This window comes from Nuphar pumila, chromosome 2, assembly GCF_984573655.1.
Source record: "Nuphar pumila chromosome 2, dmNupPumi1.hap1.1, whole genome shotgun sequence".
In the NCBI taxonomy this organism is placed as follows: Eukaryota; Viridiplantae; Streptophyta; class Magnoliopsida; order Nymphaeales; family Nymphaeaceae; genus Nuphar; species Nuphar pumila.
The window spans coordinates 51,040,874-51,112,962 of NC_143250.1; the positions used below are offsets into that span (position 1 = coordinate 51,040,874).

Below are 72,089 nucleotides of genomic sequence, written 5' to 3' on the forward strand. Positions count from 1 at the left end.
GGGGCATTATTTTGAAAATTGTTTTCAAAACATCTTGTATGCAGACAGGATCAAACAAATCTATCATTTTGCATGCATGTGCATCCATTTACATCATTTTGCATTCATTTGCATTTGCATGCATTCATTCGCATACATATGCATCATATTCATTTCCCCTTCAGGTTAAGGGATAAACCTGACTTTCCCCTTCAGGATAAGGGATAAATCCTGAGACCCCGACAGTTGTCTAAGTCATCGTGAGGATGAAGATTGAAAATCTCTCATCAGAATCAGTTGGGTAAATCTTCAAAATCCAGTGTTCGTGCTGGTAAGATTTTCAAAAACCAGTGTTCGTGCTGGTAAAATTTTCTAAATCTAGTGTTCGCGCTGGTAAATTTCCAAAATCCAGTGTTCGTGCTGGTAAATTTTCAAAAGCCAGTGTTTGTGCTGGTAAATTTTCAAAATCTAGTGTTCGTGCTGGTAAATTTTCAAAATCCAGTGTTCATGCTGGTAAATTTTCAAAATCCAGTGTTCGTGCTGGTAAATTTTCAAAATCCAATGTTCGTGCTGGTAAATTTTCGAAAGCCAGTGTTCGTGCTAGTAAATCTTCAAAATCCAGTGTTCGTGCTGGTAATTCTTCCAAAAACAGTATTCGTACTAATCCATTTTCAAAATCCAGTACTTATATTGGTTCATTTCCAAAATCCAGTATTCACACTGGTACATCTTTCAAAATCCAATTGTTATTGTTCGGACTTTCAAAATCCATTTTTTATTGGTCAAACTTTCTAAATCTGGTTTACTGGTTAATGTTTTCAAACCTAATCCATGCTAGTCAAGTTTTTCTTCGGGATTCGAGTTCCGACTCAAATTTTCTTTCCTTCTAACCGGTCTAGTTTTCCTTCGGGATTCGAGTTCCGACTTGAAATTTCTTTCCTTCTAATTAATCTAGTTTTTCTTCGGGATTCGAGTTCCGACTCGAATTTCCTTTTTGTCTAACTGGTCTAGTTCTCCTTCGGGATTCGAGTTCCGACTTGAATTTTCTTTTCTTCTAATTAGTCTAGTTTTCCTTCGGGATTCGAGTTCCGACTCGAATTTCCTTTCCTTCTAACCGGTCTAGTTTTCCTTCAAGATTCAAGTTCTGACTCGAATTTTCTTTCCTTCCAATGGATCCAGTTTTTCCTTCGAAGATTCGAGTTCCGACCTGAATTTTCTTTTCCTTCTGAATTGGTCTAGAAAATTAGAGTTTCGACTCGAATTTTCTTCCAAATCCAATTCAAATGTCTAGAATTGGTCTAGAAACTTAGAGTTCCGACTCGAATTTTCTTTCAAAACTCAATTCATTTAGTTTTTCCTTGAAGATTTGAATTCTGATTCGAATCTTCCCTCAAAACCCAGTTTAGCACCTGATCCATTCAAAGCTCACAAGTTGAATCCTTACTGCTTAGACTGTGATCCCTAGGTTAAATTCCTATGGAATAGATAGTTCTTAGGCCGAATCCCTATTGAACCCATGTCGTTCCCAGTGAACCAATGTTGTTCTCAATAGAACCAATGTCGTTCTTAGGCTGAATTCCTATTGAACCCATATTGTTCCCAGTAAACCAATTCTAAATTTAGGCCTCAGGTCAACCAAATTCCAATTTCCAATTTCCAATTTCCAATTTTTCAATTTCCAATCCCAATTTTGACCTTCGGGTCAATCGAATTCCAATTTCGGCCCTCGGGCCATCCAATTACCAATATCGGCCCTTAGGCCATCCAATTACCAATTCGGCCCTCGGGCCACCCAATTTCCAAATTTCTAATTTCGACCTCCAGGTCAACCAATTGTCAAATTTCCAATTTCGACCTTCGGGTCAATCAATTTCCAATTTCCAATTTCCAATTTCCAATTTCCAATTTCCAATTTCCAATTTCCAATTTCCAATTTCCAATTTCCAATTTCCAAATTCCAATTTCAAATATCAAATTTCAAATTTTCAAAATTTCAATTTCCAATTTCGGCCCTTGGGCCACCCAATTACCAATTTCAGACCTCCGGGTCAACCAATTTCCAAATTTCTAATTTCGACCTTCGGGTTAATCAATTTCCAAATTTCCAATTTCGACCTCCGGGTCAACCAATTGTCAAATTTTCAAATTCGACCTTTGGGTCAACCAATTTCGACCTTCGGGTCAATCAATTTCAAATTTCCAAATATCAATTTCCAAATTCCAAATTTCAAATTTCAAATTTCAAATTTCAAATTTCAAATTTCAAATTTCAAATTTCAAATTTCAAATTTCAAATTTCAAATTTCCAATTTCGACCTTTTGGTCATCCAATACCAATTTCAATCATTTCTTCTTGCGAGAGACCCTTTTTACAGGGAGAGTTCGAGGGAGCTCGATCTTTTCGCATGCTATCCTTTGTTCACTTAGCCCCTTTTCAGGGAGAGTTTGAAGGGACTCGTGTCTTTGTGAACCGTTTGCAAAACAAAATTCCAATTTCATACAAAAAACCCTTAGTTCAAGGAGAGCTTCGACGGAAGTTCACCTTCCTTGTGACCACAATTTCGTACTAGGCCATTTCATCATGAAGGACCCTCTTTTCAGGGAGAGTGTGATTGACTCGCTCCTTCATGACCAATTCACCGACCTCACCATTATCGGCCCCCTTTCCATAAGAGAAGCCTAATGTTAGGAAGTTTTGACGAAAGCTTAATTTCTCTTCGAAAGTTCATTTTGCAAATACCTCCTCTTCAGGGAAGAGAGGAATAATTCCTATTTCCAATTTCTGAATCTTCTCCTTTGGGGAAAGGAGAAGAAATTTTTTGTCATGGATGTGTTGCGTTGTGCTTCAGATGCTCGCTCTCACCAAGGATTTCAAGAAAATTTTGCCAATTTGTCATTAAATATTTGTTGATTTCAAAATCTTTATTGCACAAAAACATTACCTCAGAATACCTTCAGTATTACTTACAAAAGGACAAAGCTTTCGCGAAAAAGGATTCAAAATTCAGAGTCTTTCTATTGGCCAACCAAAAGGATGAAGAATAAACCCTCGATATGGCCAGCAAAGGAAATTCAATGTTGTTGCAAAGCCATAAGTGGTCGGTATTGATCGCAGTCAATGGCACATTTTTAAAGATCATTCTTGGAAAATAAAGCAGTTGAAATATCCTGGGTGATACAGAAAAATCCATTCAATCCCTATATCTCCTCAATCACCTAAAGTTGCAATTAAATATCTTTAAAAGAGATCTCTCAACTGTCGTCAAGATGAAGGCGAATTAGGCGAGTAGACCCCCGGAGCCAAAGAAGATTTGGATCATCTCTAAGATGAAGGAGTTTGTGACGGATCCTTCCAGGGAAAGTTCAGAGCACCGTCAAGATGAAGGCGACTGCGATGAGCCTCCCGACAAACCCTAAAGGATATTTAATTTCTGCTATCATCAAGAGATTTCCAACCAAAGAGCCAATAACCATCAATATAATCCCTGAGAGAAAAGAAGGATCGGAGCATCTCTGAGATGAAGGAGTTTGTGACGCACCCTTTTAAAAAAAAGAGAGAGAAAAGTCAGGACATCTCCAAAATGAAGGATGATGTGATAAAATCCCCAAAAGCCTAAGAGAGCTCTAATTCTGCCAAAAAAGAAAAAAAAAGTGGGCAGAAAGATCATCATGAGAAAAGAATCCCAGGATATCAGACTGCTGAATCTGTCAAGAATCTTCTTTAAAATTTGTGAAATTCTATTATCAATATTCATTCACCAATTGCTTTCACAATATCAAGAATACTCTCTTTTCTATTCATATCAAGGAAATTGATAGCCTCTTTGAAAGAAAGTCAATTGCAAGAAATTTGAATTCGAATCTTGATTCTACGAAGTTAAGCCCAGTCGAAGGTAATACTTCAGGTAGAAAAGAGGGAATATTTTCAAAACAATGTGCATCACTTTCAATCATTTTGAATCAACAATAATTTTCAACATTTTGACAATATTTTCTAGCTATCCTGGCGTGAAACGCGAGTTTGAGGTTCATCTTTGGCACATCCTGACATCAGTTGTTATCCCTTTAAGGACTTGATAATGGGAGTTTTCAAGGTTCCTTCCCTTCTGTTGGTATAATCTGAGCGCATGGGCTCTCAGATTCGCACACTTCCCTGTGTCCCCACTGTCCCACCATAGACAGTCCAATTTCGGCTTGAGGTTAAGCCACCAATCATTTTCTTGCAAAAGGTCATCAATTTCAAAAGTTATTTAGTCTCAGCAATGAGGCGCACAAAATTAAACCCCTTTTCAAGCTTTAGGGACCCCAATTTCATCCTTTTGCAAAACCCTTATCGGATTCATTGTGCAGAAATCTGAAGGTTCCATCATGGTTTCTTCCTTCAAGAAATCCATTTCATTTTCCGTCCAATGAGGATAAGGGTATAAACCTGAGCCTCCTTTGATGAGGTATTTCATTTTCCGCCCAATCAGGATAAGGGTACAAACTTGAGCCTCCTTTGATGAGGTATTTCATTTTCCGCCCAATCAGGATAAGGGTACAAACCTGAGCCTACTTTGATGAGGTATTTCATTTTCCTCCCAATCAGGTTAAGGGTTGAACCTAAGCCTCATTTTGATGAGGTATTTCATTTCCCGGTCTGGTTAAGGGTTAAACCTGAGCTTCGTTTCTACACGAGGTATTTCCTGTCCCATCTAGGTTAAGGGCAAAACCTGAATCTCACTTCTTTTAAGGTAAAATTTTTCTTCTTTATTCTCCACTTCATATCTACCATTTTCATCAGGGCTAAATCTCTTCATATCCAGTCAGATCCTTCTAACTGGGGCATTTTTATAGCCCAAATTTGGTGTATTTTTCTTTGCCACTAAGCTCGTCTTCAAGCCGGCTTAGTAGCAAAGAGGGGCATATGTAAACACCCCAAATTTTCCTCATCCATTCTCAAATAACCCTCCTCGTGCAGTGCCAACCCTGTTAGGTTAGTGTAGGAGTCAAACCCCGAGTCAGCTTCAGAAAATCACCATTTTACCCATTTTCATTAGGAAAATTACCATTTTACCCCTAGGTTATCCCGGACCCCAGTCAGTCGGAGTCAACCAAGCTTGTTGGTTAATTCAAAACAGTTAGAATATCAGTCATTTCAAGCTCATTTGAGCTCACAATAAACAAACCATTTTCATTTCTGACAATTCCTGCCAAAATGGGATCATTTCTTCATAAATAAGCTCATTTCTCACTCAAATCCAAGCCAATTGTCTCTGAGTCAGTCATTCATAGTCAGTCATATTCTTTAGAGTCTAGCCTGAGCTCACCAGGAGCTCAAGTGCTCCAGTTTCAGTTTAAAACCATTTCCAAGTGTCTAGGAGCCCATTTTAGCCAGTTTCAACTCTTTCAGCTGAAGTTGAGCTGAGTTCAGTCAGTTGAGCTAGTGTTCGAGCTTCAATTTTAGTTCATGTCAGTATTACTAACCTTTTTTTATAGCTCAAACCCAGCTCAGATTCGTAATTCACTTCGCTTCAGTGACCATTTCGTACTATTTCTCTAAAAATGGCAGCTTTTCTTGAAAATTTAGCCGGAAAGGTCAGTTGAGTCAATGTCTGGTTAGTTCACTTGAGTTCTGAAACTCTAAAACTCAGCTCAATCCAGCTCATTTCAGTTTAATTTAGCTCGAACCCCAATTTTTAGTGTCACTCTAACCCAGTAAAGTCCCGAAAACCATTTCTTGAGCTATTTTGCAAATATTTATCAATTTTAATGCTTTTTGAACTGGTACAAGTGTCAATCGGGGTCTAACATCCAAAATTCTTCATTCAGGGTCTGCATTTTGCATGTCATTTCTCAGCATTTCATAACATTTCATCACATTTCATGTCATTTTCGAAGTCCAGAACTCTAGTTTTATAAATTTCAATCCAGATTGAGTTTTAAAAACTTTCAGAAATCAATTTCAAACCCCGGGTTTCCAAAATTGATATTTTTACCCCCGAGAGTCTAAATTTGGAAATATTTTCTCAAGAAAAATAATCTAGATTTATTTCAAACTCAAATTTTTGAATTCTACACTGGATTGGCTTCGCAACGGGGTATTGAACTTTAAAATTCGAGCTCGCTTCAAAAACTGCCAAAAATAGCTTGTTTCGTTTGGAAATATTTTCTCAAGAAAAACAATCTGGATTTCTTTCAAAATCAAAATTTCAAATTCTACACTGGATTTGCTTTGCAACGAGGTATTGAACTTCAAAATCCGAGCTCATTTCAAAAACTGCCAAAAATAGCCTGTTTTGTCTTAATATTTTCTGAAAAGACTATTTTACCCCTTGAATCATCAAAATGAACTTCAAAAGTGAAATTTGGACCCGCTCTGAGATGACACATTCATTTACATTTCTACTTTATTAAAAAATGTTTCTTTTTATTTGTTTGTTTTTGTTTTTGTTTTTATTGATTTTTATTTATTTTTATTTTATTTTATTTTATTTTATTTTAGAGAGGAGGTGGGACCCACAAGGTGGTCACCTAAGCCTCCAGCCCCACTTTCCATTTTTTCCCTCATTTTTCTTTCCCTTTTCCTTTTTCCCTCCTTTTCTTTCTTTCCTTTCTTTTTCCCTTTTCTTTCTTTTTCTTCCTTTTCTTCTTCCTCTTCTTTCCCTTTTCCTTCTTCCCTTCCTTCTTTCTTTCTTTTTCCCCAACCTCCAACCCATTCACGTAAAGGGGGGATTTCCTTTTTCATTAGGTCATTAAGACCTAGGTTAGAGGACAATTAAAACCTAAGTTTAAAACCAAAAAAAAAAAAAAGAACGGCTGCCCCATCTTCTAATCTCACGCTTCTCTCTCTATCTCTCTCCTTTGGCTGCAACCATCTTTGCTGCATCTCTTCCAGCCATCTCCTTGCTTCACTTCCACCATTGGTAGCCACCTTGCAGCAGCTTCCTCCATCGGTTCCAACCACCAGCAGCAACCTCCACGCATGGCGGCAACCTTCCTTTAGCAGCTGCCTCCCCCTCAACCGATCCAGCCACCACTTCAACACCACATCATATGGCTAAGGTTCAGCCTTCATCACCTTCACCATAGCAGCAAGACCTCCAGCTGATCCAAACCAATCTAAGGTAAGCCTGCATATGCTCTATTGGTTTTTTTTTTTTTTATTAGAACTTCATGGGCTTCTCATGATTGTGGGCTGCGTAGAGGAAGGGATATGTCCGGCGAATGGATCAAGTCCCTCCTCTCAATAGCCAAAATCAATGAAATACTTTATGCCTCTTTACATTTTTGTTTTATCTTTTCCCATATAGTTTTTACATTGCATTTAAGTTCATTTTGTTATTTGAATTAATGTTTTATTCATATAGCATATTTTGTTAGTGCTTTGACTAGAGTCTATAGGTTTGAATATTAAGCATTCAGTCCAGTCATTATTTCTTGTTTAACATTCCATCAATAAATTCTTAAAATTTTAATATTGTTAGATTTATATGTTCTTACTTTCCTGTAAAAAAAATGGCTTCATTCAAGTTTTGTAACCCCATGAACAAAGCAAAATCCTAATTTGGGTTTTGGACTTCTCAGAAATTCCAATTTCTGCTTTAGCAGACAAGAACCTCCGACACCACCCTTGTGGGAGATCTGGATTGTTTTCAAAAAATCACAGTGGATTCATGATTGAATATACTAATGATATGGAAATTTTTAAGTATTTCTAATTAGTTTTGATCTTTGTAAAAAATCGGATTTCTCAGACCCCTGGGAAAATCTCAATTTTCTTTCGTCAGGGTATAGACAGACCTTAATGCACCGAGTCTGTTTAATCCGTAGCTCTTTTGCAAACACTTTCAACATAAAAGTTATTCCTAACATTATTTCCTGTCGTTTCCCAAAATTTGGAAATTTTTGGATCTGTCTCAGTATTTTTCTTGGATTTTCTCTTTCTGTCTAACAGATTCCATTGTCCAGAAATCTCAGAGATTTAGGTCTCTGATAACAGTATGGCTTTTTTCCAAATCATAACCTGAATCCCAATGGTGTCAAAAGATAGAACTTTCCCCTGTTTGTCAGAGATAGTTTCCCACAATTTCAACCTTTTCCCCATCTGTTTGCTATTTTTTCCACATTTTCTCCTGAAACCTGTCTGTTTCCCCCAAATCCTAGAGTCGCCGGATTCCGATCCGACTTGCCGGAGTGACACATCTCCGACCATAGGTCAAAACCATAAAGTGTAAAAGGCAAAAATACTTTCCTTACTGTCCTCTGTCACCCCATAAAATTTGGGAAATTTTTAAGGAAGTTTGATATCCAAAATCCCCTTTAGAATCACCATTTTATGCATAAATCACAAAATTTAGGGTTTTTATTTGAATTTCCATATTTAAAAATACAAAAAAAATTCAAGTTTCATTATGTTATTATGGTTATTTTAGGTGTCCATGCCAAATTTGGCTTAATTCCAAATTCATTTGCTCTATAAGTTAGTTTAGCTTTAAATTCAGAAGCGAAAATCAGGTTAAATTTGATATTTTTTTGATATTTTTGCCATTTTAGGGTTTTATTCATGTAAATTAGCATGTAGAATCATATTAGGGTTAATTTAAATATCATTTGCATTTCATGTTTTTCAATTTTGCAAAATGTATTTCAGAAAACCCTGGTTAAGGCCATAGTCTTGTTATCAGGGGTATTTTGGTCATTTTGACCTAAATTTTGAAATTTCAATTTCTAATTCTCCAAAATTTCATGCATATCATCATATTTTATCATATTATGTTTGGTTTATTTCATTTGATTTTCAAAATTCCAAAATTTACAAAAATTCTTTCAGAAAACCCTCATTTCAAGATCATCAGGGGTATTTTGGTCATTTTAACCCCAATTTCGAATTTTCATGTTTATTTTCGAAATTTATTTATTATTTATCATGTTTATATCAAAGGAGGTATGATTTTGGGTTTATATCTGAATAATATCCGATAATTTCACATATTTTCGGATAAATTCAGAAAAACCTATATTTTTATGCTAACCTTGTTTTCTAGTTTTGCAGGAACATTCAAGAAGAAGATTTAGATTTTATTTCTTTTATTTCAATTCAATGTAAAAATTAATGTAATATTTGGAATAAGAGTTACATTTCTGCTTAGAATAGGGCTGCATTGCATATAGTTTAATTTATGCAAATTTTAATATGTGATGTATGATTCATGCACATTATTTCAAATTCACTATGGTTTACACGAATGGCACGTGCACAAGCTCTTATGGAGTTTATAAACTCGGTGGGATTCGTATTTATGGCCATAGTCAGAATACGAAGAAAACCAAGATTTATGATCTTCATATTAGCCACATTCAGCCTACACTCTTAGGCTAACTTCAAAATGCACTGCATTTCTCAAAGTTTTAAAAGGATTTTCCAATCTCTCAATGAAATTCCCTTTTCAAATTCATATTCATTCATTCATATCATTCAAATTGCATTATTTTCAAATTCATTTTCCAATTTCAATTTCAGAAAATTCAGTTTTCTCAAGAATTTCCAAGTCTTTCTCAAGATCTGATTTTCTCAAAATCCTGAGTTTTCAAAAGAGATTTCAAAGCATTTCTCAAGTTCAAACCAAGATTTTCCAATGTTTTAAAATTCTCAAATTTCAAAGTCTCAAGTTTTCAAAAAGATCGATTTTCTCAGATTTCCCATTTTCTTGAGAACTCAGTTTCCTGAGAATCCATTTTTCATTTCAAAAGTCATTTTCCAATGAATTTCTTAGATTTTCTCAGAATTCTAAAATCCATTTTCTCAGAAAAGCAATTCCAAATTTTAAAATTGATTTTCCAAAGTTCAAGTTTTCCTGAGAAATCACTTTCCAATGCAAATTTCTGATTTTCAATGAACTTCAATGATTTTCCCAGGAATCCCAATTTCAAGTACTTTTCCAATCATTTTTCCAGCATATTTCAATTTTCCAAAGCAAACATCATGTTTCTCAAACTTGCATTATTTTTAAATTTTCATAGCACAAGCCTGATTCTTTGTGCATTCTAGGAAAAATAGAGCGTAATTTAGATATTTGAGTCGAGTTAAAGCACGTAATTGATCCTTGGTTCAATTACCCCTGGTAAAGGTGTCAGGAACGGTTGAATCTCGTACCGACAGGCGGATCCCATTCTACGGAATTTTCCCGCAAATTTTCAAAACCAATTTCAAAATTTTGGTCGAGTTTGACTCGCGAAATTCGTTTCTTTCTCGCAAGAGAGGGGGAAAATTTTGTGATGATAACAGTAATATAAGTATTTGTGGTTTGCAGACGATTTGATCTGGAGTTGCAAAGCGAAGTTTCACATCTCACTGATGCAGAAGTACAAAAAGAATGTTAAACTAAGTTTGTGGAGTGGTTGAAACAGTTGGTAAAGAAGCTATCATAAATTTTGTACTTATAAACAAACTAAGTTACTTAATTGATCGTGATCACAATCATTGTTTATGTTTGTGCGTAGGTTCGCCATGGTGATGTTAAAGAGCAAGAAATATGTGATTTAAAAAATGGTCCGACCAAAGTTGTGCAATGCTACAACGGGTATATCGTAAATGGTTATCGATTCCATACAAAAGATTACGGTATAAACAAATCAACGATAAATAGTGGCGTGTGTGTCAAGGGTAACAGCTACGGTGAAAATGAACATGATTACTACGGTGTTATAGAGGAAATAATGAAGTTGACTTACTTAGGCATGAATAACAGGGTTACTTTATTCAAGTGTCATTGGTTTGATCCAACTGCAACAAGACTCTACAAAGCTTCAGGCATTGTGGAGGTGAATCATAAATCCAGGTTTGGAACATATGAACCATTCATATTAGTCTCGCAAGCTCAACAAGTTCATTATACTTCATATCCGAGTATAAAAAAGTCAGATAGAAATGAATGGTGGGCAGTTTGCAAGGTGAAGTCCAAACTATACTTTGAGTATGATCAATTACAGGAAGATGAGTTAGCTGAAGATAGCGATTACTATCAATCAGATGATGTCTATGACTTCGCTTATGGTCACGATGTTGCGCATGATATGCATGTCATATCTCCATTGGCCGATGAAACATTCATAGAGGAATGTGATCCAAATGATGTACCAAGTGGATGGGCAAACAATGAAGAAGAAGAAGAAGAAGAAGAAGAAAGTCAAACTAGTGACGAGGAAGAATTCTCAAGCTAGTGAGCAAAATCTTATACTACAAACCTCTATTTAAATGCATTGCAGTACTTGATGTGAGTTGTATTGCAATACTTGGTGTGAATGATTTCGATTATTTGAATGTATTGTAATACTTGATGTGAATGCATGAGTTGTATTGCAACACTTGATGTGAATGATTAAAAATTTTATTTGAATGTATTGTGATACTTGATACGAATTATTTGAATGCATTGTAATACTTGATGTGAATGATTTGAATTATTTGAATGTATTGTAATACTTGATACGAATGATTCGAATGATTCGAATGCATTGCAATACTTGATGTGATCGAATGATTTCAATTATTTGAATGTATTATAATTTATGCAACGAATGATTTGAATTATTGCAATACTTGATGTGAATGATTTGAATTATTTGAATTATTTGAATGCATTATAATAATTGATGTGAATTATTTGAATGCATTGCAATACTTGATGTGAATGACTTGAATGCATTGCAGTACCTGATATGAATGATTTGAATTATTGTAATACTTGATGCGAATGACTTGAATGTATTGTAATACTTGATGTGAATTATTTGAATGTATTGTATGACATATGTTATTTGTTAGAATATGGTTCGTGGAGGTTATAGTGGTCGCTCATCCAGTAGTAGCCAGACTCAGCCTTCATCTTCACGGGCTCCTGTGATAGGTATATCATATAACTATTTGGATGCTTGATTAGTTCAAATGCGCATTCTGAGAATTTCTAACGTATTTTTTTACAGATGATGTTGTGCCTGTACACGACCCACCTACACTAGTTGATCACACAAGTCAGGAGCCAACACAGGAAACAGGGTCTTCTCAGGCTAGCACAAGAAGACTCATTCGAATAGTGTATATCGATAATCGACCATAAGTATTTTGTTTTCAATTATTGCATATCTTATAAATATTTTATATTGATATTTATTGTGTAACAATTCATGTGCAGCACGAGGTTTGAACCACAAGAAGTAGTACGAGAGATTAGGAATTCACTTCTTCAACATCTACCAGAACCAGTTGCTCAATGGAAAGAGTACCCAAAGGAGGTGTTAGACAGATTGTGGTCCCCATTCATGGTATACAATTGTTTCTCATAGTTAATGTGTTTCATATTTAATTTATTTAAGTAATGTCTACTAACTTTCTGAAAATATTTGTAGGCTTCGAATCGCTTCGCAACTATGGTGGAAGAAAATGATGCAAGGAAGGTGTGGCAGAAGGTGGCTGCCAATCGATTTGCAGACATGCTGCACACTATGAAGACTGCAGCAAAAAAAGCATCTGGCGTAGTAGATGATCCATTACTGTGGAAGGGCCATGGCCCCATTACTATCAGGAGAAATTACTAGGATGAAATATGCGATAAGTGGGCGGGAGATGCATTTAGAAATCACTCTGCGAAGGCTGCACAAAATCGATCGAAGATGCTCGAAGCCCATCTACACACAGATGGATCTAAGACATTTGGGAGTCACCTGAAGAAAATGGTAACTCATCAATATATAATATTAATTTTATAAGTATTGTTGCAAACTTGTGTACTAAATCTTTTGTCATTTAACTTCGCAGGAAGCAGAAAAAGGAGGCAGTGTACCATATAAGGATGTGTTTGTTGAAACACATAAACGGAAGACCACGGGAGTCTTCGTATCAGAGAAGGCGAGAACGACAACGGTATGTATTTATTCAATTAATAATCATTGCAATATATATGTAAGTTATCATAATGTTATCATTAATTATTAATGAATACTTTAAACATTATTTTGTAGGAGGCATATGAACAACATATGGTAGAGCGATATGGCGATGACACTACTCAGCATCCATCATTTGATCCTACAGCATGGGTGACTGCAGCAGGTGAACCCAAAAAAAGGTCGCGTGTTCGGGTTTGGGAGTAATATGAACACTTCACCAGTTATTGCTTCTTCCAGTTACGGCTCACCGACTTCTTGCGCCGACATAAGCTCCAAGCAGCAGACTATTCTTTCCGGTGATGATGTACGCCAGATCGTTACGGAATCACTGAATAACTACTTCCAATACACCGTCGCCCCCTTTCTCCGAAATGAGATCAACAATCTTGTTCTGAACAGGGGATCTTCGATTCCAGGTCCCTCTCAAGTATAATCACATATTCAGTTTTTTGTCTGCCTTAGAACACATATGAGCATAATTGAATCACATATATAACTTTTTGCCTGCCTTAGAGCACATATGAGCATGATAGAATCACATATAGAGGTTTTTGCCTGCCTTAGAGCACATATGAGCATGCTATAATAACATATAGAGTTTTTTAATTGCCTTAGAGCACATATGAGCATGCTATAATCACATATAAAATTTTTTGCCTGCCTTAGAGCACATATGAGCATGCTATAATCACATATTCAGTTTTTTGACTGCCTAAGAACACATATGAGCATGATAGAATCACATATAAAGTTTTTTTGACTGCCTTAGAACACATATGAGCATGCTATAATCACATATTCAGTTTTTTGACTGCCTAAGAACACATATGAGCATGCTATAATCACATATTCAGTTTTTTGACTGCCTAAGAACACATATGAGCATGTTATAATCACATATTCAGTTTTTTGACTGCCTTAGCACACATACGAGCATGATAGAATCACATATAGAGTTTTTTATTGCCTTAGAGCACATATGAGCATGCTATAATCACATATAAAGTTTTTTTGCCGGCCTTAGAGCACATATGAGCATGCTATAATAACATATAGAGTTTTTTTATTGCCTTAGAGCACATATGAGCATGCTATAATCACATATAAAATTTTTTGCCTGCCTTAGAGCACATATGAGTATGCTATAATCACATATTCAGTTTTTTGACTGCCTAAGAACACATATGAGCATCATAGAATCACATATAAAGTTTTTTTGACTGCCTTAGAACACATATGAGTATGCTATAATCACATATTCAGTTTTTTGACTGCCTAAGAACACATATGAGCGTGCTATAATCACATATTCAGGTTTTTGACTGCCTAAGAACACATATGAGCATGTTATAATCACATATTCAGTTTTTTGACTGCCTTAGCACACATACGAGCATGATAGAATCACATATAGAGTTTTTTTATTGCCTTAGAGCACATATGAACATGCTATAATCACATATAAAGTTTTTTTGCCTGCCTTAGAGCACATATGAGCATGCTATAATCACATATTCAGTTTTTTGACTGCCTAAGAACACATATGAGCATGTTATAATCATATATTCAGTTTTTTGACTACCTTAAAACACATATGAGCATGCACAAATCACATATAGAGTTTTTTTACTGCCTTAGAACATATATCATTTATGATAGAATCACATATAAATTTTTTTGCTTTGCCTCCCTTAGAGCACATATGAGCATGCTATAATCACATATTCAATTTTTTGACTGCCTTAGCACACATACGAGCATGATCGAATCACATATATAGTTTTTGTCTGCCTTAAAGCACATCTGAGCATGGTAGAATCACATATAGAGTTTTTTTGTCTGCCTTAGAACACATATGAACATGCTATAATCACATATTCAATTTTTTGACTACCTTAGCACACATATGAGCATGATAGAATCACATATATAACTTTTTGCCTGCCTTAGAGCACATATGAGCATGATAGAATCACATATAGAGTTTTTTTATTGCCTTAGATCACACATGAGCACATGATAGAATCACATATAGTGTGTAATTTATTTCATTATATTTTGTTTATCAATACTGACTGTTCTTTTCTTGTGTAGGCTGCTAGCGATAATCAGCGTAGCGAAGCTGAAGGGACAGATAAAGACAATGAAAAAGAAGATGCACAAAATCTTGGCGATGATTAGTGAACTGTGCTGAAGAAGTTCTAGTTTTTTATGTTTCCTAATTGTAATTGTAAATAATTAAACTTGTTAATTTTAAGGTGAAATGATTAATTGTTGTAGAATCTTGTTATATGAAATTTTTTTTGTGGTTTGTTTTTTATTTACAGGAAATATAAATTATACAGGAAATATAAATTGTACCGTTCTCGGTATTTAATTTTCAAATAATTTTTTTTTTAATTTTTTTTCGTTTTTGCGATGGATAAGCGACGGAACCATCTGTCGCTAGTCATATAAATCTAGCGACGGCATAGCGACGGACGTACATCCGTCGCCAAGTCGTGGTCGTCGTTTAGTATCGGCGGATTGGCGACGGAATACAACGCTCGTTAGTCCGTCGCAATTAGCGACGGACCTGGCGACGGAATACATCTGTCGCCAGTTAGCGTCGAAAAATTCGCGACGTAAGCATACTGTCGCCTCGTCGTCGCTAACAGGTGTAGCGACGGATTAGCGACGGAATGTGGTCGTCGCTAATACCCTGCTTTGTTGTGGTGATAGTTTGAGTATGGAGTGCTTATTGGAAGTAGTGTGTAAAAAAATATGGATGAAAATAATAAAGGATAAAAGAGTAGAGCCAAAGAGGTGTGTTCCACGATGTGAATTATGATTCATAGATTTTAAAGATTTCCATGTGAGGATGTGATGAGATGGAAAAAAATCGTGAAAGGAAGGTGAGTAAAAGCAAGATGAATAATGACCTAATAAAACAAACAAGTAGAAAAAAATTTACTTAAAGTGGATAAAGTCTAAATCTGTATGGGATGCATTTAGAAGGAGACAAAAAAAACTTATGAGAGAAGAGTGATGATTGCTTATATAAAAATAGTTTTTATGGATAGGTGTGGAAGGAGCAAGATATGATACCATAGACATAAAGAAAGGGTGATGTCATACATGGATTTTTGAATAAGATATGAATGGAGAAGAGGACAAAAATAATTGATGATTGATATGATATGAATGACATAAAGTAATGTCATGATTAAAATATATTTGAAAGACAGTTTTTAAGAAACTCGATATGAAAGAGTTCATAGTTTTAGAGAATAAAAAATGAGGTTTTCAAATCTTGTCAAGGGGCCAAATCCGTGGTTTTGAGATGACAAAAAGGTGGATTCAGATTTCGTAGATGAGAGAGAGAGAGAGAGAAGAGAAGGATGAAACCAATGAGAAGGACACTTAATAAAAAATATAAGAGGAAAGACATTTTTGTCGAGAATGAGATTTTGTATGAGTTTTTACAGAGAGGTGTAAAAGGTAATTGGTCATAGAGGTGAATGTACTTTGAGAGAAATGATATATGACATAAAGCATTAACTTTGAAAAAGGTGGTAAAAGGAAATGAAGACAAAATATGACAAGAAATATAAACACTCGATTTTGATGATAGTCTAAAAAGCAATTAGTAAATGAATGTAAGAAGACAAAAGATGATTTGACATAAAGTGTTTTTAGCATTCTTACTTGTTAAGCTTTAAGATTCATTTTGTTAAATAAAGTTTATAGTTAAATTATATTTTATTATTTGAAAAGGTGAACTCGTGTAGACTAATTTTACTTTATCCTAATTGGTCATATGGATTTATAAATCACTTAATTTACAGATTCCTAACTCTCTTCTAATTCTTATAAAGTCTTCATTTTTTAAAGGTTTAGTGAAAATGTCTGCTAATTGTTTATTAGTGGATATAAATTTCAGTTTGATTATGTTGTTTAGGACTTGTTCTCTTAAAAAGTGGTATCTAATTTGAATGTGCTTAGTTCGTGAGTGTAAAATAGGATTTTTAGATAAGTTTATAGCACTAGTATTATCATAGAAAATAGTTGTATTTTCAAATTTTAAACCAAAATCTTTTAAGGTTTGTTTCATCCAGATGACCTGTGTACATGCTAGGCTTGCAACTATGTATTCAGCTTTAGTAGTTGATAATAATACACAATTTTGTTTCTTAGTGAACCATGAAACTAGTGAGTGCCCTAGCATATGACATGTTCCACTTGTGCTTTTTCTGTCAGATTTACTTTCAGCGAAGTCAGCATCACTGTATGAGATTAAATCAAATGTAGATGATTTTGAATAAAATAACCCAAAATAAATTGTACCTTTTAGATATCTCATTATTCTTTTTACAGCTTTAAGATATGATTCTTTTGGATTTGACTGAAATCTAGCACACAAGCAAACACTGAACATGATATTTGGACGACTAGCAGTTAAATAAAGTAGTGATCCTATCATACCTCTGTATAACTTTGTATCCACAGTCTTACCATCTTCATCTCTGTCTAATACAGTAGTCGTGCTCATAGGAGTATTCTTTGAAGCAGTTGAGTTCATGTTGAACCTCTTCAGAAGTTCATAAGCATATTTAGACTGATTGATGAAGACTTCATTCTTGGTTTGCTTAATATGCAGTCCAAGAAAGTAGGTGAGTTCTCCCATCATACTCATTTCGAATTCATTTTGCATGGACTTAGAAAAATCTTCACAAAGACTGTTGTTAGTAGATCCAAAGATGATATCGTCCACATATATTTGAACGATTAGGGTATGATCATTCACTATTTTTACAAATAATGTTGAATATGCCATGCCTACAGAAAATCCGGTCTTTAATAAAAACGTTTTAAGTCTGTCATACTAAGCACGAGGTGCTTGTTTTAAACCATATAAAGCATGTTTTAGTTTGAAGACATGATCCGAAAATTGTTCATTTTCAAAACCTGGAGGTTGTTTTACATAAACTTCTTTATTTATAAAACCATTTAGAAAAGCACTTTTAACATCCATTTGGTATAGTTTGAAATCCATATAGCTTGCATATGCTAAAAACATTCTAATATATTCAAGTCTAGCAACATGAGGAAATGTTTTATCAAAATCAATACCTTCCTCCTGGTTGTATCCTTGAGCCACTAGCCTTGCCTTGTTTCTTATAACATTACCTTTTTCATCCAGCTTGTTTCTGCAGATCCATCTTGTCCCAATAATTTGATGATCGTTAGGTCTTGGTACAAGATCCCAGACATCATTTCTTTGGAACTGATTCAGTTCTTCAGTCATGGCTAGCATTCAGAACTCGTCAATGATGGCTTCATCAATCTTCTTTGGTTCAAGTTGAGATATGAATGCCATGTTTGCAATCTGTTCCAGCTGAGCTCTAGTTTGAACCCCCTTGGTCAGGTCTCCCAAAATCTGCTTTTGAGGATGATCTTTGATTTCAGCAAATGTTTGAGGATCATCTTCATTAGGTTTAGATGTGTTATCTAAGAAGAAATTTGTACTTTCAACATCATCATTGTTAGTCTGCTTATGAACAGATTTATCAATAGATTCACAAAAACTGACATGCATAGATTCTTCAATAGTATTTGAACTCTTATTAAAAACTATGTATGCTTTACTATGACTTGAATATCCTAAGAATATGACTTCAACAGATTTAGCATCAAATTTATCAAGGCTATCTTTTGTGTTAAGGATAAAGCATTTACACCCAAAGACTTTAAAGTAGTCTATCCTTGGAGTTCTGTCATAGAATAATTCATAGGGAGTTTTATTTAATAAGGGCCTAATAAGAACTCTATTTGATATATAGCATGCAGTATTAACAGCTTCTGCCCAAAAATATTTAGCAAGATTATTATGTTGGAGCATAGATCTAGCAGATTCCTGAAGGGTTCTATTCTTTCTTTCTACTACACCATTTTGAGGTGCAGCTCTAGGAAAGGCGAAGTTATGTGAAATACCATGCAAGTTACAAAAAATTACAAAAAGATCATTGTCAAATTCTTCTCCATGGTCACTACGAATTTTGATAATAGTAGAAGATTTTTCATTTTGGAACTTTTTACATAAAATTTCAAATTCATAAAATGTATCACTTTTGTTTTTCAAAAATATTACCCAAGTAAATCTTCAGTAATCATCTACAATTACAAAAGCATATTTATTGTGATTAAGACTAGCTACTCTAGAAGGACAAAAAAGATCCAGGTGAATAAGCTCTAAAGGTCTTTTACTTGAAACAATATTTTTTGATTTGAAAGATGATTTTGACAGTTTTCCTAATTGACATGCATCACAAAAATAGTCCTTTTTAAATGATATTTTAGGTAACCCACGTATCAAATTGTTCTTAGCTAATTTAGACATATATTTAGAGTTAACATGACCCATTCTCATGTGTCATAAATTCAGATTGTCATTCTTAGCTATAAGACAGTGTTCAGTAATATTTTCTAGGTATAATTCATATATGTTATTTTTTCTTGTACCTTTTAAAATAATATTTTCGTTGGTGTCTGCTATAAGGCATTCATCATGTTTGAATCTGACGTTATAACCTGTGTCACATATTTGACTTATACTTAATAGGTTATGTTTTAAACCTTTAACAAGGAGAACGTCTTTGATAAGAGGTTTATCGATATTACCAATGTTGCCAATACCAATTATAAATCCTTTGTTGTTATCTTCAAAGGTGACGGTTCCTCCTTCTTTATGATGAAGAACAACAAAAAGATCAGGATGTCATATGTTTTGAACATCCACTGTATAGTATCCATCTGTTCTTTTTCTTTAGAGCCTGCAAAACATCAAGTAAAAATTCTTTGTGGTACCCGATCGGGTCCCTTTTTTGTTAGACTTTGGTACCCATATCCATTTTGATTTGGGTTTGTCTAAAAATTTAGAGGAGTACATAGTATTAACATTTAAGTTATAATACTTCTGCTTGGATTCAGCAGAACCCTTGACAAAAATAGTCTTTTTATTCATACAAGAAGGTTTATTTATATGAGAGTAACCAATACCATTCTTGTAAAAAGAGACTTTTTGAGAGGATAGGAGTTTATCCAGGTTCTCTTTCCCTTTGGTAAACTTGAAAACTGTTTTCATAAGGTTTTCAGTTTTGCTTTTTAGTTCTGAAATTTCTACTTGAAGATTTTTGGAATTAGTAGAACTGATTTCAGAAGTAAGAATAAATTTTTTCTTTTTCAACTCAGAATTTTCAATACTGAGTTCTTTATTTTTCTGAAGAAGCTCTAGATTTTCAGATTTCAAAATTTTGTTTTTGAGAATCGTTTCTTGATTCTTCAAAAAGTTCTTGAAAAGCATTTTGAAGTTCTTCAAAAGAAAAGTCAAAGGATTCACTTACAGAGCTTTCTGCCATGAAGCACATGTTGGCGATTTTGGCTTCATCATCACTTGACTCTTCACTTGTGGATGGTTCTGAATCATCCCATTGAGCATGCAGAGTCTTCTTCTTGAAGAACCTTTTCTTTGGTTCCTCGATTTTGGATTTCCTTTTTAGAAGAGGACAGTCACGTCTCATGTGACCTAGCTTATTACATTAATAGCACATGGTATCTTCCTTAGAATCTTTCTTTTCCTTGTGCTTATTTGACAGTTTGTTCTTTCTCATGAAGCGTTGGAATTTTCGAGTAAGCAGCACGATTTCAGATTCCTTTTCTTAGTCCTCATTCTTAGAAAGGGCTGGGAAAGCTAGAGTTTTCTTTGTAGATTGTTTCTCTTCCCTTCTTTCCTTCATATGGACTTCATAGGCCATAAGATTGCCTATTAAGTCATCCAGTGTAAGGTTGGATAAATCTTGAGCTTCTTCAATTTTTGTTGTTTTTTTTCTCCCAATCAGTTGTGAGAGATCTTAAGATTTTCTTCACTTTATCAGTCTGGGCATAGGTTTCTCCCAGAGATTTAAGGTCGTTGGTGATGTTTGCGAATCTTGTAAACATCTTTGTGATGAGTTCATCTTTGTTCATTTTGAACAACTCATATTTTCGAACCAGAGATGAGATCTTGGCTTTTTTCACTTTGTTGGTTCCTTCATGAATAACCTCCAGCAAATGCCAAATATCATAAGCAGATTCACAAATAGATATTCTATTGAATTCATTTTGATCAATGGCAGAATACAAAGCATTCATAGCCTTTGCATTTAGATTGGCCATCTTCTTTTCTTCATTAGACCATAAGTTATAGTTTGAGGATGGAGATGTGTATGGATATTCAACAATTTTCCATATAGCAAAATCTATAGAGTTTATAAATATAGTCATTTTGCATTTTCAGTATCCATAATTGGAGCCGTTGAAGAAAGGAGGGCGAGATGCGTGTTGTCCTTTAATATCACGAGCATAAGAGGTAGATGTCATTTGTGCTTAAAGACTTGTTATGTCGAAACCAGCAAAAACTTGCTCTGATAGCAAATGAAATTCCACTAGAGGGGGGGTGAATAGTGAAATATGAAAAAGATCGATAATATAAAAATTAAAGGCAATAAAGCACAACACATAAGACACAAGATTTATACTTGTTCGGTCGAGTTACTGACCTACATCCAGTCTCCAAGCAAAAACACTTGAGTCTTTCACTATAAAATCTGAGTTACCGGATAAATAGTATAATCACCCTCTTTCCCAGAGGTCTACTTCTCTCAACAGAGAAGGGAACACCCTCTTTCTCAGAGGTCTACTTCTCTCAACAAAGAAGAGAACACCCTCTTTCTCAGAGGTCTACTTCTCTCAACAGAGAAGGAAACACCCTCTTTCTCAGAGGTCTACTTCTCTCAACAGAGAAGGGATACAGTGAATAACATAAAGTTACAATACTTCCTATAGAACCTTCAGAATGATATGAATGCACGATTGAAGATTCTCAGAATGATATTTTCTTTTCACTCAGATGATTCTCTTTGTCAAAGAGCTATTCTTGACTTTTTCTCTTTATTTTCTCTTTCTTTTTCTAGGCTCTCTTTTTCGAATATTGAATAAGAATTTTTCTCTTTGTAAGCTCACATGTCTTGTTTGAAATACTATTTTGTTTGTGTTTATATAGCCTCAAGAAAATATTCGTTGCCTTTTTTAAATGATTGTCCTTTTGGGATATGAGCTGATAGGTCATTTCAAAAATAAGTCTGTGTGTACTATATTGCTTTTTCAAAAAGTCTTCTTTCCAAAAGTGTAGTATTTGGGGTACACTATTCGTTGTTGTTTTTTATTTAAGATATAATTTGTAAAAGGTTTATTCTTACAATAAATGATTTGTAGTACATTGAACGTTGGAGTGTATGTTATCATGTAGTTTTGTCTTTACTCAATTTAATGATTTGTAGTATATTAGTATTTTTCTTACAAATCGTCACTTCTTTGGTTAAATGCATGTAAGTACAATAAATGCTTTGTTGAGTACTTTATTTAAAGATGGTCATTTCTCAAATCCTTTTTGAGGTGTCATTTAATGTTTACAGAAAGAATGATGACTTTAAGTAAGTCGACATTCTTGAATGTGGATTTTATTATTAAATAAATAGTCATTTCTCAAATGCTTTTGAGGTGGCTTTTAATGCTTACAGAAACAATGATGACTTTAAGTAAGTCGACATTCTTGAGTGTATAAAGTAAATAAAGTCTTTTCCAAACACAATTGTCTTGTATAAAATAATATTTGTTTTCTCAAATTGTCAATACAAGGTAGACGATTATGTATTAAACTCATTTTGTCTTTTTCTTTCATACTTGAAATCATTAGCTTTTATTTCTTTTCAAGTTGTCTTTTTCATAAATGCATGTAAGAAAGTACAATGATTTGTTTTCAAAAAGGTGTTTTTTGAGATATTGTATCCTTTTATGAAAACATATCTTTTTGTAAAATAGATGGCTTGTATGATAAAGCATGTAATATGAAATATGCAATATGCATGCTTCTGAAGATTCTGTTACAAATGACTCTAAAGAAGAAAAAAAATTTCATCTTGAAGTAGCCGATCTCCTTGGATGATCTTTAAGAATGTATGGCCCATCAAGCTTTTTCTTCAGAGAGTATGATTCCATCAAATAGTTGTACTTGAGCAGGTTGTCTCCATTCTTTTTAGGTGAAACAACCTTGCATCAAATACTCGTTAAATACATGACAAATCATATCTAGTCATAATATAACATTTTTCATGAAGGCATATCATCATATCATATTAAAGCATATATGACAGTATATCATATTATGTGTCATCAAAACATAGTTTCTCAACATGTTCAACATGCAAGAAATCAGAAAGCTCTAATGCAAGTCCTAAAAAGATAGATTTAAATGAAAAGAAGCATACACTTGCATACATTGTTTGCATTCAATCCCTAGAATTGATGAAAGTTGTATTTCAGACCTAAGTCTAAGTGAACTTGGAATAATCTCCTCAATATGGTCCTACCAAACCATACTTAAATCCTATATGCATTTATGTCAGCTAGGACAGAGTCTAGGCTCCTAAGGTTTGCATGAAAATGAAGCTGACATTTGTAGAATAAAGACTTAGATAATATCACATCAAAGCAAAAGGCACGAATTCGACCGGACGAAGACGGGTCCCATCATGATCGCCAACTTTTGTGATCATGCAAAAATTTTTCTCTTATTTCTCTTTTTCCTTCTCTTCGCCTTTCTAGCCTCTATTCCCTTTTTAAAGGGGAATAAAAAGATAGAAAAGAAGAGAGAGTGAGAAAAGGAAAGAAGAGAGAGGAACTCTTTTGCAAGGTCTCATCTGACCAAAAAAATTTTTTTAAATGTTTTTAAAATCACTTGCCTCTGTTTTGAAAATCTATGGAAAATAGAGAGACAGGATTCGCTCGTCGGTACGAGGTTTGACCGTTCTTGGCGCCTTTACCAGGGGTAATCAAACCAAGGATCAAATTTATGCCTTTTGCTTTGCTAGAATATCATCTAAGAATTTATTCTAAGTCTAGATGCACAAAGAATCACGCTTGTGTGAATGCAAAGATGTATGCTCCTTCTTCTTTTTTTAAATGATTTAGAAATTTCCAAGTAATTCTGAGATAAACTTGATAATGGAGTGAAGAAATGATTCAAATGATTGAATTCAAATCCAACTCAGGATTTTAAATAGATCTGAAAGAAGAGACTTGAATTTCCAGGTTTGAGAATGATCAAGATTTGGAGAGATAAGTTTGTGGGTGAAGGGAAATGAATTTAGAATTGGAATTAAAATAAGAATAATTTTTCAAAGTCATAATGGACTTTGAAATGGAATCGATTTTCAAGAATCGATTTTGAAGCCAATATCTAAACAGGAATTTGGTTTTAGACTTGAGAAATAAATTTGAAATTGGCTTTGAAAATTTGGAACTGAAATTGGATTTGAAAATCTAGAATGAAATTTTGATCTGAAGTCTAGTATCTAAGATGGAATTGGATCCAAAGTCTGAGATCCAAGATGAAATTGAATTCTGGAATCCTAAATGGAATTGGATCCGAAGTCTAAGATCCAAGATAAAGTTGAATTTTGGATTCTAAATGGAATTGGATCCGAAGTCTAAGATCCAAGATAAAGTTGAATTCTGGATCCTAAATGGAATTGAAGTCTAAGATCCAGGATGGAATCGGATCGAGAATCTAGAATCCTAAATGAAGTTTGGATTCAAATGCTAGGGATTTGGTTCTAAATCTAGAATTGGACTTTGAAAGTCCAAATGGGTCTTTTGAAGATGGATCTGAGTTTTGAAGACCCAATTTGAATATAAAGCTTTAGGAAAAATCGAGTTTTGAAATTCAGAATCAATCCCAAGACTTTGATTTTGAATTTGAAAATCAAGTCTCAATCTGAAGAATGAAGGATGAACTTGATTTTGATTTTGAAATCAGAAGATGAATCAGAAATTTCAAAGTTAAATTGAACTTTGAAATTGGATTTTGAGATGTTGATTTGAATTTGAATTTTGAATCTTAAAAATGAATTTAGAACTTCAAAGTTGATTTGAACTTTGAAATTTGATTTGAATTGGAAATTAAAGTTTGAATACAAAATGAATTTGAAATTTCAAGGCAAAATTGGACTTTGAATTTTCGGGTCTTGAAATGAGATAGAATTGGTGAATTGAAATAGAATTTGAAGAAAGATATTCAAGATCACTTGGATTTTGAAAAAAAGAATTTTGAAAATATGATGCAATTCTGTCTTAAATGATGAATGAAAAAAAAGAATTTGAAATTGAGTTTTGAAAAGAATATTTCATTCTTTAAATGAATTAGAAATAAGATTGAAGATATAATACATCCCTGACTATGGTCATTGAATGTATTATATAATAATCATATTTGAATTCAGGTGAAGAATAAAACATATTTTGGTGCTTTTATAGAGTTTAAAATGAAATTAACTCTCAATATATCCTGACTATGGTCATTGATATATATTTTGAGTGAATTTTAAGTTAAACTCTGATAAAAGAAGAAAATATTAAAAAAACATGATGATTTTTTAAAAGGGATCCAGTGTAGATCCAATGTTATTTCAAAAAAGATGAAAACTCTAAGTTTTGTTCACACCTTGACTATGGCCATTGATGCAAATCATCAACTTAGGGTTTAATCACCTTTTATAAAATGGTGCATGTGCCATTCGTGTTCTTATTTGAGAATTTTTGTAATAAAAGAAGAAAATATTATAAAACAAGCAATTCTAGAGGATGCATATGCTCATACATTCTAATCTAATGCAAGGAATGTAAATTCTTTATTATAATCTAATTATTACAACTTGGATTGAAGAAGGGAAGAAAAGAAAAAAAAATCCTAAACTAAGAAAGGAAAACAACCTTTCCCATGTATTCCTGCAAAATAGAGTTAGCAAAATGCAGACATATAAAAGCAAAACATACTGGAATCGATATACAAGGCATGCTTATGCTATATACAAGGCATGGTGAATATATAGTGGATTAGGAAAAGTGTAGATGATGTATTACAAGTGATAGGGGAAATGACGTGTAGGAATTTAGAAAACGTTATGGAGGGGAAAATGCAAATGCAAGTGAATGTGCAGCTAGTGCAAGATGATGTATATGATGTATATGATATATGATGAACAACTGATGTATTGTGAAAGTAGCAAGGAACGACCAATACTGTAATGCCACGAAATTATGTGAATGATGGTGAGTTGGGATATAAAGACATGACAGATGATGAAGATGACCTCATAGCAAAGTACTGGATATATATATATATATATATATAATGAGATGGATTTGTGACAGATGTTGTGGATGCCAGTAAAGTACATTTGAATTTACAACAAGTGAAGAAGATACCTTTATAGAGTGGTTTCCAGTAAATATTTAACAAAGTGCATTGGTAAATTTATTTTAACAAACATTGTGAATGCTTTTGTTGTCTATGACAAAACACTGCAAAGGGGAGATACTGCAGGTGGAAGTGGTACTGGAAGCATGGGAAATGAAGGTGTAGTGGAGTATAGATGTTGTGTCAGTGTGCTGCAAGAGATATGCATCGGCTTGTGCACAAGACAATGGCCATGAGGTGAAGTGCAACAAGAGGATTTAGTAGGTGGAAAATTGTGATTGTAAAGAAAGAGTGATGTTGGGTGTTGTAGTGTGGGATATGAATACACAGGGGTGAAGCTCACGGATATTGTGAAGGTGATAGTGAAATAGCAGCAGGTAGGTGAGAATAAATGGAGGTGCCAGATGCTGATATGCTGCTTTGAACTACTAAGACTCATAACATAATGATATTTTAGCCTATTTGATGCAATGAACTAAGGCAACAGTTTTTTTTTTTTTTGAAGTAATAGTCACATAGGAATGCCTCCATGTCAGTTCAGTCTGATGGGGAATGGTATAGCAATTTTGATATTGCAACGAAAATTTATGCACAAATGTATGGGATAATGATATCTGTGATCAACTGAGATGCTAAAAGAAGCAAAACAAACCGTTAGTAAGAAAAAAATATAAATGAATGGATAGGATACAAGCTAATCAATGGTTATCATAAAACCATATGAAATATCACATGAAAATGCTGCGAAATGTAAACAGTTGAGATTATGCTGACTTGAAATATTTGCAAATGGTGGTTATGAGAGTAAAGTATACATTGTTGTCATTCAGACTTATCCCGCAGAAAGTTACTGTGAAAGCATATTTTATATCAGCAAAAGCAAGTTCAAAAGCCCTCTCCTAAAGGATATATCTACCTCCTAGAAACGAGTGGATCATTCGGAGCATACTCTGAATGCATGTATCATCCTTCTTTTGCAGAACTCCATGAAGGCATAACACAGTCACCAGATGAGTTTTTCTTTGTTGTGTGTAGATAACCCCTTTATGAGCCATTGTATCTAGATATGCATGGGCCACCTCCAGTCATGTATAACACCCAGTCACGGTGTCCTTAAAGCAAATAAAACCAGTAGAATTCTACAATCTTAGTGGCATCATCTTGATGATGTTGGTGTTTGAATTGGTATTTTACATGGCTAATTTGCACAGAACTGAAGATTCAAAAGTATGAACCAGGATTTGGCATGAATCTTATGTACGTTCAAATTGCAGCTTTTGGGTCCCACGCATGATTAGGGGCATAACCTATAGAATTGATCCTATAGCCAAACCTTGGTGGGATCTTCCACACGAAAATGACCAACAAACTTAGTAAAGCTTTTTGAATGTGAGTTGCTTCTCAAACAGTGCATGATTCATTCATGAGACTCCATATAAGAGCATAGGTAACCATCATTTTAACAATACCAAGGACCAGCATATTATTGCAACAAAACAAATAGTTTTCTACAATTCCGCATTCTTTGTATATGATTTCTAAAAAGGAAACAAAACCTGTAACGAGAAAATCTCCATGGCTCCATGATACAAAATGTATACATATCAAATTATAAGCATGTTAAAAGATGCTGGAGTTCAACTGAACTCCAGAAATGATGATATCTCCATCTTCACAGGCATTTTTCTAATGCGCATGGGGTGAGAGATATCAGTGGATTACGGGGCCACTCAGTAAGCAATTCATTGAGACTACATTATCATGTTGTGAAGAACTAATTTAGGTGAAGATACAGCATAACAAGAAAGAAAGAAAACATCACGGTGATATTGAAACCAATAAAAAGAAAAATGACAGATCTGTCAATTCCTACCATCTGATACAGAAAATCAAAAAGTCTAATATATCAGGATATGGCTAGCTTGGGATATATACCAAGATTGAATTACTCAAGCCCCATTGGGTAAAACGACATAGATACTGACAGCATGAACACAGTAGACACATGTTAGGTACATCTACTAAAAGGCTATCTCTAAAAAAAGAAAAAAAGAAAAACAAGCAAATACTGATGTTGGATGATGAATGAATGACGTTAATTAGGTGCTAAAGCATGAATATGGATAACACCTACCTTAATTTCAGAGATGTGAATATGAGATGCTCTGATGACATTAATGGCACAGGTGCTAAAATGGGTATGCAGGAGATATGACGCTGGATGCTAATGCCGAGCAATCGATGACATTGTATGGAGACTGTATGTCCCATATGAATGGTGAGCAGACATGCCATGGACAATGTCGATATGGGTTGAAAACCTGGATGAACTTAGGAAATAGGGTTGCTACTTATCATCCAAATCAATGGACATTCAAAGCAAAACAGGAGGTCGGCCATCAGGAGGAAGAAAGGTAAACAGAGAACTAAATCAAAAGGGAATCCAAAATATGAACTGATGATTAAAAAGGCATTGGTCATTAGGCGAAAAACAAGAAATCAAGTGAGAAGAGGAAATCAAAGTAAAGTAAGATATTACGAGGCCATAACAGTATACGATGAATAGATTACTGCAGAGACGCACAGATCGACACTGATTGTATACGATGCAATGTAAAAAAAAGGAAGCAGGGAATATAACGTAATTCAGAAATCAAAATAGACATAGGGAAATAAAATCCAGAAAAGAAAACACCTATAAACGAATAATGAAAATGAAAACAGAGATGAAAGCAAGAAGAATAAAAAAATGAATCAATGATGGGGAGGAAAATATGTAGGAATGAGATTATTCCTTTAATCTTGCACTGTATAAGCCGATTTTGCGATGAGCAAGCCGACATTACACAGGTGCTTCAAAAAAAAATTAAAAGAAGGTAGGAAAAACAGAAATTACAGAGATAAAATGGGGGAAACCGTTACCAGATTACTTGCAGCAAATCAATTTTCTTCCTGTTTAGCAGGAATCCTCAAGGAAAGGGAGTCGTGCTTCTGTTTTAACCTGGAGGCCTTTTAATGAGTTTGATCCTTTAAAGAAGGGAAACCACCACCGCTGAATTGGTCTATGTCCACAGAGGATCGAGAAGAAGGAGCAGAAGATGATCAGAACGATAGGGAGATGAGGGAGATCATGATTCCTCCCCTTTTATTCCTTTTGTGTGTCTTCTTTATAGAGGGAGAGGGGGTTTCTGGAATGTGCGATGCGGTTGGAGATCGGTGGATGAGAGTTTGGAGCCATTGATCGGAGGGTGGAGGATGGGGGAAGGCCTGCGAAGCTGTTGGCGATGGGGAAGACTCCAGAAGGTGAGATTGTGAGAGGGAACCCGAGATGGAGAGAAAAGAGCGAGACAGAGAGGGATCGTTGCCGCATTTTCCATTTTTCCAAAAAGAGGATTCCTAAAAAAGTTTTTTTCATAAAACAGTTTTTCAAGATGGGTTTTTAGCAAAGCAAGCTTCAAAGAGTTTTAAACTATATATTTTTTGATTTTTTTGGATTTTGGAAATAAAACTCTAAAACCTAAGCAATACGAGGGACAAAACTATTTTTTGTATTTTTGAAAAATATTTATGAAAAGAGGAATTTTCTGAGAATTCAAGACTATTCTTTAGAAAATGGGTTTGGATTCAAAATTTGAGAAGATTTTCAAGTTCTTAACCTCGAATCGAGAAATATAGAGCAATGAATCCAAACGGATGCCAGATGGACTGTCTGAGCCTGTCAAAAATTTATTTTTGATATTTTTCATAATTTTGATTGAAAACTAGGTAGCGAGGCTCAAATTTAGGTCTTTTACCCGGATCTGGACCAAAATTAAGTCAGATATAAGATTGATTTGATTCCAGAAAATTCAAGAATAAAGTGGAGTTTTGTTTTAGAATGACTCAATTTTGTCAGAAAATGAGGGTCAAGGGCAAAAGGAGAATGTTTACAATCATTTTAAAAAATTTGGGGTGTTCACACTAAAACAACACTAAATCTTAGAATTTTAGGCATGAATAATGAAGAAACAAGTATAGAATTGTCGAAAATATGTTTAGAAATCCAAAAATTAGGATTTAGTGGGCTAAATTGGAGGAAAAAGGTGCTCCAAGGTGTAGTGAATGAGGTTTTAGGTTGATCGGCTATAACTAGCTTGATTTGGTTGTACCATGTGAAATCTTCTATGAATGAGAACATCTCATGTTCGATGGTGTTGTCTACTATGTAGTCATCTTTGGGTGTAGCCTTATTGAGGTCCCTAAAATCTATGCAGATTTTAACTTTGTCATTGAATTTAAGGACAACACTAATATTGGCTTACCATTCGGGTAGGTATAGACTCTAATTAATCATATTTTAATCATGTCTTGTAGGCTAGCTTTGACTTGGAGTTCTACCCTCTGGTCAATCTTCCTAAGCTTTTGTTTGACTGGCTTGGAGTCAGGGTATAGGATAAGGTAGTATTCGATAAGTTGCGGATCCACACTCAGCATGTCTTGGTATGACCATGCAAACACGTCCTTTTACTGGGTTAAGAACTCAACTAGGATTTCTTCTTCTTCTAGGCTCAACAAAGTCCCTATCCTAATGACTTGAGAGTTTTCTAAGGTGCATAGGTTGACTTCTATGCTTTCTTCCTTGACTACTGGATAAGGTTTTTTTTGTCTTTCAATTAATTTTTTTTAAACGCAAGAAGTTTCATAATGTCCTCATTAGACTCCTTATCTCTCATGCCATGCTCAGGGTCTAGGCTATCTTTATCCTCATGCTCAGAATGCTTGCTATAAATAACAATATCAGATTTTTCAAATTTTAAATTTTTTTAGATTTTTAAAATTTTCATTTTTTTTGGATTTTTGAATAAGAAACAGAAACATTGAGAAAATAAGGAGTTTTAACACAAACTTCATTTCATCCTTAGACACTGGAAGGTTCAGAAACAAGGAGGAAGTAGTGTCATCTCTAGAAAAAAAATACATATTTTTGGATTTTTCAATTTTTTATTTTTTTGAGTTTTTTAATGATATGGTACAAAGCCAGGATCAAAATCACTTGTTTGTGGATTGGGTATCACTATCTAGTTCTTTATCGGGTTCATGATTATCTGCCTCAGTAGAATATATATCTGGTTACGAAAGGAGAATCAACATCAAAAGATATACAAAAAAACAAAGAATTCAATTCTAAGGTTTGAGATCTGAGTCTTACGATGTTGTCCTTTAGGTTTTTCGGGTTTAGATTTTCCTGAGGCATTAAGGAGTTGCAATCTATTTGGCTAGATGAATTGGAGGTAAGTCCTGTCTTTTGGGAGATTCTCCAAAACCACTTTGGTAGGACATGGATTAAATCTATATCCACTTAAAAAAAGTCTCGTATCCAGAAAGCCACCCATTCTAAGTCAAAGGATCCTGGTAAACTTCTCTATCATCTTTTATAAGAGCTTTGGTGAATGAATCTACCAAACAACGATTCCTAAAAAGGTGTGTACCTATGAGTCAAGACATTCTCTTTGTCACCATTTTATGACTTCTATTAACCTCAGCAGTTCTTTCTCTGAATTCATACTCATCCTGAGCATATACTCCCAGCTCTAACTCCGAGTTTCTAGATAGACAACATAAGGATTTCTGGGGTCTAGAGGTTGTTTAATCCAGCCAAGGATTAATCGGATCCAAAGGGGAAGAAGCAGTGGTGGAGCCAGGGGTGGGCGGTCGCCCACCTCAGAATTAAAAACTAAGTCGATTAGGGACTCGGCCGAGTCAACTCGACTCGGTGCTCAACCCTAAGTCTACTGTGACTCGACCGAGTCAGGAGTGGCTAACCAAATCCCATCTCATCTCTTGGGTTTTTTCATACCCAGAAAGAGCACCCAAACAATGGTGGTTGTTTGTGGATTTGGCGACTTCCCTCCAACACCCACCAACTAGGGGCTCCCCATCAGAAAAGATAGAGCACAACATCTCTATGAGGCATTTCGACGAACACTTTGGACTTCTCCTCCAACTCGATGACGCAGAGACAAGGGGAGCTACCAAAGGCAGCTAACCAACCCACCAAGAAACCCCAATTTCTTCACACCTCCATGATTCCCCAAATCATGGTTCATCTCTGTGATGGTGTTAACCTGAGAGAGAGAGGCAATTGTCTAATGATTCATTTTGTAGAGGGTGATAGGGTTTTGCAAAGACGTTGCACAATCCTCACCGTCTGTTTTCAGAAATCAAGGGCCTGGATGGAGGCCTTCTGACGAAGTTCGTTGGGTCTGGGCTGGATCGTGGCTGATCTAGGCCGGATCAATGTTAATCCATGTTGAGATCCGGTTCCAAGTTAAGGTGAACTCGGATGACGGATCTTGGGTTGGACCTTGGTATCGTGGTGCTAATTCCAGAAGACACTGGTATTTTTCAGCTGCACCAATATCAGCAAGTGTTTTGAGAATATCAAAATTCTATCGTAATATTTTTCAATGGCCGATACATCAGCAATTTCTGAGAATATCATGATTTTATCATGATATTTAAAAGGCCAATATGTTGCAGAAAACTACATGATATTTTCAAACCGCACTTTGAAATCTTCCCAAGCTTATATATTTGGGTTTACATTTTATGCTTTTATATTAGATATACCTATATTTTCTTGATTTTTTTCAAAAAACAAAAAAATGTAGGTTTATCGCTAGATTTTCTTGAGAATGTGTTTGGTGGTATTGATTTTCAGAAATTTGCTGCATTGGACCCACATCTAACCCATACCGACCCAAGCATCACCATAAAAACAAGATCATACCACATATTTGAGTCCAATCCAACCCGAAACTGCAAATGGACTTCTTTTAGGCCCGGTTTGGAGCCTTACATTGACATGGAAACACCATTCTCATGTGTTGCCAAGATTGAGGATGGAGTAGCCAAAAACAGCCTCTTGAGAAATGGTGTTGAAATGTAGTTGAGGCTGCCTGACTCTATTCCTCTGTAACAAATATCGTGAGATTTATAAAAAATCTCATGATAATATCACGAGAAATTGCTTGAAAGTTTAAAACGGCAATTTCTTGTGAGATTTTCAAACCGCGACAAATATCATGATATTTACAGTTTTAGCAAATACTTATCGCAAGATTTTTATTTTAAAATGTGTTTATTTAAATTTTCTTATAAAAATTATTTTTTTATATTTATTGCCAAAATTTTCGCAAAAAAAGTGCAAGATCTATGAAAAAATTCACAATCCCCGAGATTTTGCCATTTTTAACTTTTGTCACTATGCTCTATTCCTAGTACTATGGTTTGGCAACATCACTGCTCCAAAACAGTAGGGAGCATGAGAGAACCGGAGGAAACTGTAAAACACCTTCTACCAAACAGAGTTGTTTTTTCACAATGCACTTACACGCCAATGTTATCTGATATGTCGGTTCAGTTACACTCATTCCTTATGCACTTACACCCCAATATATATATATATATATATATAGAGAGAGAGAGAGAGAGAGATTGGTTCTTCTAACAATCCATGGTGTAGACAATACTAATCTTCAATGTTACATCGATTCTTACTAAACAAACTATATAGATCACATCTATAAGGTTAGATTACATAAAACTATCGAAAAATAAAAATTTAAGATTGTCCACACCCTCTTGCTGTTAGGAGGAACCAATCACTATATATATATATATATATATATATATATATATATATATATGCTAAATGGGTTTTTCAAGCTTATTTTATTTTATTTTTAAATTCTAACTATACATATATGATCTACATACTTGATTTTATAGGGATTAGCTCTTGAAGTGTTCAATTCCAATACATGGTGGGTTTTCATAAGGTTCCAAAAAATCAATGGTCTAAAATCTTTGTAAATTTTTGAGATTCCAAATATCTTTTTTTCATCAAAAACACATAATTAAGTGTTGACTCCTAGTAAATTGATTATGTCAAACGCATCTAAGGGGTCAGAATCACAAGTTTGTGTGGAGAGGGTTATGATGGAGCAAGTAATATGAGAGGAGAGTTTAATGGATTGAAAAGTCTTATATTACATGAAAATGCATCTGCATATTATATTCATTGTTTTGCACATCAACTCCAATTGGCATTAGTTGGTGTTGCTAAAAAAAACCTATTGCTTGATGTGTTTTTCAATATATTAGGCAGGTTGTCAGCTTTTTTCTCCACTTCATGCAAGAGATCTGAGCTTATTTGAGAAGCAGAATTTATGTGAATTGTTGAAGCACTTGCATTGGGTGAACTTGAAATAGGACGAGGATTAAATCAAGAAATAAGTTTCAAACGACCTAGTGATACTCGGTGGGGTTCTCATTATAATGGTTTGGTTAATTTACTCAGTATGTATTCTTCTGTTATTAAGTGTTAGATTTCATTGCAACAGATACATATTCAGGAAAAAGTTCATATGCAATTATTTTATATCATCAGTTGCAAGATTTTGAATTTGTTTTTTGCTTACATTTGATGTGTAAAGTTTTGAGAATAATTGTTAACCTTTCACAAGCATTTCAGTGAAAAGATCAAGACATTATGAATGCTATGAGTTTAGTCACTACATCAAAACAGTGCCTCAAAGGTCTGAGAGATAATGGATGGGACTCTCTCATAAACAAAGTGTCCATATTTTGTAAGAGATTTGATATTCTGATCTAGGGGACTCATATACACCTCAAGGACGACCAAGATGTAAGGTTGAAAAGATCACCACATTGCATCATTATCGTATTGATGTGTTTTATGCTATTATTGATTTGCAACTTCAAGAGTTGAATGATTGTTTCACTGAAGCAAATACAGAGCTCCTCATTTTAATGAAATGCTTGAGTCCAAATAATTCTTTTTCTACTTTTGATAAAGATAAGTTGATTGGTCTTGCTGAGCTTTACCCTAAGGACTTTTATAGAGTAAACATAATTAGACTTGAAAATCAATTGGATATACATATTGCAGAAATGTGAAACAGTGATCAGTTTTCAAGTTTAAAATCTATAGCAGAGCTAACAGAGATGATGGTAGCAACTCAAAAGCACATTGTATTTTCTCATGTGTATCTATTGATTAAGTTGACATTAACTTTGTCAGTTGCAACAAGTCTTGAAAGAGTATTTTCAGCTATGAATAATATCAAAACTCATCTACGTAATAGAATGGGAGATAAATGAATCAATGATGCTTTGGTTACTTACATAGAGAAGGAGACATTTGATACCATCAGTGATAATGCAATTATGAATTGTTTTCAAAATATGAAAAATAGAAGATGCCAATTGTAAAATTTTCATGAATTTAGTTGTTTGTATTTCTTAAGTGAACAGTTTTTATTTTAGTTTAAAAGTACAATTTAAGGTTTAATCTTATTATGTTCATAAATTTAGTTGTTTGTGTTTGTAACAATTGTTATTTTAATTCAAAGGCTTATTTAAGTTTTATCTCTCCACGAATGATTGTTCCTCCAGCAAAAAAATTCTGGCTCCGCCACTGGTCCGAATAAATGGATCGTCCTTCAAGACCATAGCATTGTCCCCGGGACCCAAAGTCTGCCCACCCAACGAAAAACTTCTGGCTCCGCCACTAGGAAGAAGGTTTTTCTTGTTTTTCCCTTTCATGCAATTTAATTCCTGCAGGATGTGATCTTGGGCTTTTGCCTTTGTGGCTAATTGTGTTATTTGTTCTTTGACTCATTCATCTGCTTGAATTTGGGTAGCCATATCTACATAACAAGTCAGTCCATAGAATTGATATTTGTGTTGATGCCCCCAAACACTAGCTTTATTAGAAAGAGGGTTAGGCTCAAATGCGTGCCCCCTATGATTCCTTCTTTTTCAGTGTTTTTTTTATCTTTTGTCAGGATTCCAGCACTCCAAGGATACGAATCCTCTAAGAAGAGGTCTAGATGGATATCAAGGTAAGCATGAGGTTGGCAAAATTAGGCCCATCTCTTTTGACTGTACAAATCTTGCAGAAAAAGCCCTTTGAGAGCTTAGTTTAAGAACTGTTTATAATCCTTTTTCATTCTACCTTGAGCCCAACGTGCTCTTTGCTGACTCCCTCGTTTATTACAATCTTGATTGACTACCCTTTCTTGCTCAGGGTCATCCTTACAACAAGTATAGCAGAGATGATTTGCCAGCTTCGATTCTGATACTTGGTCCAGCTTCATCTAATCTTCCAATGTTCATGACACAGGTTGCTCGGGTTCACATAATCCGAGTCTTGTAGTTTGCTGCTCTTGATATGTCAAGTCATTCTCAGAGTTTTCAAATAGATTTGACTTGTCTTCTTCGAACCCCGGACCTCTAAGTGTAATTCAGGTAAGATTCTTATTCTAGGCCTTGATGTCTTTGTTGAATTGAGCTCGAATTTTCTTTTCCCGTTGATCAAAATCAACTTATACCAGGCCGGACATCATGGATGGCTGGTCCAATGAGTATCATCCAATGCATCTTAGTATTTTATTGTTTTACATAGAAAAATCTTTCTTTTTTTTAGGAAAATGTTTTACATAGAAAATCGTTGCCACTCGTACCAAATTTTATACGTTTGTGATTCAAGCTTTTAAAGCAGAGAAGTGATCACATGAAAAGAGTTTTTCTGTAATTTGTGGGGCCCGAATGCTTTTACTCGAGCTTGATTACCTAACCACGCCCAGGGGTGGCAATCGGGTCGGGTCGGCGGGTTGGTGGGTCAGAATACCTCAACACGAACATGACCCATTTATTAAATGGGTAACCCGACCCGACCTGACCCGATCCGACACGACACGGTTAACCCATTTAATAAACGGGTCGGGTCGACACGACATGATTACACGACACGATGACCCGTTTATTAAACGGGTCAACCCGATAACATAGACACGATAACCGACCCGAGTAACCCGAATAACACAATTAGAAACACAAAAAACAAAATTACATATTATACTTTTTTTCTGCAAATCTCAATATGGAATTGTACTACCAACATTAACATAAAACTTCAACATAAAGTCAAACATAAAGACAACATCAACATAATTGTCTTACAAGTTACAACCATACTACAAACATATCCAACAAGTTGTCTTACAATCATCCAGATAAACATAAATAATTAAACTTTCACTTCACAATAACAATTAAACATAAGATCAAATCATCAATTGTTCCAATCCTCTAAAGATCACGACCCTACACAAAAAAAATAAAAAAGTACGTTAAATTATTAAGATACAACATATGAAACAAAAAAAATATAAGTATCAAGATTTTTACAAGTACCTTACAAAATATTGGTATTTAAGCATTCAACAGATTCTACAACTACACTCGCGGTCACAGTTGGGTTCAAATCAGTAATATCCACCGTCAGCTCCTTCAATAATACTAAATTTTCTGTTATACCATAAAATAGTTAGTAACATATCATAAAATAATTCCATGCACCTTAATAACCGTATATAAAGAAGTTGAAGCATAAAAACCCAAGCTTATCTTTCTTTTCCCCTTCTCAGTTCTCACTGGTCCAAAAACTCTTCTTTTCCTTCGTACCAAAATATGGGTCCTTCTCTAATCACCAAAAGAGCTCATCATAGTGAGAAAAACAAAGAAGAAAACCTCATCACAATGAGAAAAACAGAGAAGAAAATAACAATAAGTACCTATTACTTATTCCAACCCCTTTTTCAAAATAAAAAAATGAAGTGCCTTCAGCGAGAGAGACGAAACGTTGGGCTTGCTTTGCTTGGGTGTCAAACCAATAAGGAGGAGAGAAGAGGGTGGTGGTGTGCGCCTATGCGGTGATGACAACGAGGTGGAGAGGAGAGGTCTCGAGCTCTCGACTGCGTAGAAAAGAGTTAGGTGGGTGACTAAAGTGTAAAGTTAGGAGTTAGGGTTAAATAAGTTTATATATATATATATATATGGGTTGCGGGTTGACGGGTTCGTGTAAACGGGTTGACCCGTTCGTTTAACCCGTTTATTAAACCGGTCAAACGAATTGACGGGTTGACATACCCTTAACACGAACACGACCCGTTTAATAAATGGGTTAGGGGGGTCAACCTGTTTACGACACAAACCCGTTTAAGCCAAACCCTAACCCGGCTAAGAAGCGGGTTGGCGGGTCCGTCAGATTTGACGGACCCTAACCACGCCAGTCACGATCATACACCATCACATCAATGCAACCTTTGCCACGTGGCAGGATGAATCCCTCGTCCGGACGCTAACGGTGGCCCCTTACCTCTTATAAATACGCAAAAAGCTCATGTCCGCATCAAATACATTCGAGAGAGAGAGAGAGGATGCCATCGATGGAGGTGGAGGAAGAGACTAAAGCGGAGCGGATGGATATTGAAGGACTAGAGGAGAAGGACGAACGCCTAACCCTAGAGACGACCGATTCAGGGAACGAAGAGGAATTCCCCGAAGGTCTCCAGTGTTCCGTTTGCCTGTAAGCGAAATTTGTGCCACTAAATCCCGAAATATCGTCTTCAGAAGCTCCCGATGTCATATTCTGCTACTAAATCCAGAATTTTCTTGTTCTCAAATTCTCTCGATTCCCTAGTTATCAGTTTTTTCCTCTTTTGTATCAATGATTTTATTTTTAATGACATTTCTTTTTTTTTTTGGTCCATTTGGAGGCCGGTTGCGCCATTAGTTGATTTCTCTTGGTGGCTGCTATGTTTTTTGTTCCAGGATGATTTTCTGGTCGATTTGGATGAAAATGCTTCTTAGTAAAGATACCGAACGAAAGCAAATGATTTAACGAATTGCGGTTTTCTTCTTTTTTAAATTGTCAAGAGGAAAAACGATGACGATGTTGTGCGTGAATTTATTTTTGATTCATGTGCTAGTTTTCGAACTGTAATGATATTGTCTGTTTCTGAATATTTTGTTGTTTTTTAAACTTTTCCCGTTTTTTAGTTTTAGTTTCTACTAATAATGTTCTGCTCTCCATCAATTCTTATGCCAATTGAGCTTTTGCAATGAGTGTGGAGGCAGAAAAAGTGGATTTTTTCCTTTTCAGAATGTGACGCGCGACTGATTAAGAATTTTGGTGGTTATGGTTGATAGATTGTGCGAAAGATTGTTTGGGCAAATTGAGTAAGTCTTTCTCAGTATAAATTAGAAAACATGTTACCTTTTTAGTGCACGAATAGCATTCAGGAACTGCATAAATGGAACACGGTGAGATGATGTTGAATGCTGGAACAATTTGCACGGGAACATACAAGCATGCCCGCCACATGCATGCACATGGGAGCACTCATGCAAACACACAATTAAGTGATTTCCTTCAACTTCAAGAGTATTAGGATTTTTTTTGTTCCTTGGAGGCAATCTTTATTGCAGAGTGCTATAAATTCAATGTTCTCAGCAAAGTAGAAGATCAATTTTCGAGTTGGTTATTTATATTTGAAGAGCCCAATTTTCTGTTTGCTACATTCCCATTGGCATAATCTGCATTAGTGGTTGACTTTACATGCCAGCATGTATACTGTTTTCAAATGTTTTTCCAAGTAAGACCCTGTTTAGGACTTGAAAAGACTGTAATCTGTTGATACTTTTGCCGCAGATAAGTTTCTATTTTGAAGAGGCAAAAATGTATTGCAGAATGCTATAAATGTGACATCAGTGATATCTTTTTGGTACACTTCTTTTCATTTTTCTGGATATTACGGCGTAGTTGTTCGTGGGCATGCCCATGAATATGTAAGCAATTGCAAATTTTCTCCTTTCTTTTGTTTTCCATCTAAAAGTGTTTTGTATTTTTCAGGGATCTCCTTTACAAACCAGTCATTCTTGGTAAGAACTCTTCTGCTGTGTAAAATTCGCCAGTTTGATCTTAGTAACTTTGCCAGTATGATCTAGTAATTTTGAACCATTTGTATTCTGTTCTCTTGTCTGTGCAGCATGTGGGCATATTTGTTGTTTCTGGTGCACACATGGATCTATGAATGGCTTAGGTGACTCTTCATGTGTACTTTGTCGAAACTCTTACGGTCACTTTCCTAGTATATGCCAGACATTCCACTGTTTGATTCGGAAAAAGTTTGCTGTGGCCTATGCTAGAAGAGAAAAGCAAATGCTAAGTAAGCTTAATTATTTTCACCAAATTACAATTTATTATGTGGCCTCATTTAGTTTTGCTGGAATTTAGATCCATGTTAATTTTGATAATAATCAACCAGAAATTATCCTTTCCTATTTATATGCAAAAAATTATGGCTTTAATAATAATTATTTTTTGTTGATGAATCTGTCATCTGTGTATTTCTTTTGTGCTATGTATATGTTCAATGGTAAGTTTTTCTAATGATCTCTCAGAAACCAATTGCATGGAAATCTTGCAAATCAATGTAGTCTCTTTTCATTTGGCATGTTCTGGTGTTGTTAGATACATGATACACTTGCAGTAAACTAGTCATATTTGAAAGTATCTTGATTTCATTGCTCATTAGAAAGTCAATTACTGAATACTCAAACATGTCCTATGTGCAAACATATAGAAAGTCAATTACTAAATGTCAGATGTGTTCTGCATGTGAAGAGAACATTGATAGTCTTCGCTCTATGATTGTATGCCTGACATGCCTATATAGTAAGGGAAAAGAAAAAAATGGTTAGCTGGGCCTTCTTCAATTCATTGTAGTGGATGTAATATTGACTATATGGGATTATCACCAGTGATGAGGTTTAGTGAAGATATAAATGTCAAGTATATGTGCATATTTAGTTGGTGGAGGGTAGGGGTGGCAATCGGGTCGGGTTGGCGGGTTGGCGTGTCAGCATACCTCAACCCGAACCCGACCCGTTTATTAAACGGGTCGGCTGTGGCAAACACGAACCCGACCCGTTTAATAAACGGGTAACCCGACACGACCCGCCAACCCATTTAATAAATGGGTTGGGTCGGGTAAACGGGTTTTCAGGTTGGCGGGTCGGGTTGGCGGGTTGACGGATCGGGTTGGCAGGTAGGCAGGTTGGCGGGTCGGGTTGACTGGTCGGGTTGGCGGGTCGGGTTGGCGGGTTGACGGGTCAGGCAGACGGGTTGGCGGGTTGACCCACCCGCCTAACCCGTTTATTAAACGGGTCAACAGGGTTGGCGGGTTGGCATACCCCCAACCCGAACCCGACCTGTTTAATAAACGGGTTACGCGGGTCGACCCGTTTATTAAACGGGTTGGCTTAAGCCCAACCCGAACCCGCCTAAGAGGCGGGTTGGCGGGTCGTGTCAGAAATTGCCACCCCTAGTGGAGGGCTTCCTAGAACGATGTATGGTAGCCTTTGTAATCTCCATAAAATAGATGACCTCCTTAAAATCTATTGTGGTCTAGCAGTTACAATGCACACATATTTGTGTATGTCTTTAGGGCTGCATATATGCTGAGCAATAACTGAGGCTGGGATGCTCGAAATCCGTTTGGTACCGCTTGTACCAGTCTTGAGCTTGGCTGCCAGTTTTGTATGCCCAACATGTCCATAGTATAGGACAAGATGAAAAATGGTCCTTAGCATGGGCCTCATGCCTTATCTTCAGCTCATTGTGGGAGGATAAAATATTGGATATATATGTGGGTGTAACTCTTTTGATAGGGTTTAGTGAGAATGTATCAATGTTGTGAAAAGCGTTGAGGCGAAGCGAGACGCTTCACCAAAAACTGAGGCGAGGCGTAAAGCGTAAGCCTCAATTTTTTTTTTTGAAAACTTAAAAAAAACTATGAAAAATATCTAAAATTACAAATAAATAAAAAATGCTTTATTGATGAATAACAACCAACAAGAAATAAAAATAAGTACTCCTAACCACTAACTTCTTTGTTGACATTATTGCCTGTTGATGATCCAAAATAAACGCTCCTCTCAATTTCGAACGTGTTTTGTTCCTCCTCTTGTTTCCTTTGTTTCTGATCCCTTAGATGATTCTAAGAAAACCTTTTCACGTCAGGTGGAATCACTTCGTATAAACTTACACCATGTTTTGTTTCAGTTAAGTAATGTTTCTACCTATAGATGCCTCATATAGTCTCTTTATGACAGTAATTGTAAATTACATGTCCTATGAGTTTGAGATCTTTAGTGGGATTTGGAACTTTAGCTTCATGATCCCATCTTACATCTCTTCCCATTGTTCAACTGCAAAAATGCGTATAAGTATATATTAACACAGGAATTTATAAAAACTCAAAGAGTCACATGGCACTCCTAAAAAAAATTGAGTTGGGTGTTGCAGGCATGGTGACAAATATTGTGATATTTATAAAAATCTCGCGAAAAAACATGCAACATAAACCGTAAACGTTTTAAACGGTTAAATCTCGCGAGATTTAGATTTTTGTTTTGTGACATTTTCTTGTGATATTATCGCGAGATTTACTAAATCTCGCGATAATATCACGATTTTTTTTTCACACTTTATTTTTTTCCCACGGTTCTTAACCCTTGAAACCCTAGGTCCCCACTTCCAGAGTCCCCACTTGTTTGCAAAAAAAAAAACAGCGGCTCTGCTTGTGAGAGCACTGAGAGGCAACAACCGGTGAGTCCGACTGCAACAGCCAACAGGTTCATATCTCTCTCTCTCTCTCCACACACGCACACATATTCATATTTGAGGGAAAACTGGTCGATTGCTTAAAGCCTTCAAGAGGATTTGAGGGAAAACTTTTTTGTTTTCCCCCTCAAATCCTCTTGAAGGCTATAAGCAAACCTCTTTGTTTTTTCCTGTTACAATTATTTGGACTTTTTCTCCTTAAAAAGTTTCATGCCATGACTGACCATCTAAAAAGCTGTCATTTTGGATCCGGCTTTGTTTGAGTAAAATTCATATTTGGGCAAAATGTGGACTCATGACTATACTTTTTAGACTTCTAAATATGAAGACTTTCAGAAAAGGGTTATCACATTGTTATTCCACTTCTATTTTACTTTACAAAATGTCAGCATTATATATTCCAATAACCAAATGTAGGATGAATTACAACACATCTAAATGGGCCCTAATTGGCCGACAGAATTAAGTTGGAGCAAGTTGGTCAACTTCTCTCAAAAGCTTTTCAATTCTAACATAATACCAATAATTACCTTTTGAATAAGATAAAAAGGTTCGTTTTTATTAACAAGTGAAAAGGGAAGAGGTCAGCTCCCATGTTTAAACACTATATCAAGGCATTATTTGCTCAAAAGTTTGAATTTATTAAATGAAAAGAAAAAGTATCAATTATCAATCAACTTGATATTACAAAAAATGTTGGACACAAACAACCAACTCTAAAGGCACCAAACGAAAGTTAAACACTTTAACTCCTGTTTAAAACTATTTTACAGCAATCACTATGTGGCAGTTTCTTGCAGAGGAACAAAGATGTCAACTGAAGGCCATTGAAACAAAATATGGGCTTGGACTATATGATCTTTAGCAAGTTCTGAATAGAGAAGATGGTTACATCCATGGAAGGGATCTGTGAAATAGTACACTTCCTATCGAGGTACTCAGGCTCAAATATGAATGATCAAAGATACAATATTTTGAAAGACCCATTATCCCCTGGAAGCTATGATACTTATTTGATGCAAATGCTTGATACTTATTTGATGTTTGATACTTTTTAGATATGGTTAGTAGGATTGAAAATAGATTTTATATTTTTTTTGCATGTAAAATTAAATTAGTTTATTTTATTTTATTTTTTTATTTTTTAGATTTTTTTGTTGGTTCATATCGCCGACCCAAATTTTTTTGGGATGAAGACGTAGTTGTTGTTTAGATTTTTTTGAGAATTTATTTGATTTGTTATTTTTTTCTTGAGATTTTGCCAAAAAAAACTCGAGAAATATTCAAAAAGTTGAAAATCTCTCGAGAAATTCACTGCCGAGAAATTGTTGTTTTAAACTTTTGTCACTATGGTTGCAAGTTAAAACCCAATGGTATAGTTGTATAACTGGTAGGGGACTAACCAACCCCTCTTAAAATATGTAATCTCATATGTAGTTCTATCTCATATCTCATATGTAATATTTTTTATTTTCTTTTCCCTTAACTAGCTTTAGTTAGCCTTAGTTTGGATTTAATTAGAAATTAGGTTTTAGTTTAGAGTTTGGACCTTTTTTAACCATCTCCTTTTTGACTAGTCAAAAAGCACTTTTTGAGAGAGTCGTTGGACTCCCAACGACTCTAAATTGAGTCGTTGGGAGTCCAATGACTCCCTTGATGGTTCCTTCCTCTATAAATATGGGGTATTGTCCAGAGTTACCGGAAGCGCCTAGGCAAAAGGGGAAGCGCGCTTCCGAAGCGTGAGGGGAAGCATCCCCCTTTTTTGGGAAGCGCGCTTCCCTTTTATGGGAAGCGCGTCCCCCTTTTATGGGAAACGCGCTTCCCATAAATGGGAAGCGCGCTTCTCCCACGCTTCCCCCTCGCTTCCCCATTTTTTTCATTTTTTCGCTTCCCCCTCGCTTCCGGTTCGCTTCCTAGGTCGCTTCCGGTTCACTTCCTAGGTCGCTTCCGAGACGGTTCAGAATTTTCTTCTGAATGGTCCCACGCTTCCCCGCTTCCTAAATTTTTGAAAGTGCCTCGCTTCCCTCTCCCGCTTCCTCGACTGGTAACTCTGGTATTGTCTCCTTGAGTGTGTGGGATTTTCTCCCAAATTAATGAAGTTTATTTTTCCTATTCATTTTGTATACCCTTTTTTCGGGTATTGTGTATGAACCCTAGAGGTTCTTGTGCTTGAGCTCTTTATGAACCCTTATGGTTCTTGTAATATCTTTGTGAGCATTTCTTGAGAGATATTTTGGTTGTGGGTTACATTTTCTTACATGGTATCAGAGCCAATCAAAAGTTTTGTTTTCCGTGCATTGGGAAGTGTGCCATTCAAGTTTCTTTCAAAAGAGTGGTCTCTTTGAAGGCGTGGTGGTGTGAAGACTTGGAAGCTTGGAGAACTACTTATTTTTCACTATTTTGTGGTAAAGTATCATCTTCTTTACTTATTTTAAGTTTTGTTTCTTTTTCTCTCTCTTTTCTTTTCGTTCACAAGTTTGTAAAATGGATGACAATGATAATGTCACCATTAAGCCCATAAAACTCAATGATTCAAATTATGTAACATGGGCTTCAATCATAAAGCACGTTATATGGGAAAAGGGATTATGAGGATTAGTGGATGAAACCGATAAGGAACCTAAACTAATTCTCATCAAAGAAGAAGGAGAAAAAGAAATACCTCTCTCGAAGGTAGAAAAGGTTAAAGTTATTTCCATATATGAAAAAAAGTGGAAAGAATGGAGAATGGAACATGCCAAAATCATGTCTTGGCTCATATCAAGTGTTGACATAAAAAAATGTTCAAGCCTAGCCAAATTTGAACACGCCAATGATGCGTGGATTACCTTAAGAGAATATACTCTCTCACGGATATTGCCCACATATGTAATCTTCAAGAAAAAATCCGTAATATGGTTCAAGGGAACAAAAGCATTAGGAAATATTACAATAGCTTGTCCGAGTTATGGGAAGAATTAACCCTTCTTGAACCAAATTGGCATTGTCCATATGATATAGAGCTTCACCAAAATCAAGTGAATGTGGATCATCATTTCTTCCAATTTATCAATGGCTTGAGATCAGAATTTGAGTCAACCAAATCCGCTCTTCTCTATCGGGGTAAAGTCCCTTCCATCGAAGATACAATAGAAGAGTTGAGCATGGAAGAGAACAGACTCAAGAAAAGAATTTTCAAAGGTGACGATGATTCGGTCTTAGCAGTATCTAGACCGAAAAATCATGTTCGCCCATATAAACCTCCACATGTTGGGAGGACTAATGATGAAAAATACGGAAGCGAGTTTGAAAGAAGAAAAGTCATTTGCTATTATTGCCGTGAACCGGGACACGTCAAGGCGTACTGTCCAAAATTAAAAAGCCCTTATGAAAAGAAAGCTGCTACAGTTGAATCTCCGCAAGAATCAAGTGAGACATCCATTGGGAATATGTCTCTAATTCAATTGGTGGAGGCGCTTCAGCCTCTTCTAAAAGGAGCTTCTTCATCAGCTGAAGCTGCTGTCTCTTCTGTCAGTATCTCCGATCCCGGTAAATCTCTTTGGCTTCTTGACTCTGGAGCTTCTTTTCATATAACACCCAACATAAAATTGCTATCACAATGTCATAACTCAAGTGAATCAAATGTTTTTACTACAGACGAAACATCTATTGAGATTTAGGGAATATGATGTTTTGAAAATACTTCTCAAAATTCAAAAGGATTTTGTTATTCCAAAAATTAGATATATTCTCAAACTTAATCTAAATCTTTTATCAATTTCTCAATTAACTGACCATGGGTGTAACATTTTCTTCTCTTCTCGTGATTGTCGAGTACATGATCACCAGTCAGGGAAGCTGATTCGGGAAGGCCATAGAGAAGGAGGCTTGTACTATATGAATTTTTTGGAAATACCCAAGAATACACTATGTTGTAATGTTCAAAAGTTAGATTTGGATCTTTGGCATAAAAGATTTGGGCATTCTTGTATATCCAAGATTCATTTTTTTCCAAACATGGAAAATTTTTATAATTTTGAAGCTTTTACATGTGAAAAATGTATTCTTGGAAAAATGAAAAGACTATATTTTCAAGAAAGAACCTTTGTTTCTACACAACCACTTGAGTTGATACATTCTGATATTTGGGGTCCCACACCTGTTATATCAAAGGGTGACTTTATGTATTATGTGATTTTTGTAGACGACTTTACACGTCACACTTGAATTTATTTTCTTAAACATAATTATGAAGTTTTCTCTTATTTTTAAATATTTCACAATATGGTTAAAAATCAGTTTAAAGCGAATATTTCAATATTTTGCACTGATTCAAGGGGAGAATTTTTATCAAAAGAATTTAAAGATTATTTAAACCTATATGAGATTTTACATAAAAAATAATGTCCATGCACCCCTCAACAAAATGGTTTAGCTGAAAGAAAGCATAGGAACATTATAGAAACAACAAAGACACTTCTCATTACACATCAATTACCAAAAATTTTCTGGGCTGAAGCAACTTTATCTGTTATTTATCTTATCAGTAGGATGCCTTCTTCCTCGATAAACAATATTTCTTTAACTGAAAAACTTTATAAGCAAACTCCAGATTACTCTAGGTTGAGGGTATTCGGGTGTAAATGTTTTGTGTTCACAGATAAGAATGATAAATTCTCTCCACATGCTATTTCCTGTGTCTTTTTAGGTTATGCAAATCATCAAAAAGGTTACAGGTGTTTCGATTTTAAAAATAACAAACTATATGTCTCAAGAAATGTATCTTTTTTGGAAAACGAAAGTCCCTTCGAAAATAAAGATTTTACGGAAATAGATGAGTACTCTTTTTTATTGGACCTAGTTTCAAGGAGTAATGAAAGTGATATCGATCAAGATGATCAAAATGATATCACTAACACAGAACCAGTTAATAGCACCAAAGATTGTATTCAATATTCTAGACAAGGAAACTTAGAAAGACCATGTGCCTTTGAAAAATACACAAAGGAACAAGACTTTGTGTCTTCAACTAGAAAGCCCACTAGAATCTCAAAAGTCTTTGAGAAATTTGTGTCATACGAGTCTTTTTCACCAAATTATCAAGCCTATATCGCCTTAATTTATTCTTATAAAGAACCTTCTAGTTATGCTACAATCAAAGATCAACCTGAATGGGTCAAAGCCATGAAAATTGAATTAGAAGCCTTAGAAAAAGAAAACACCTGGACCATTCAAGATATCTCACCCAACAAAAATCCTATTGGTTTTCGGTGGGTGTATAAAGTTAAGACCAAGAGTTATGACACTCTTGAGAGATTCAAACTCGGTTAGTTGGTAAAGGCTATTCTCAAGAATATGGAATAGACTATAAAGAAACCTTTGCCCTAGTAGCTAGAATGACTACTGTTAGAATCTTGATAGCTCTTGCTTCTATAAAGAAATGACATATTTTTCAAATGGATGTTAAGAACGCGTTTCTAAATGGAAGTTTAGCTGAATAAGTATACATGGATCCACCACCAGGAATTAATGTCCCTAAAGGAAAAACTCTTCGCTTAAATAAGGCTTTGTATGGTCTCAAACAAGCTCCGAAAGCTTGGTATGATAAATTTAGTAAGGTTATGCTTGATTTTGGTTTTCAATCTTGTCTTACTGACACAACTTTGTTTGTTAAGAATTCTGATGCATGTATTATTATTCTTCTTCTCTATGTTGATGATATGATCATTACCGGAAGTGATAAACAGGGAGTTTACAATATTAAAAAGTTTCTTAAAACACATTTTGAAATGAATGATTTAGGTTTTTTGAAATACTTTCTTGGTATAGAAGTTGCATACTCTTCTAGAGGATATTTACTAACTCAATCTAAGTTTGCCTTAGATATTGTTGTCAGGTCCGATATTTCAGATGAAAGACACGTTGACATGCCCGAAGTTGTAAATGTCAAAATGAAGATTGATGATGGAGAACCGCTTGAGAATCCAACTCCTTATAGACAACTCGTCCGGGCACTATCGTATCTTTCTATTACAAGATCTGACATTGCACATTCTGTTCATACAAGTCAATTTTAGCATGATCCAATTTCTGTTCATATGGGAGCAATTTTGCGTATTATTAGATATATTAAAAATTTTATTTTTCGAGGATTATTTTTGTCTGTTTCTTCTAACCTAGAACTAATTGCTTATACTGATGCAGATTGGGGAGGTGATCCTAATGACCGCCACTCAACTACTGGTTTTTGTGTCTTTTTAGGTGAATCTTTGGTCTCATGGCGATGCAAGAAGCAACAAAAAGTCTCTCTCTCTCGTCAACAGAGGATCAATACAGGGCAATGACTACAACCACTATGGAAGTAGTCTGGCTTCGACGCCTACTCTCTGATATGAGAGTCGAAAGTACAGGAGCATCAAATCTTTGCTGTGACAACAAAAACTCTATCTATATTGTCAGCAATTGGATGTTCCACGAACACATCAAGCATATAGAGATGAATTGTCACTACGTACGAGAGGAATTTCTATGCGGCACCATCAATCTTTCTTACGTTTCATCAGAATATCAATTGGTAGATTTCTTTACCAAACCTCTCGCTGCTCCTCGATTTCACTTTCTCTTAGACAAACTTTTGGTTATCCAACCGTAAGTTTGAGGGGGAGTGTTAAAATATGTAATCTCATATGTAATTCTATCTTATATCTCATATGTAATCTTTTTTCTTTTCTTTTCCCTTAATTAGCTTTAGTTAGCCTTAGTTAGGATTTAATTAGAAATTAGGTTTTAGTCTATGTCACAGGGATTCGGCTAGCAGGGTGCCGCACCCGCGTCGACGCGACTCGATGCGGGTGCGGTACCGGGTGCGGTCAACCCGATCCTGGGTGCGTTGACCGCACCCAGGATCATTTAAGTCCATTTTTTTTTTGGATTTTTTTTTTTAAAAGTTTGCCCTATGCTGAGATTTTTTAAAAAAAAAAAAAAACTGTTGACAGCAGCTGTCTGTCAGCTGTGACAGCAGCTGTCAGCTGCTATTCTTTTTTTGAAAAAGCAACTCTGTCAGCTGGCTGACAGACAGCTGCTGACAGCAGCAGCTGTCAGCTGCTCGATTTTTTTTTAAAAAAAGCAGCTTACAGCTGCTTTTTTAAAAAAAAATCGATTCGTAAGGGAGGGGAACCCCGACCCCCTATATATATATATATATATATATATATATATATATATATATATATATATATATATATATATATATATTGACATTTTTGCCCCTGCCGCACCCCCGCACCCGGGTTTTTTGGAAGTGCCGAATCCCCGCACCCGCACCCATGTGACATAGGTTTTAGTTTAGAGTGGACCTTTTTTAACCATCTCCTTTTTGACTAGTCAAAAAGCACTTTTTGACTAAAGTCAAAAAGCACTTTTTGAGAGAGTCGTTGAGCCGTTGGGAGTCCAGTGACTCCCTTGATGGCTCCTTCCCCTTGAGTGTGTGGGATTTTCTCCCAAATTAATGAAGTTTATTTTTCCTATTCATTTTGTATACCCTTTTTTCGGGTATTGTGTATGAACCCTAGAGGTTCTTGTGCTTGAGCTCTCTTTACGAACCCTTATGGTTCTTGTAATCTCTTTGTGAGCATTTCTTGAGAGATATTTTGGTTGTGGGTTACATTTTCTTACAACCTCAACTTGCCTTTTAAAAATATGCAGGGAGAGCAGAGAGACACAGGGCGAGTAGAGAGGGAGAGACACAGGGAGAGCAGAGAGAGAAGCGTACCTTATTCTTCTTCTTCTTCTTTGCCGAAGGCGCGGGGAGATCGCGAGACGAGACCAAGAGAGCAAGAAGGGAGATAGCCCGAAGTTCGGGCTATTTAGCCACAAAATTGAGTCAAATTTGACCCCCATTTGACTCATAAATGTGAGGCGCACGTCTCATGCTTGAGGCGTGCCTCGCCCTGAGGCACACGCCTCATAGCGTATGGGGCATACACCTCAGGGCAAGTGTGCCTCAGGCTTGCGCCTCAAGTCCAAAAGGCCCTCGCCTTGAGGCGAGGAGCGCTTTTTGTGCCTTGAGACACGTTTTTAACAACACTGGGATGTATACTACATCAATTGCATGTATAATCTTCACAAAAATAGATGATGTCCTTTTAGGCTGTTGGCAATCATTTGACAATGATGCAATGGTATCAATGGTATGAAATAGATGACCTCCTTAAATTATGCTATGGTTCTGTAGTTGTCACACCCATACACACATATTTGTGTACATGTACATGTGGGGTTGCACATGACCTGAACCAAGCCCAAGCCTAAGCTTTTTCGAGCTCACACTTGTGCAACTTGTGTGGGGCTCAAGCTGGAGTCAAGGTAGTGTCTAACGTCTTCAATCTCACCTTGGCAAAGCTAGAGCAAGCTTGAGTCTCTCAGGTAAGCTCGAGCCATTCCCTTCCCCCCACCCACCCTCTTCATCTTGTTCTTTTTCCAACTTTGTTAGGTATGATGGAATGTAGAAAGTGGTCTTTTTTTTTTAAATACAGCACATCGCAAGTTTGAGTCTGCTTCTACTTCATTTTAGGTTGTATTTTTGTTTCTCATATTTTGGCTTTCTTTGCTCCATTTCAGAGGAAGAAGAGGAAATGTGCTTATTCTCGCCACAGTTTAATGAAACTTCAGACTGTGGTAAATACATGCATCTCTCTCTCTCTCTCACACGGACACAGAGAAGGGTTTACGTGGTTCGTTTCCACCCACTCTTTTGCAAGGAAAAAAATATTTTGATTCTTAGCTTTTGAGAGAATACATCACTTGAAATTCAACATGATTAACCTTGATGCGAGTCTAACCTCATAGGTTCCGAATTATAAATTACCAGATAATGGGGCCAATAGTGGGACTGCTCAGAGACTCTCTATCAATGATGCACTGTGCCCCTTGTGCAAGCAGCTTCTGTGTCGGCCAGTAGTTCTTAATTGTGGCCATGGTGAGCTTACACGCCCTTGAATTTGATCTGAAGTGCTTCTTGGCTGTATGTTCGTTGTTATAAGTTAAATAAAAAGAAGGAATTAAAAACTAACCTTTATCCAAAATGCGATATTTGAATTCATGCAGTTTTTTGTCAATCATGTGTGATGAATCTGTGGAATGGGAGTTTAACCTGTGAAGTTTGCCAAAGTCCTCACCCTGGAGGATGCCCAAAAGTGTGCTTGGAGTTTGATAGATTCTTGGAGGAAGAATTCCCTGAGGCATATGTTCAAAGAAAGGAGGCTGTCAGACAAGTATTTTGTATGCATGGTGGTTCATCAACCTGTACGTGTCCTATATTTTCTCAAGTTTCCTTTTTTTCCTGTGTATGTGTGTGTGTGCAGTAATTTGCTAATGCTGGTACATGTCTGTGTGAGTGAGAGCGACTGAATCAGTGAGTGTGTGTGCGCGCGGTAGTTTGCTGCTGCTGGTTCATCAACTTGTATGTTTCCTATATTTTCTCAAAGTTTTCATTTTTTCTTTTTCATGTGTGTGTAGGCCTTTTTGCAATGGTTTCCTGTTTCAAAAATGTGGTGAACCCTATAGGTGTTTAAGGGTGGGCAACTAACTGAGCCTCTTTTGTGATTCCCATGCTTGGCTAAGAAAGAGCACAGCTGGAGCTCACTTTTCTAATAAATAACTTGAGCTCGATCTTAGTTTAGTTTTATGAGCTGAGCCCAAATAACTTAGACTCCTCAAGGACTTGGTAAATTCACTAACATGTTAACCCTACATTGACTGATAATGTTGGTAACCGACTGAGCTTCATGGTAATTTCTCCACCTGTATTCAGCATATATCTTCTCAAGGTTCTGTTTTCTTTTTCCTTGTGTGTGTGTGTGTGTGTGTGTGTGTGTGTGTGTGTGTGTGTGTGTGTGTGTGTGTTTACAGTGGTTCCTATTTCATGGCTGTGGTAAACTCATATGGGTGTTTCACTGCTAAGGGTGGGCCACTAGTCAAGCCTCCTTTTAGATACTCAGGCTTGGCTCAGTAACAGCTCAACTGGAGTCTTCTTATTTAGTAATTGAGCCAAGTTTTAGCACCTTTAGTTTTGACTTCCAATCTCAAGCCTTGGCCTAGGTTTGTTAAGGACCCAGTAATGTATACTTGTTGAGCAGCCATTAGAAAAAGTAAAGTCTATGTAGGGTTGTCTTTTGGTTGGGTCTCACCCAATGATACCTGATACTTACCTGATAATTCCTCTCAAAAAAATAATTTTTTACCCAATAGCATTGGCAACCCACCAAGTGGGCCTTAATAGCTGATTGAGTTGGACTCTTGGTAATTGATATTTGAGTGTTACGCACACTCATATCTGGTTTGGGGTTTATAAACCAGTCTGTGACCAGAGATCCCTTAAAGACCTGGAAATTTTAAAAGTAAGTTATTAAAAAAGAAAGAACTGGGTGTTTCTCGGATTAACCTGCATCAGGTTCTTGAGCTGATGATAGTGAACCTACTGAGCTGGATCAAGCTCGAGCATGGTGCAACCTATACCAAATGGAGCTCTATTGGTTCGACATTGTGCTATTTATGAATTTGAGCAATTAGCCTTTTGCCTTCAAATGCTTTGCCACCATGATTTGTCTATCATTATTCTCAATAGCATTAACAGATTGAAGAATTTGACTGTGTTGAAATCTGTGGGTGGGCATCTCCACGCGTAGGCTATGTTAATTATTTTTAGATAAAATCATGACATTCTACAATAGTTTTACGAGATTGAAGATCTTTATCTTTTACTCTTTTGTGTTAAGATCATCTAAAAGCAACAAAATTTCTCCTCATGATCAGTGTAGTTAAATTGCCTCATGACTCCTGACACATATAACAACCATGAAACACGAGACTTCTCAAGCTTTTGGGAATAGGTGTGAAATGATTCCATGCTCTGAAATGTATCTTCATTATTGTAATGCACTAATGACGTGACTACCTTTTTTCTTAAATCCTTATTTTGATGACGAGATTAGCATTGTCTTTGTGCCATTATGTTAACTGCATGTTTGAAAAATCAAACATCAGCTGATTTCAGTGACAATAACCCTTTGATCTTCTGGCAAGTAAAGATTACTGAGAACTGCTCTCTTTTCCATTGGACTCTGTTGTGGTGTGGTGTGGCTTATGTTCTCTTTCTCTTGGCTCTTGTTTGTATTTTAACCTGTTTCTTTAACTAATTCCTGGAATTCACATAAATATACGAGTACTTGACATATCTTTGGCACTTATTATGCTGGACTTTGTGGGTGTACTTGTAAAACTTGACTTGTTTATGCATAGGTCCCAGTCAAGCTGAGAAGCAGATTGTCAAGATAGCATCAAGTCATGCCAGGATGGAAGAAAAACATTATTATGTTCACAGAGGAGTTGGATGCGACACTTGTGGGGTGAGGCCCTTTCTGCCACTGATTCTATTGGCAAATAGTTGAAAAGCATTGGCCATGCTAGCATATTCTATTGTTTAGTAAGGAATCTCCCACATGCCTCCTCCAATCCCCCACCCAACCAAGGAAAGAAAAACTTACTTTTCTTGGTTGTTACTGGTTTCAACCAATTTTAGTGCTTTGTGTTGCGAATTTTCCTTTGATGGACTTAATTGAAGCTTATAGATGATGCACGCTGCAGACATTCATTATTCCACACCTTGTCCAGGCACATTCTTAACCATGGTCACCCATGTCAGTCTCAGTAACATCTTAGTGAGGCAATTGCTTCTGTAGTTAAGGTCTTTTTGCAAGCGTTGGTAATTTTCGGCTTTTATATATAATAAGAAAGAGAAGACGGAGAATCATGTTTATATTGCATAAATGAATAAAAATATAAAGAGATAATGACCTTGTAATGTGGTGATTCGTTACCAAAATAGTGGTATTTTGAATATTTTAATCTCACTTCCCTATTTGTATTGTAATATTATAAAAAAATCACTAATATTTATGAGTATGATGGTCTCCTGGTCATGCACGTAGCTGCTGCTTAACATGCTATTCTTTTCAATCTCCTTATGCTAAAGAGCTTGTATAAAATATCCCTCTACATTTCTTCCATGTGCCCACGACATCATTTTCTTTCTATTCATCCTTCCGCTGTATCTACCTTTATATAAATTTTAGTAAACAAATGAAACAACTCTATTTTAAGCATATAGAAAAATAATAAAGGAAACCCTGTTTACCTTTGTTCTCATAGGGCTTGAGAACTAGAAAAAAATCTACTATTTAACACAAAATTTAAGATTCTGGAAAACAAAATGAAACAGTGGACATGGTTGAACCAACAAGAAAAAAATCCTAATCTTCACGCACCCATCCTCCCTCCCTACCTAGATACCACTCCCCCCACCCCACACACTGAGAACTGCTTTTACTTATTTCTTTGGTTTTGAAAAGAGATGAATGGACCTCCTTAAGTCGCATGGAGTTCCATGTCTTGAAACAGAGAGGCCCCACTGGTAATAAATCCCACACTGCATCCCTTTCAGGTGTTATTTCATTTACAGTCTCACGTTCCTTTGTAGTCTGCACATGTTTACATGTCTTTATTTCGGGATGTGCCCTCACGCACAAGAATGTTGATTAGTTGAGGCAGATTATGTTCAGCCTAGTTCTAGTCTTAAAATTCATCACCAATTATCATAACCTAGTGTTGGGACGCTGCAGGTTCAAAACCCAATGGTATAGTTGTATAACTGGTGGGGGTCTGCCTAACCCCAGCTTGCCTTTCAAAATAAAAATAAAAATAAATCATAACCTAGGAATATCAAAGCGAAAATTGAACTCCACTGTCAGGACTGACTCGAATACACTGACGGCTTCGGAAGAATGGTATCATCAAGACCTCTTGAGAATAGACGAAGGGTTGGTCAAGTTCCTAGGGCTAGACCGGAAGGACTCTGACTAACAGTCAGGCAAACCAAAAGAACAATCATAGATTCCGCACTTTAAGCCCACCCATTACCAAAAGGAGAAGATGGAAGAACCCTGATCCCCAGTAGCAGTAGTGTTAGCTCTACTTCTCATTGAGAAAGGAGAGGTCGTGTACAACAACCTTAACCGCACAAGTCTGTTCCAGGCTGCTCCTTGAAGAGAGTTTCTTGTGTGATATGAAATCATAAGCAACTGAGTCTATACTTTTAGTTTGCTGCTTCTATTCCATATAATGTATGTGTTCTTTACTGCATGGTCTTATCCTAGTTCTTTTCTTTTTTTCTTTTCTTTTTTTTTGCCTTCCTCAGTGAGTTCTTTCTTTGATGAGGCCTTGGCCTAGTTTATGAATCAAAATGTTAGATAAGATAAAACAAGAGCTTATCATCGTTTCATCACCATCACCATCATCATTATCTTTATTATTTGGTATGTGTTTTTCAGTTTCTGTTTGTTGCATTTTTTCAGTGCCTGATTCATATCTCTGCTTTTCTCTGGTTGCTCAGGTTTTTCCGATTATTGGGAAAAGGTACAAATGTAAAGACTGTACTGAAAAAATCGGCTTTGACATGTGCGAGGCGTGCTACAATTCAAAGTCCAAGCTCCCCGGGCGGTTTAACCAGCAACACAGGCCTGAGCATGCATTTGAACTCGTGTCACCACGCGTCCACAGTATTCTGAGGTTCATGGATGATGATCCAACTGAGGAAAGTCGAGAAGTCTAGGTAGCTGATATAACATGGATGCCAAGCTTTAGAGTGATACATTAAAAATCACACAGGGCTTTGGTTTGGACATTGATGCATCACATAATGCAAACCATGTTCTCGGGTAAGTTTGTTCCCAGGGAAATAATGCAGTTTGTGTAAGTTAAATGTATATGAGTGGCTGATTCTCAACCATCTTCCTTTCTGCGTGTTCCATAAAATTTGTTGCTTAATGTTCCATTAATCACTAAATAGCAGAATGTCTTTCTGCATTTAGACAAGAGCGTCTTCTCTCCCCTTACTGCTGAAAATTTCACCGCATTAGTGTTGATTTTGCAATGCTTGCAGTCGAACACCCCTCAGTCGAGCACATCTATTTTATTTTTCTGGTAATGTTATTTTGCAAATTTCTCCTAAATCCCCATTTTAACTGCGTTTGGTTATACGAGTCTGGGAAAACTGGCAGATCTCAGGTGGAATCGCCAACAGTTCTTCATAGTTGTTCCGAGGCAGGGTGAATGTCCCAACTCATCCAATTCCAGGGAGTTTCTTTCCTTCCCAATTCCAAATGTAGTGTCACGGTTTCAAGGAAATTGTTTAATCAAAGACCGCATTTGATGGAATTTTCAAGAAGCAGTGCACCGCTGCCCGTAAAATTCTTACATGTTTACATTTTTCCCAGCTTTGTTATGAGGAGTAATTAGTCTGTCCTAACCAATATGAGCTCGGACTGATACGAACCATATCAGTTTTTCGATGTTGCTTTGCATATTTTGTAATAGCTTATTTAGTTAGTAACATTTTTGGGTTAGGGTTATGTTTAGACAGGTTTTCAAAAGAAGAATCTAAGGAGGCGTTTGATTGCAAATCCATTTTTTTTCTTTGAAAGGCAAGCTGGGGTTAGGCAGCCATTTGAGCAAGTATACGAGCTGTTACATTGGAATTGTATTTCAGCTTTTGAACAAGAAACTTTTTAAAACTATACATTAACTACTGTAGTTCTTGTTGTATCTTTTGTTCCCTGTTATGTCTACCTTGCGACACTGTATACTAAATCCGGTCTGCCGGATTCCAAAATGATCTTTGAATTATGTACAAAAATCAGAATTTTGATCCAGCCCTCCCATTGTCGGTCTAGTATGCTGCCATTTTCTGTAAAGCAACATTCCTTTTGGATCTAGCCCGTGTGATTCGTAATCGAGTAGCCGAAATATCATCCGTCGTGGAATTTACCACTAATGCTAATTCTAAGCCAGCCGGGATCGGGAGGAAGACGACTAATAAGACTGCGCCACCTCACTTTCATCGGTTTTCAGATTTCTTAAGATTTTTTTACGAATCATTAACAATGCCTCCCCTTGAATCTTGGATGCAGTCATTTTTTTTTATCACCAAAAGTCTGGAGATTACGTAGTTTCCATATGGTCACCTGGAACGCCCTTCCCCAGCTCCATCCAATTTGTTTGATTGCACATCCTGTATGAACCGCGGCAGCCAAACAGTGGATGCCCTTGCATCGCATCCCAGGAACAGTGATTCACCGTTCCACTTAGGCTGTTATGCTGAGAATGGGGACATGGGTTAAAAAAAAAATGAAACTTCAGTGGGGGTGTCTACCTCCCGACTCACTCTTTTTTTTTCCTTTTTCCTTCGTTCCAATCTTTCTTTCTTTCTTCTTCTCTCCCCCCTTCTCTCTCTTGATTAAGGTTTTTCGATTTAGGTTGAATTAAGAATTTGAATTAGGGTTTCAAATTAGGGCTTTTCTTTTATTTTAGTTTTATGGTTTGAATTAAATATAAAAATAAAATATTTCTTTTACGATGACTTTGAATCAAATTTTTTAATTAGTTTTTTTTATATTTAATTTGATTAGAACTCTTCTTTGATTTGATTAGAGATTTTTTTATTGGGGTTTCAATTAAGGCTTTTATATTTAATTTTATGGTTTATTTTTCTTGTAGTTTAGGGTTTTTTGGTTTATTTATGATTTATTTTTTTGCAGTTTAGAGTTTTATGATTTATTTATGGTTTTTGCATTTGTATACCAAAAAATATAAATTCTTATTTCTCTCAAATTACCGAAAATTTAAGCATTTTTTAGTACTTGGATCCAATTTGAGATCTATATTCGAGACTAAAATCCATAATTTTTTGATAAAATTTCATAATTATATCCAATATGATACAGATTAAAGTATCTATATATAAAAAAATATCAATTATTTTTTTTCTCAATTTACCTAAAGTTTAAATATTTTTTGATATTTGGATCTAATTCAAGATTCATATCCGAGGCTAAAATTCATAAGAAACATGTTAAAACACTTATATAGTAGAAACGCAACTTCTTGTCTAGTCAAAACAAATGTTGGATACATTACAATTGCTACGTAACTAACAAAACATGTGCTTTATTTGTTTTGTCACATCCTAAGGAGACATTTCTTACATCCCCTCCCAAGTGGTTCCCTTTGAAGGGATGCCCAATAGAGAAAGTGCTTTCGATGAGAGGTGTTTGACCCATTTTGATAGGAAAGTTGCCTTGTTGCATTAGGTTCAACCACATGTTTGTTTCATCCTTTTAAGAGGGTCTCTTTCATATGAAAGGGAAAGCTCTTTTTGGGAGCCTAAGCACCATTTTTATGTGTTGCCAAACAACATGGTTTTGTCAAAATATGATGTTGGGAATGGAGTAGACAAAAACATCCTATAAATGTTGTTGAAATGTGATGCTAGGGTTGCCATCCCCATTCCCAATCCAGTGTTTGGTAAATACCACTGCTCCCAAACAGTTAAAGAGCATAAGAGCACTGGGAAAACCACAAGACACCTCCTCTGATTTAAGGCTTCCAAGCAATGTGCATAAGTCAACGGGCTGTCTTGCAGAAAATTAACTGCATCTATTGTTCTAGAATTTTGGGATAAAAAAATTAGATTTTATTTATTTATTTATCCATAGCAACTCCCTTGGGGGCAAAGGCTAAGCCAACGGAGTTTTACGCTGTCAAAACAGTGATTGTAAGTACACGAGGCAAAGCCAGCGTGATTTAATTAGGTCTATGATCCTGGGGTAGTTTTTCTGTAAATATATATAAAAAGAAAAGGCAAGACAAATCAATTATTTGATTCATAAGGTATAAAAAGGCATGGTTTTGCTCATCTCTTTTTCAAAATTTTGACCTACGCGATTTTGTAAAGGGGCCACCTGTACGAGGGCCGGTCAGGTCATAATGAACAGTGACTGCTCATGCTACACTCATAGGTCCCGAACCCCCTAGCTAGTTACAGGCTGACACGACTAAATGTGTTCAACATGGTTTGGTTTTGCTATACACGTGTTTCTAACCCTGGTTGAAACTCTTAGCGGTGTGTTGACCAAATTTGACTCTGTTCATTACGGTCTTTTTTTTTAAAAGGCAAGCCGGGTTATGCAGAACCCCACCAGTCACTATTCAACGTATTAATGGGGTTTAAATCTGCAACTTCTCACCATAATGAGACGTGCACTGACAGCTCCTACTAACCACACAGTCTGTTTAGCAGAGACCAATCCTTGTGTCGCATTTTTCTAACGTAAAAATACAACTTTTTACTAAGTTTAGTATGTTATATGTCGTTGATAACTTTCATATAAGCCCAAGAACATGATCCCAACTTTATTGGGGGTGAAGCAAAACCGAGGGCCTATTGAGTATATTTGATTTATTTATCATATTCAATCTTCAATGCACTTCTTATTTAGCTCTGTTTGGGAGTTGGAGATGGGAGGGGACATGAAAAGTTAATATTTAGCTCTATTTCAAACCAGGTTTGGAAGATGGAAAAGGTGATGAGAGTGGATAAAAGAGTGGAGATAGGGATGGCAGTGGATCGGGGATAAGCGGAGATCCGTCCGAACCCGCCACGTTTGGGGTGAGAATGGAGGACATGAAACGGAGAATGAATCGGGAATGGAGTGAAAATAAAAACCCGTGCGATGATGGAGGCGGAGATGGACTTACAGTTTCTCCCGCCCCACCTCGCCTCCTGTCCTTGATCCTTGTTAGTAAAATACCTTTTTCGAATGCGAGGTTCGTTTTATCTTTAAAGCTCGTTCTTCTGTCCGTAGCACTTTTGTTTAGGTATGTGTTCTTCAATGGCTTCCGGATAGCGTCCTGGCATGATTGAAGTAAGCGTGTTCTTGCAGTGTCAACACGTAGGTATGATTTTTTTTTTCCAGATGCTTCAAAGTATAAAGGTGAGAGTCCATATTTATAGAGTTCTATACACTTATTTGGAAAATATTTTTGTGCAGAAATTCGTCCAAAAAGGAGTCCTTCCATCATGAGAAATATACCAGGACGGTTGGAATCAGATAGAGATAAGCTCAAGCTTATCCACACCTATTTGGTACAACAAACGACAATTAGGTTGTGCTATTCCCCAAGCAGATGACACTATTGTTCTGCCATAAGCAACGGATATCTAAACTGGTTCTATCGCCTATCACTGGATGACTAAACTGGTTCTGCCGCCATGTAGTAGGATGTCAAATTCTTGTACCTGCGAACTTGAGAAAATATTAGTGCTTGGGCATCATAAAATTTTTGGGTATCTACAGATGTCCCTCTTTGTCATTAATCAATGCGATTATGTTTATGACAAAAAAGTAGACACTCAAGGCCCGAGACACTAGATCATCAAGACTAAATGTGGTCCTACCAAACGAGGACAGGCTAGTGTCCGAAAGATAACTAGATTGTCGAGACCGTGATTGGTCTCGCCGAATGAGGTTGGTGCCAGTATCCAAAAGGAAGAGTTTGACTATTGAGATCATTATGGGTCTCACCAAACAACGGATTAGTCTGAGGAGAACTGAATTGCCAAGACCATTTGGTATTCTTGCCAGCGAGGTCGATGTCAGAGTCAGAAAAAGATTGTTTGTGGAAAAGAGATAAAATGTTGGGCTTTAGGCATAGATGACAAGAAAAATGTGATTCTCTTTCATGCCTTTTAAGCTTGTTTTGATTTTTTGATGCCTTTGTGAACATTTTTTTTATAGAATTTGTGGGGGGCGAGCGTCAGGAGTCCTACACCTCTTGTGGGTTTATGAATAGGGTAAAATTATCTCAGTAAGATTATCAATTTTGACAGGAGATTTTCTGCCTTAGTGAGAGGTTTCTATATATTTCTTAGACTCAGGATCCTTACGGCTAGGCTCTTTGATGCATGCAATGATCTTTTATGATATGCAGTGAGATTCATGCATCTATAATAGAGTTGATAGCCTATAACAACCATGAATAATTGATCATATAAGGTCATAAATTTTTCTCTTGAAAAATTAGAACCTTCCGAACAAGTTGATTCCTGCACTTGAGATTCGTATACTTTAGGCTTTTCTCATCTTAAGTTGGTCTAAGATAGTGACACTCGACTTCATTGAAAATTTTGCCTTTTAATTCTGCCTTGGTTTTTAAGTGATTAGTTACAAAAGTGCGAGATTAAGTCCGAAGCATTTTTGCTAGGTCCAAAGGTTCTCACTAAAGCTTGAACTCTGAAAGACTAGACTTCGGGTAAAAATATGCTAAAGTACGAATTCAGCCCATAGGTAGTCCCTTTTTAGCCTATGCTTTTATCCTGCAAGGGATTTATTCCTTACTTTTGTCATTCCTTGAACTGAGACTCGACAATCATGCGTCGCATGACAACCCAATCCAAGAGGGATGTCTCCATCTATCCAACCTGTATCTTTAGAAACACTTGATCTGAGCATGCCTCCTTGTCATAAGTTTCGGAGGTAAGTATTATTTTTCTCCTAGCATACACTTTTGTTTTCAATCCCTACCCTAAAGTTTGTTTTATAACCAGAGCATGCCACCATGCCATGATCCCAGGGGTAAATATTAGCTTAAATGCATTGCTCTTTTTTGTGCATATTTTTTCAATGCTTCCCTACTGAGATAGAAGGAAAGGTCTCTTTAGAGGCCAACCTATGAAGCATATTAGCATCAGAGGGATTCACCACCCTACTCTTTTTCTAGAGAGTTGGTCGCCTAGGTGAGCTTCCAATGGATTTATATTCATGCATTGATAATAATCTCATACCTCTGTAATTCATCCTTATAGATTCATGAGCTAAAATTATTGGATTAAAGTACCTTAGCTTCATCGTGTCACTTCTTTATCTTCTCCTAAGAATTAAATGTCTTACGTGATAGGTTCTCGTGTATACAAACCTACTTGTGGTAAAGAATGTTTCAAAAATAGTTTGATATGTTTTGAAAGAAATATCTAACCTTTAATGATTAATGCAATGATATGCCTAGCATCATGAAGTTCTATCATCTTCCTATGACTATTGGAGTCAAGGTGAACTAGACTGCCAAGACCGTTGTGGGTCTTGCCGAACAAGGTCAAATCAATTCAAGAATAACTGGAGCATAAAGATCATTTGTGATCTTGCCGAATAAGGTCGGCCAAGTGTCCAGGACAACTAGGATGTTAAGATCATTTGTGTTCTCGCCGAACGAGGCTGGACCATTGTCCAAAGGTATACTAGACTTTCAAGACTATTTGGGCCTTATCGAACAAGGTCGAGCCGGTTGGGTATGTGTATGATAGGTGCTCATGCATATATTTTATATTTTATTCATCTTATTTCATACATGATCCATAGAAAAATCGGATTAAAAACTCATTTTTATTGTTAGTTTTAAGAGACTGCATTGAAATAGAAATTATCAAAAAAACACCAATTTCAAAGTTTGCCCTACATTTTTCAGTGTTTTATTTGATTTAGGAGTTTTTAATTTGCAGTTTAATTAGATTAGGAGAGTAGTTACTAATTTTAATTAGTTTAGAAAAAACTTCTTTCTCTCTTTGATTCATCTTGCTTCTAACATTTTTCTATCGCCAGTTCTTCTTGCCTTGGTCGACGGAAGTACATGCAGCTCGGAGAGAAAAACCATTTCTTCTTCTCAACCCTTCCATCAGAGGTAAATCACATGGTTTGCTTCTTCTCTCCCATTTTACCGTAGTTTTAGTTTCTACATATCATGAATCATAGCATTGCATGTAGTTTCGTTTGATCATTGCATATTCATCATATTTAGATTAAATTAGTTTAGATTCAACATCTGAAATATAAAAGATATATATACATATATATAGCTTAATCTAGTTTAGCTATTTTTCCTTGTTTGCGCATAGAATAAGATTATTTTATTCAAATTGGTAGATCTAACATAAAGTAGTTTTATGTTTTTTGTGAGTTTTACTTTAGTTTAGCTTTAGATTTAGGATAGATTTAATTTAGATCATGTTCTTTATTTTTGGTGTTTATTAGATTAAATTATTTCAAATTTCTTAATTAATCAATTTAAGGTTTTTGTAGTTTTGTTTATTTCTTTTTAATTTTTGTCAATTAGATCTGAATAATTTCTGTTTATTTTTAGTATTAGATTATTTTAGTTAGCATTTAGTTCATGTTCTTGCTTTCTATTAATTTCTTAAATTAGTTTTTGTTTAATCATTAATTTAAATTAGATAAATCGATAGATAAATAGATTAGTTATTTTAATTTTTATTATTCCAATTGAATAGATAGTTTATTTACTATTTTTATTGGTTAGTTAAATAATTATTTACTTTCAGAAATTAATGTGTAATAGGTTAAATTAGGAAATCATGTTTGCATTCAAATAGCATTTTTCATTAAATAGATTAAGTAGCCAATTTAGGTATATTTAAATTCCAGCAAGTAGTTAGTTTTACTTTCATGTTAAATCTGATTTTTTTACATCAATTAAATTTAATTAAGTTCAGTTTATGTTAGTAGATTAATTAAAAAATAATTAGTTAATTTAAATTATTTGAATTACATTAGTCGATTTTCATTATTGAATTAAATTATAGATTTTGGTTAATTAGTTAATTTGTGGATTGCTTGCTTAATTAGTTGATTAAATTTCTTTTTAGAATTCAATTAGTATAGCATATAAGTTAAATTAATTCAGTTTATTTTATAGTTCACATGTTCTTTTAGTAGTTAATTAGTTTAGTTTATTTCTTGTTATTTGCATTAGTTAATTCCATAAATTGTTTCTTGTTTCTTGTTAGTTAGTTAATTAGTTATGCTAATTTATCTTTTAGTTTGTTGATTCATGTTAGTTCCTAGTTAGTTATAGAATTAGTTATGTTATTTTATCTTTTAGTGTAGTGTTATTCCATAACTTAATTCATGTTTTTGTGATTTTTAGCTAACTAACATTAGATTTTTGTGAGTTTTTGTGTTTTGTCTTTTGATTTTTGTATAAAAGTGTTCTGACGTGCGGTAAGACCCTTTTCATACCCCCGAAAAGCCCTCTGCGGTCCCTAAAAGGTCTCCTCAAAAGGCCCTTCAAGATTTCAGAGATCGAAAGTTCAATACAACAAGCATAACCTCAAGGGGACTAAAGACTCGAAGCATTGAAGACTTTTTGCCTTTCTTTTTAGATTAGGCTTTTATTTTATTCTATTCAATTAATTGAGTTTGTAATAAGGCACTATTATTTTATTTGTTTAAGCCTTCTACAGGAGGCCGCACTCTCTTAGTTATTTATTTAATTAATTCTTTTTACTTTTGGCAATAAAGAGTAGTTAATTGTTTGATTGAATGCAAAGTATTTTTCTGTTCTCTGAGATCGACTCGAACTTCACCACTCATGCAAGCCTGTTTTTATTCTTTGGTGTCTAGCTTTCACATTGTTTTTACATAAAAATATTATTTTAAAAACCGTTTTCCAAAACTCACACCAAATTTTTGGCGTTGTTGCCAAAGAACGATGATTAAATAGGAGTATTCACTTTATTGCCACTGAGCATTCAAATTTATTTAGGTTGCTAGTTTACTTTTCATTCTTTGTTTAGGACTGCTTAGTTTTATTTACTGTTAATTATTTAGGATTGTTTAGTTTTTTTTAGCATTTAGGTTTAGAACCATATGTTTGCACACCCTAGATATCAGCTTACCTTTCTTGCACGACCCACCTACTAGGCTACCCTTAGGAGGTGACTGCACATGATTGGTACCGTGCTCATAGCTTACTTTTTGTAAAATATCTGTTGGGTGTAAGTGTGTGGTGCTGGTTTAATTTATGCTTTTTAGTTTTATTTTTCTCTTTACCTCTTTATGGTTTGGCTGCACTGCACATTAGGTAGGTACGTAGAAAGCCTTTTACTTAGGAGGCAATCTACCCTTTGGTGCATGCAAGGGTGACGCTCGGTTGACCCCAAGCTTGCTAAGATAGTTGAGGACCCCGAATCCCTTATTAGGAGAGCCCATCAATCTAGCCCCATGACTCAGGATCAACAGTTAACCCATCCTCTGAGGGAGTATTTCATTCCTAATGAATATACTCTCACCTCCTGTATCGCTAGACCCATTGTAGGATTTCCACATTTTGAGATAAAGGCCAGCATAATCCAAATGCTTCCATCTTTTTATGGCCTGAGCAATGAAGACCCTTACCATCATCTCGATGAGCTCCTTGAGATTTGCTCCACTGTGCGAATCAATAATTTTGGGGATAATGCATTGAGGTTGACGTTGTTCTCGTTCTCTCTAAAAGACAAAGCCAAGCACTGGCTGAAGGCCCTAGATGCAGTTCAAATTATTACTTGAGAATGCATGCAACGTGAGTTTCTCAAAAAGTATTTCTTAATTGGTAAGAGGGCACACATGCACAAGATGCTTGACATGTTCAAGAAGGTTCACATAAACATCTCCCTACTTGATGCCTTCCAACAAGTGCCTGCTTATGCAAAGTTCCTCAAAGAACTTTGCATACAGAAGAGAAAATCAAGGTTGTTGCCCAAGATGATCTTCTTGACTGAGCAGGTGAGCTCCGTGTTTTGGCACCAAGCCCCACCCAAGCTCAAGGATCCTGGGGCACCGATCATCTCGTATGTTATAGGGAACATGACTATCAAGCGTGCATTACTCAATCTTGGGGCAAGCGTGAACGTATTGCCAAGTTCTCTTTATGACACCTTTGAGATTGGGAATTTAAAGCCCACGACTACTGTCTTGAAGTTGGCTGACAGGTCTACCAAGCATCCATGAGAAATCTTGGAAGACATGTTAGTCATGGTCGATGACTTTTACTTTCCTATCGATTTTCTTGTTTTAGACATAAAGGGCACTGACATCGCTCACCACTGACGTCACTCGCCAGATCCCCATCATTCTGAGCAGACCATTCTTGGCCATTGCCCATGCTCGTATTGATTATTATACTAGGGAGATGGATGTTTCTTTTGGCAACAAGAGTTTGTGCTTATATATCTTTGATCTTGCCAACAGAGCGACCAGACATGACAAATGCTTCCAGGTGACAAACGTCACAGGGAAGCATTTCGATCCATAGTTGCATGCATACAAATGCTCGGTTTATGGCGCTCCATCCTTTGAGAATAGCCTCCATGTGTAGACTAATTTCGTTCTTCCTACTAGTCTAGAGAGCCATTGCAGGGTCCATAAGGGTAGAGTTGGAGGAAATATTGTAGGCAGGGTCTTAGATGACATCATTTTTTTTAGACCCCCCGATTGAGCATGACCTCACATCCATTGATCTTATAGACGATGAAAGGTCATTAGAGATCTGTCTGGCTGAGGACATAAAACTTAGCGTTTTATGGGAGGCAACCCATATTTATGATGTACTATTAGTAGACTTAGTAGTTTTTCTGTTTTTATAAAGTTTTCTTCTTTCATGAGTTAGATGCCAGATTATGTATGGATTACATTTTTGGTATATTTTTATGAGTTGCATAACAGATAGATAGGTAGAACCTATGCATAGCCACTCACATGCCGTATCAGGTAAGGTTTCATAGCGTGGATCAGGTGACTTCTACTACTTCTCTCCCATTTATTTTCGTTCTCATATGCATTCACTCAGTTTCATGCAAGCATGGGGGAGTGCCACTGATGACGGTGTCATTCAAGCATGGGAGATGGTGTAGTTTGCACACCCAATTTTTTTTCTGTCTTTATACTTTCACTTTTGATGACAACTCATAAAAATTTGGCTTTTAAGGAACAAGTTTGATCTTATATGAATGCTTTGCAAAATCTAATGTTTTTAGAGAATTTTTAAGTCCCATAAATTTTTTTTCTCACATTCATCTAGAAAACTATGGTTATTTATGTGGATTTTAAATAAATGATTATAGATGCATGTTAGAGTTTATTTTGAATCATAAGTATGAATATGCATAATTTTATTTTTTAAAAACTAAGAAAATAAACAACATCGAAATAAAAGATCAAAAAGTGGAAAAAGCATATGTTTAGTTGTTTAGTATCTTCGTATTCCCTAGTAACTGAGCTCAGACACAAGTTGAAGTGTTTGATTCTCATGTCAAAAAGGATAATGAAGAAAATCACTTATGCATCTAAGTTAATATCTGTGACCTATTTTATTCGAGCAAGTAGAGCCTAAAGGGTGTTTACACCTGGTGCCCTAAAGCCATCTAGCTCAGGAGTCACCGGTCAAAAAGCCGTTATATGGATTTTATAGAGAACCTAATAGATGTTGACATTGTACATGAAAAGAAGTAAACTATATGTAAACTATGAAAATTGAAGGTCTAGTGATTTGAGCGATTAAGTCTAAGGATTACTTAGTATTTGATGCCCTAAGGTCATCTGGCCTGGGAGTCACAGACCGAAAGCTCATTACACGGGTCACAAAACTAGAAATTTTGATATAGTGCTCAACAAAAAAAGACAAAAAATGTGTGAAAAATTAAAAATTTAGAAAAAAACAGTAAAAAAGAAAAGAAAAGAAAATAAAATAAAATAAAAGAAAGAGCATAAAAGAAAAAGTTCACTGCTTAAGAATAAACATTGAGAAAACCTGTGCAGAAAACATATGAGTGAGGGCAAGTAAATAATGACATATATATATATATATATATTTGATTTTCTAAGAATAAAGCATAAATGATTATGATATTTAGAAAAGTAAAAGAAAATTTTTTACTCTGTGGTGGCCTGTAAAAGGTTCTAATTATGTTTTAAAAATGTAATGGCATGAAATATTTATGAAAACAAACTCCTTAACTGCCCAAAGCTTTGTGACTTAAAATTGTTATGCATACATGACAGAGATGTTTGTGAGTAGCATCACTGCAAACCCTTACAAGACCTTACTCGTCCACTAGGGTAACCTAAGGGTTTAAAGGGCTTATTGCATATGCTAAATGCAACCATGATTCCTACGAAAGTGAGTTAGGCTTTTGTCTTGGTTAGTTTGTTATTTTTGCTTTTTGCTTCAGTTTGCTCGAGAATTAGCAAACGATAAGCATGAAAGAATTCGATCATGCATATATTTTATATTTTATTTATCTTATTTTATGCATGAACCATAAAAAAATCACATTAAAAACCCTTTTTTATTGTTAGTTTTGAGAAATCACATTGAAATGAAAATTATCAGAAAATCGCCAATTTTAAAGCTTGCCCTGCGTTTTTAGTATTTTATTTAATTTAGGAGTTTTTAATTTGCAGTTTAATTAGATTAGGAGAGTAGTTACTAATTTTAATTAGTTTAGAAAAAACTTTTTTTGAAAAATACATTTTTGAAGAAGACTTATTTTGGAATTTCTAAAAAAAAATTGGACTTCCATATAAATCGTGTAAACCTAATATTTGTAGTATAAATAGTTTTTTTTCTAGCATAAACCCACATTTTTTCCCTTCTGAGAAAACGCATGTCTTTTCTCCCTCTTCTCTTCTCTTGTCTTCCTCCTCATGTTCGTTCTCAACTGGTTCTCCCCTAATCTCTTGCTTTCTCTCTTTGATTCATCTTGCTTCTAACATTTTTCTATCGTCGGTTTTTCTTGCCTTGGTCGATGGAAGTACATGAAACTCAGAGAGAAAAACCATTTCTTCTTCTCAACCCTTCCATCGGAGGTAAATCACATGGTTTGCTTCTTCTCTCCCGTTTCATCGTAGTTTTAGTTTCTACATATCATGAATCATAGCATTGCATGTAGTTTCGTTTGATCATTGCATATTCATCATATTTAGATTGAATTAGTTTAGATTCAACATCTGAAATATAAAAGATATATATATATAGCTTAATCTAGTTTAGCTACTTTTCCTAGTTTGCACATAGAATAAGATTATTTTATTCAAATCAGTAGATCTAACATAAAGTAGTTTTATGTTTTTTGTGAGTTTTACTTTAGTTTAGGTTTAGATTTAGGGTAGATTTAATTTAGATCATGTTCTTTATTTTTGGTGTTTATTAGATTAAATTATTTCAAATTTCTTAATTAATCGATTTAAGGTTTTTATAGTTTTGTTTATTTCTTTTTAATTTTTGTCAATTAGATCTGAATAATTTCTATTTATTTTTAGTATTAGATTATTTTAGTTAGTATTTAGTTCATGTTCTTGCTTTCTATTAATTTCTTAAATTAGTTTTTATTTAATCATTAGTTTAAATTAGATAAATCGGTAGATAAATAGATTAGTTATTTTAATTTTTATTATTCCAATTGAATAGATAGTTTATTTACTATTTTTATTGGTTAGTTATAAAATTATTTACTTTCAAAAATTAATGTGTAATAGTTTAAATTAGGAAATCATATTTGCATTCAAATAGCATTTTTCATTAAATAGATTAAGTAGCCGATTTAGGTCGATTTAAATTCCAGCAAGTAGTTAGTTTTACTTTCATGTTAAATCTGATTTTTTTACATCAATTAAATTTAATTAAGTCCAGTTTATGTTAGTAGATTAATTAAAAAATAATTAGTTAATTTAAATTATTTGAATTACATTAGTCGATTTTCATTATTGAATTAAATTATAGATTTTGGTTAATTAGTTAATTTGTGGATTGCTTGCTTAATTAGTTGATTAAATTTCTTTTTAGAATTCAATTAGTATAGCATATAAGTTAAATTAATTCAGTTTATTTTATAGTTCACATGTTCTTTTAGTAGTTAATTAGTTTAGTTTATTTCTTGTTATTTGCATTAGTTAATTCCATAAATTGTTTCTTGTTTCTTCTTAGTTAGTTAATTAGTTATGCTAATTTATCTTTTAGTTTGTTGATTTATGTTAGTTCCTAGTTAGTTATAGAATTAGTTATGTTATTTTATCTTTTAGTGTAGAGTTATTCCATAACTTAATTCATGTTTTTGTGATTTTTAGCTAAAACTAACATTAGATTTCTGTGAGTTTTTGTGTTTTGTCTTTTGATTTTTGTATAAAAGTGTTCTGACGGCCTTTTCGTACCCCCGAAGAGCCCTCTGAGGTCCCTAAAAGGTCCCCTCAAAAGGCCCTTCAAGCCTTCAGAGATCGAAAGTTCAATAAAATAAGCATAACCTCAAGGGGACTAAAGACTCGAAGCATTGAAGACTTTTTGCCTTTCTTTTTAGATTAGGCTTTTATTTTATTCTATTCAATTAATTGAGTTTGTAATAAGGCACTATTATTTTATTTGTTTAAGCCCTCTGAGGGGGCCACACTCTCTTAGTTATTTATTTAATTAGTTCTTTTTACTTTTGGCAATAAAGAATAGTTAACTGTTTGCTTGAATGCAAAATATTTTTCCCTTCCCTAAGATCGACCCAGACTCCACCACTCGTGCGAGCTGGTTTTTATATAAAAAATATTTTTTTAAAAATCATTTTCTAAAACTCACACCACTGGCCTGCTAGAGGTCCCTTCTTGCCTAAGAATTTTGAACTTTGGATAGCTTTATAACACCCTATCTCTAGGTTTTGCACAAGTTCAAACTCTTTTATCATGCCCCCATATGATTTTAACAGAAAGGCATCATTGAGAACGATCTGAAAATAGAAGCTTCCTTTGTTTCATCAACAGGAATAACATGCTTCTGCAACAAAGGGGGATAGCTTGCACCTTGAAAAAAAATCTTTTTGGATTTTTTTCTTTTTTATTTTCGGCTTTTTCAAATTTATCTTTAGATTTTCAATTTTTTTTTTAATTTTTCAAAAAACTATATTACATAATCCATGTTTTAAGGACTTACTTGGGGTTGTGGGATGGTGACTTAAGCCGAAGATCTGTCCTCCTCTAGAGACTCTGGTGGTTCTGTCATGTCGTGTGATCACCCTTTTTTTAGCATGCCGATCTTTTTTCAAAGGAAAGATAACAGAGTCCAGGCTACCTTAGAGCTTTTTTTGTCCAACGATGAGTTCTAGTAGTGGGAGAATCAATCATGTGCTATCTGGTGTGCCCCTTTTCTTAGAATGGTCCTTCGGGAAAGAGAGTTTTTCCTTTTTGCCCCTTTTTTGTTTAGATCCTTTGGTTTTCCTTCTTGATGCACCTGAAAGAGATTTCCTAATGACCTCAGGCCTTTTGGAGAGTTAAGACTATACAAGGAGGACACCTTTTTTCATGATGGACGTTCGATGCTGGGACACTAAGGGAGGAACCTTGGTGTGATGGTTGTTCGATGGATCTGGATACATCATATTTATTTGATTGGTTTTCTAGTGTTCCTATGGAATTCCTTTTCCTTTAACCATTTTCCCTCCTTGATAACGGATCTAGGGTATCGTAAGCACCGAACATGAACAATTATTGTAGATGAAGGCTCATGGAATGTAGACCATCGTATTGACAGAAGTCCCTTGTTCCATATTGTTCCCTGTGAACCAGTTATCTCTTGCTT

The 72,089-nt window shown here is 35.5% G+C and overlaps 1 protein-coding gene across 1 annotated transcript; it reads left to right on the plus strand.

The window, feature by feature from the left end:
• Nucleotides 1-38,506: 38,506 nt before the first annotated feature.
• On the plus strand, nt 38,507-56,675 carry LOC149845449 (E3 ubiquitin-protein ligase PRT1-like). The gene is made up of 8 exons (XM_089997631.1): nt 38,507-38,675; nt 40,002-40,030; nt 40,138-40,317; nt 51,375-51,431; nt 51,625-51,732; nt 51,861-52,058; nt 54,054-54,160; nt 56,203-56,675. The coding sequence occupies exons 1-8, from the start codon at nt 38,527-38,529 to the stop codon at nt 56,419-56,421; spliced, it is 1,047 nt and encodes a 348-aa protein (XP_089853757.1). The 5' UTR covers nt 38,507-38,526; the 3' UTR covers nt 56,422-56,675.
• Nucleotides 56,676-72,089: the final 15,414 nt, after the last annotated feature.

Excerpts from the sequence above, each read along its gene's own strand:
- LOC149845449 (XM_089997631.1), top strand. The coding sequence starts at position 38,527 with ATGCCATCGATGGAGGTGGAGGAAGAGACTAAAGCGGAGCGGATGGAT. Across the intron at positions 51,733-51,860 it reads AGTTCTTAATTGTGGCCATG|TTTTTTGTCAATCATGTGTG; the intron begins GTGAGCTTACAC and ends GAATTCATGCAG. Across the intron at positions 54,161-56,202 it reads TTGGATGCGACACTTGTGGG|GTTTTTCCGATTATTGGGAA; the intron begins GTGAGGCCCTTT and ends CTGGTTGCTCAG.